Source organism: Semicossyphus pulcher, unplaced genomic scaffold (assembly GCF_022749685.1).
Source record: "Semicossyphus pulcher isolate SPU_LCO1_2020_fin unplaced genomic scaffold, fSemPul1.0.p SCAF_13, whole genome shotgun sequence".
NCBI lineage: Eukaryota > Metazoa > Chordata > Actinopteri > Labriformes > Labridae > Semicossyphus > Semicossyphus pulcher.
In genome coordinates this window covers 29307160-29377296 of record NW_027211637.1, presented here as the reverse complement: position 1 = coordinate 29377296, position 70137 = coordinate 29307160, and the positions used below count along the sequence as shown (strand labels likewise).

Genomic DNA, 70137 nt, shown 5'->3' with positions numbered 1-70137 from the left:
TAAATGTGGCATTTAATCCCGTTAAAAGAAGTCTTGTTAAGTCGTAAGCTTGTTTGACTCATCCATCAACCCGTCCAACACCCTAAGCCGTCTTTCTCGCTCTTCATTCTACATCACCTGACTTCTACAGCTCGTCAATACAATAATCTAGAGGACAGCTTCTAGAAATTAAGCTAGCTGAGTAACTACAGCTTCATGTTATGAAGCCTCGGGCCACTGACCAAGCTGTTTTTGTGTTGGAAGTGGGAACGGGCTGATCAGGTTACAGCTTGGCATCACTAGAAGGACAGTTTCACAAATGTTTACTGTGTTTTTCCTTCAAACCTTGAATCAGTTTTCTGCTCATGTCTGTCCAGTTCTAGTAACAAGTAGTTGGAAGTCCTGCACCTGAAACAACCTCTGTACTGGTCACATAACAGATTTTCGTAACTGATTCTGGGGGAGGAAATGTGCCTTCAAATCAAGCTTAATCATCCATTCAGACGCCATAGCCTGCTCACTCGTCCCACCACCATCACTGTATAACCGGCTCCACTCGTCCTACCTCTGCTATGAGAAACTTTTATTGATTTCTGTCCCGTGACCCGTCTTTCCAAAAAAAGGAACATGGTATCAAAGTGAGTCTGTGTGAGGGTGTAAGTCTACAGGGTCATCAGGTGGGCAAACGACCAATAACTGACATTTTGGTGAGTTTAGCCCACGACACCGAGGAGGCTCAGCAGAGCCGCCCCCTCTTTACCTGAACCAGCGCACTCAGCAGCAGTTATAAGATCAGGCTTTGCTCTTTTACAGTTCGTATTCTTAAATCCAGGTTATGTAACTCTCTGGTAGATCTCCTGCTCTCTCTTCCAGTGCTCGGATGAACTGTAGAGCTGGTTGGCGTCTTAGTTTGATTTGGCTCAATTCGAATGAGGACGATTATCTTTCTGATCCCTCTGCAGTCTTGACAGGGTTTTATTTTTGTGGTTAACCTGAAACACTTGAAGGTCGATGATTCAATGTCTCCTGCTGGCTGCCTCTGGATTAAATGGAATATGAAGAAAAGAAAATTGCTCATCACGAGCAAGCTGAGCTCAGTGATAAGTGTGTTTATGTTTTCACACACTGTGAATCATCTTCCAGTCTCTCTGCTTCCTGAGCCGAACATAATGACTGTAAACATTTTCCTCGCAGACACAAAGCAGGCGAGCGACCTGCAGCCTCTGCTCCACGGGGCTTTGTACTCCAGAGGATCCACAAATAACGCACACAACAACACTCCCATTGAAACCCTATTATAATGCAGAGTCTCGAGTACAGGTGCAGCTGGTCAATGTGTGTCACAGTGTCAAGTGTGTGTTTGCATGTTTCCAAAACAGTCAAGTCGCTGCTGAGAAGAGAGATAACATTCTTTATTTGAATTTGCTCGTTTGACACGAGCGCTGGGCTGCACAGTGGTGCAGTGGTTAGTGCTGTTGCCTCACAGCCAGAAGGTTCCTCGTTCGATCCCCGGTTCAGAGGGTTTCTGTGTAGAGTTTGCATGTTCTCCCCGTGCATGTGTGGGTTCTCTCCGGCTTCCTCACACAGTCCAAACACATGCTCGTTAGGTTCATTTGTGACTCTAAATTGCCCGTGGGTGTGAGCGTGTCTGTCTCTGTGTGGCAGCCCTGTGATTGGGCAAGAGGCGGGGTTACACCTGGACTGATCACCAGTCAATGACAGCTGGAACAGGCTCCAGCCCCCCCGTGACCCTGAACAGGATAAGCGGTGTAGATAATGAGTGGATGGACCCGAGTGTTGCCGTGCTTCTGTAGCTACATGCTACCAGCTACATGGTTTTCCACCTGCAGAAAATAAGCACAGTGAGGCCGTACATGATGTCTCCCATGTTTTCAGCACAACTTTAGGGGTGTGAAACTGACAAAAACACAACTAACCTGACTTTCTGTAAGCAATCATTTAAAATACCTTTTAATCAACAAACACACGTTAGTTTTCTGAAACATTTGTGCAAATGGAGCTGTGTGTCAAAGTGAAAACAACAAAACAGTAACAAAGACAAACCAAATTAAATCACTTTAGTTCAGTTCTGATATTTATCGTCCCACGAGAAGACGCCAATAATTTTAATAGATGCCGTATTGATGTATTTAACACATGTAGAAATTAAATAAAACTTGAGGAAGATTCAATATGAAGTGTAACTGCAACAAATGAAAACATTATTAACTCTATTTAATAACAGCCCTTCTCTCTGACGCTAGCATTACCTTTGTTTGATTGTTACATTTGCACCTTACTGTTTGAACTATCTCTTAAGAACGTTTAAATTGAACTGCCTTCATACTGTTTGTATCATCTATGCCTATCTATATAAGGCAGCGGTCTCCAACAGGTAGCTTGCGAGCTACTGGTAGCTGGATTTTAGTAGCTCGCTAAGAGGTTCACAGACTCCGTACAAAAAATCTGACGACATTGAATGCACCTTGAAAGCCTCTTCCAAATTCAATTCAATCAAATACACAGATGTCCCGCCCCCTCCATTACAAAATAATAGGATAGACCGATTATAGCTGTCAATAATAAACGGTGATGCTCCTGGCAAGTTTGTCTACATTTGAACCTAACCAATCACAGCGATGTTGCAGCAACCTCCATCGACAGGTCGGGTCAGTTATGCTGTACGCTAGTTGAGCTAAGGTGAGATGTTCGGTGCTATTAGCCTGTTTAGCCAGATTTATGATGGACAGTGAAGGCAGCCACGCCTTCAAAGTAGCTCTCAGATGAAAAAAGGTTGGAGACCCCTGGTATAAGGGCTGCGCCCAAGACCTCAACTTCAGAGCACTTCTCACCGGCACTCTCTGTCACGAACGGTGTCTCACGGCACTTCGGCTTCCCTCGTGGTGACCGTTAAGTCTGTTTTAAATCTCTCTGTAAGCTCAATATTTGATTTTATTCACGGAAATTTAACAAAGCAAACGTAAAAACAATGGAAAGGAATCGCAGCCTCCAACATTGCTGTTGACAAAGTTGATATCGTAAGTCCCGCCCCTTCTTGATGTTCATTGGTCAGTGAGAAATACATTGACGAGCACGGTGGTGTGCCAGAAGTCCTCTTAAATCTCTTAAATGTTACTACGGGTTTAACAAAATAAAGTTGGGCAGCGGGTGTTGTTCGATGTGCCCTTGGGACAAATAAAGTATCTATCTTTATCTATCTATACTTGAGATATCTTTATCTATATATACTTGAGAACAATCTAAGTCTTAGTCTGGCTTCAAGTGCCTCCAAACAAGCTTTTATTATGATTATTACTTCTCTGTTTTCTTACAGTATTTGCATTTATTGTTGTTTTGTCCTGTATTGTGCTAACTCCAGCAGGTGGCTGGATGTGTCATCTGCACCTGCTGCGTTTCTCCAACATTTCTGTCCTAGCTTCTGTAGACGTAGTGTAAATTAAAGCACTTACAGCTGCTGGTGGAACAATCAGACTGGATTTAATAGAACTGACTGTACTTTCAAGTTGTCCTCGATATTTAAGCAGTCTGCAGCAGGCCGTATAAAGTGATATATTTCTACCTAAGATCAGGTTGTTTGCAGTGTAGGGAGGGATTTCGGTTTTGGTATCTTTTTGATGTATTGTCCGGCCCTGCTTTGGGGTTGATTGTCTTTTTGTTTTGTCTGAAGACGTCTGATGATAAAGGCAGATGCTGTGCTGCCAAGTAGATTCCTGTTTCTTACCTATAAACTGCCGACAGGACAGATGTTATAACTAACAACACTCATTTGTTTGTGTTTCAGGATTGTGCTGATCTGTGCAAAGAGATCTCTGTGTGCTGCCTTCTCTGTTCTGCCCTACGGAGAAAGCTTCTACCTCAGGTAATACACACAAACACCTGCACATGCACAAACACCAACACCTCGTGCGTCAGCGTCGATAGGATGAAAGAGTAGCAGGGCAGTTTAAGAGAAGAGGTGGAGGAGAGGATCTGATTTCCTCACTGGGAGATGAAGGAAAGGAGAGAGGACAGAGTGGCTTAGGAAGGAAAGGAGGAGAGAAGGAGTAAAGGAGGAAGATAATTTCCCCATGTGCCTCAGCCTCTTGAATTGACGTTAAGTTGTTTGGCTGGTGAAACAACACACACTGACATAACAGCACGGAAACTTCCACAACAACACACACACACAAACACAGAGAATTTAAGGGGGCAATCTACAACAACTTACATTACACATGCACGATGTAGGAAGTCAGTACACAAAGAAAAACTACCTGTTATGTGCACACTGAGTATTTAAAATACACACAAAAAGTGCTCCTCTTTCTCTGTACACACACACACACATACAGCATGCACACACACACGCACATTGAGCAGCGTGACTAACGTTGGTCTTCCTGCAGAGGAAGTGAGCTCAGATCACGCTTCCACTTTCAGCTGCTCTGAAACTGTGACAGATCAGTGTGTTCAGCAGAACATGTGACTGTGGTGGGAAGTGGCCTTTGACCTTTGACTCACAGGACTGTCTCTGAACATGTCCCACCCTGTCACTCTAGTGCTGCAGGGACACAGAAGGTGGATAATAACAAAACGTGTGCATCTGCATAATCAGTGTTTGCCCTCTAGAATATATAGAGACTGTAGAATATATTGTTAAAAAAGTGTATTAGGTCATTTAAATGATTATTCTCTTAATTGCTATTATTGTCCACTTTTTAAATACAGTCTATGACCCTGACAAATGTTACATTTTAAGACCTGAAATGTTGACAAAAAGCCGCCAAGGACTTCATCAAACTGCTGCAGTGTTGTGTCTCAGATTCATCATGTTCTGCATCTTTTATCGGAGCTGTCCTTAGAGGAGAAGTTCGATATTTTTTAAACTTGGGCCTTTGAGTCATTTGGACACACAAATTTGTAAGATTAGGGCCCAGGTTTAAAAATAACGGACTTCTCCTTTAATTTTAACGCCTGCTGGTAAACCTGTTAACCATTAAACTCTCTCTCCCCAGTGACCCAACGTTAAACCACCCCAGGAGGAGGCACTCGTCTGGAAACATCTCCACCACCTTGGAGATGCTGCCCGGGCTGGAGGGCTTTCACCTTGACACCTACGGCAGGGTACTTACACACACAACCCCTAAAACACATTCAGACGTTGGTATGACGCATGTGTTTAGATGCTATTAAAGCCTCTCCCTCTTTTCTTTCTTTCTGTCTCAGTCGGTGTCGTACGCACAGTTCCTGTACCCCACTAACGCCCTGGTGAGGCAGAAGCCGGCGTCGGCCAGCGACCTGACGCTGCAGATTCCCCAGTCCAGGAGCACACACAGCATGCCGGGCCGGAGCTACCCACCCAGCAGACTGAACAGCACTGTGGGACTCGACCTGGGTAATACACACAAACACACACCCACAAATTTCCTCAATGGCACCTTGCTGTTAGGATTGAGAGCTGTGTTACCCTGCATTTAGACAGGAAGTGGCTGCAGAGAAAGAATGAAGGAAAATACCGAAGAAGGATGAAGAGGAGAGAGGAAGAAAAATATATTTATATTTCAGACACATGTGTATACACCTTCACACACTGTGTCTCGTGCTATCTATAAACACACACACCCACAGTGACACAGCCCTGTATTAGCCTCTAAACCTCTCTCTCTAATCCAGAACCTTTCATTAACACAACACAGCTGTGTGTGTGTTTGTATGTGTGTGTATTCGAGGGTTACAAAACATCTTAGACTGTGCATGTGTGCATGCATGTGCACACTGATAGCAGGTTTATATTTTTAGTCTCCTTGTGACGTATCTCTTCAGCCACTCAAAGCAGCTGTACGTTCACATCATCTGTTTGTTGGCTAACAAGTCACAATAACATTCACACTATCATTTGGCTTTGTTCGTGGTTATGAAACTGATTTATGAAGTGAACTTCTTCACGAGGTCAGGAGATGACGCCTGCATTTCTGCGGCCAGCTGGTTGTCATTTATAAAGTGCAGTGTGCGTGCTAGCTGCTCAACAAACAACGTCCAGTTTTAAATTCATTTCTACATGTGTTAAATATACTGATACAGCCAGGCTAGCAGTTTCCCCCTGCTTACAGTCTTTATGCTAAGCTAAGCTACTTCTCTAATCTTATTAGTCTTATTATGTGGGTCTCAGGAGGAAAGCAAATATGGATTCTGAGTGAATCTTCTACATTACAAACTTTAAATTACTCAAACAATCAAATGAATCAGTAGATTAATTTATACCACTTTTTTTATTCAAAATAAAAACTTCTGATTTAAATTAAACTTCTGCAACATTTAAAATAAATGAAAATCGATGCAGCGGAATCTGTTTTCTGACTGTAATGGTTTCAAGTTAATTAAATTGCTTGTGTCTGTGTGTGTGTCTGTCTGTGTGTGTGTGTGTGTGTGTGTGTGTGTGTGTGTGTGTGTGTGTGTGTGTGTGTCTGTGTGTGTGTGTCTGTGTGTGTGTGTGTGTGTGTGTGTGTGTGTGTGTGTGTCTGTGTGTGTCTCTGTGTGTGTGTGTGTGTGTGTGTGTGTGTGTGTGTGTGTGTGTGTGTGTGTGTGTCTGTGTTTTCAAGGTCTGGAGGATGTGACGGACTACGACCCTAACCTCCTCAGTGACCCCCAGTGGCCTTGTGGGAAACACAAGCGGGTGCTGATCTTCGCCTCCTATATGGTAATATGACACTGAAGAGTATATGACACTTCTTTCTCTTTCTTCTTCTTCTTCTTCTTCTTCTTCTTCCTATTAAATTTTGTTCTTCCTCTTTCTCGTCTTCTTTCTCTCTCTTCCTCTGTCTCATCCTCTTCTCTCTTTTTTCTCTTTTTCTTTTCTTTCTCTTCTTCCTTCTCTTTCTCTCTTCTTCTTCTTCCTCTGCCTCTTCTTCCTCTTTCTTTTCTTCTTCTTCCTCGATCTTTTATTTTACCACTTCCTCTGTCGTTTCTTCTTTCTCTTCTTCCTCTTGCTCTTCTCTTCTTTCTTTTTCTTCTTCCTCTCTCCTCCTATTCTTTTTCGTCTTCTTCATCTTTCTCCTCCTTTTTCTCTGCTTCGTCTTCCCCCTTGCCTTCTTCTTTTTCATCTTTCTTCTCCTTTTTCTCTGCTTCGTCTTCCCCCTTGCCTTCTTCTTCTTCTTCTTCTTCATCTTTCTCCTCCTTTTTCTGTGCTTCGTCTTCCCCCTTTTCTTCTTCTTCTTCTTCTTCTTCTTCTTCTATCAAGTCTGCCCTTCTTTATAAAATGTCAGTGACAAGAACAAGCACTGTGAGTGGACGTATTTTGATCAGGTGCAGTTGTTACCATCAAATGTATCATTGATTTGCTATTTTGCCCCCAAAATATATTTAAGGAAAAAAAGGACCCAGGTTTAAAAATCAAACAGAAATGCCCTTTTTTGAAACCAGAGTAAAGAAGGAAGCTGAAGGAGACGAGGGGCAGAGAGGAAATAAAAGAGGAGACGACAGAATTAAAGAGAGAGAGGATTATAGCGCTCGGTGAACAGAATAATCACTACTGAGGGAAGACACACATGTACACACACACACACACACACACACACACAGGTCTTTGACATCAACATAATTATTCTATAGGCAGCGGCTTAGTTTTATCCCTCAGAGATGAGTTAGAAGCTATGGACACACACACACACACACACACACACGCACACACGCACAGTGAGATCAGTGACATAGCAGCCCACCTCTGCAGTAATCTCCTCCGATGGATTAAACAGTACTGATAAAGTGTGTGCGTGTGTGTTACATTACAGAGTGTGATCCACCACCCACTATAGTGTCGACTCTCTGACCTAAACTATCACACACACTGAAACCTCTTGTTTACCTGCAGGTTCTAGAGCCCGACATGTACCTGACTGTTCACCCAAAGCTTCAGTGTAGTGTAACAGTGTAGCACACGAGTGTTAAACTCATCTGGGATCAGGAACTCTGGTTGTATCAGACGCAGGAGGAGAAAGTTCACATTGTATTATTTCCCGCTCTGACTGTAATAGACTCTCAGACTGAAGCAGTAGATATCAGAACAGAGACATGTTTAGTTCCTCATGGTGTTTACATTCAGTCACCTTTGTTTAACTTGTCAAAGTCTCTGCCTACAATCTCTTCTTCACTCTGTTTATGCATTCTTCTCTTCCTCCGCTCCTTTTTCTTCTGTTTCTTCTGTTTTCTCTCCTTAACCTCGTCTTCCCTCCTTTTGTCTTTTATCCTCCAGACGACGGTGATAGAATACGTCAAGCCGTCTGATCTGAAGAAAGACATGAACGAGACGTTTAAGGAGAAGTTTCCTCACATCAAACTCACCCTCAGCAAGATCCGCAGGTAAAGGAATTCAGTTCGACTTAATACCTAAAAAGCTGCACTGTGCTAAAATATAACCTACTGTAAAGACGTCTTTGACTCTGTGTCTGTCGCAGTCTGAAGAGAGAGATGAGAATAGTCGGGGAGGACTGCGGGATGCAGCCGGTCACCATCGCCATGGCGTTCGTCTACTTTGAGAAGCTGGTTCTTCAGGGTCGACTCAATAAACAGAACAGGTACTTTCACGTGTCACCTTCATTTTAAACAATAGCCGCTTGATAACCTTTTGATAGCAGGGTTAACCTTCATATTCAGGGTTTGTACAAAGTCTTAAAGCTTGCTTAAATTAACTCTTCAATCTGATGTTTGAACTACAAAATCTCTTTCATTATTTTAAATAAAACTGTCTTTTCGTTATATTTGTCGGCTGCAGTCTAACATCAGACGAGGAGAAGAGCTAGCTTTCCTGACGTGTATTAAACGCCAAACGTGTCACAATTCGTCCACATTTCCTCGCGTTAAATACGTACCAAAAGGTGTTTAATAAGCACCACCCTGCTTTTATTACACAGCAGGTGGCGTTTCTTAATGATGATACATTTTAACCATTATCACACAGTAAGTAAAGAAGAAGGACAGACCAAACTAATCAAGCACTGATCCACGCATAAACGCAGAGTGGCTCTTATTAAACACAGCAACAAAGTCTGACCTGTTTGGCGTTCCGTACACATGGCCGCCTAAAAGGGGGCGCTTTTCCTTTCTGTTTCATTCAAGACAACAATCTCAGATGTGCGTGTTAACTTAATTCTGAATTGTATTTATAATAACAAATTAGATGTGGAAGAAAAAGGCTTGGCATGTTTTCAAAGTGCTTTAAAAGTGCTGAATTTCACCCTTAAGAAGCTGTGCTAAAGTTGCGTATAGCTCTTTGAATAACAAAACCGGATTTCAAAGGCTTCAAAAAACTTCACTGTGTTTCAGATGCTCGATCACACTGAATACGGACATTATGTGACAGTCTCCACTTGTGCCGACTGGTCTGATGATTAATATGCTGCACTGACGGTTCATTTATCTGCCGTGTTTTCATACAGAGGCGCAGATGTCCTCTGATATTCTTCCCATAAAAAAGAGAGATCAGGTTGTTAAATGGAAGAATTTTTTTGTGTAGGAGTGGCTCCCCCTGGTGTTTGTTTTAAGTTATTGTAATAAAGGCTGCAAATGAACATGACACGCTCTCATGGCTGTACATTTACTCTGCAGAAGGTCGTCCTGACACTCACACTGTTGTTGTTTCACAGGAAGTTGGTGTCAGCTGCCTGCATCCTACTGGCTGCTAAGATCAGCAGTGACCTCAAGAAACAGGAGGTCAAACACCTCATTGATGTAAGTCACACACACACACACACACACACACACACACACACACACACACACACACACACACGGTGGGATCATGGTGGTTACTTCTGCCTGTCAGTCAGATCATGTTGCTCTCACTCAGGTGTTTGTGAAGCTGAGGTGCAGAGTGTGAGTGAAGGACAGTTTCAGTTCTCCACTTCAGGCTCTCCTCACACTGTTGCTGATGTTATTGGCCAATTTAAGCCTATCACAGATCAGTATCAGTTAATATTTGGGCTGCTAACCAACAGGAAACAACAGCACAGAAATGTCAAAGATTTCTCCACTAGAGAGCGCTGACACCTTTATTTTTCTACAGTAAATGTTTCATTCCAAAATACCCCTGAGACGGGTGCCAACTGCTTAAGATCCCTCTTCTCTGCTACTCGGGAACAGAGCGCTGCAGGAGCCCCATTTGTCAACAGAGCTGTCATGAGGCCACACCCCCTTTTTATAGCATCAAATAATTATTAAAAGTAAACTTGTCAGAAAAATGAACACTTGGACATAAATCAGCATGATAAGAACTAACTATAATGTTTGAGAAAAAATGTATTTGACGTGTATTTTGATTTTATAGTTTGCCTCATGTCCCATCTGTTAACATGGAGGAGACGGGCTTTATGAGCTATACTGCAGCCAGTCAGCAGGGGGCGATAGAGAGGGTTTGGCTTCACTTTCAGGGAGCTGTCATGTCGTCCATCTTTTTATACAGTCCATAGTTCATAAATTGTTAAGATAAGCTTTATTGTACTCGTTACAGCAGCTCACAAAACAGGCATTAAATAAAGTACTCAAGAAATGAAATAGACAAAAAGTAGGTGGCAATAAAAAGATTAAGATTGCTGTTATATTGCACAATGTAGAAGAAGTTATTGCACAGAATTATTGCGTAGCATGATGAACTAGTTGCAGTAGTTATTACACTATAATGAGGTGTTATTAAGTCTTAACTGATCCATAATTAAGGAATACTTGTCCAGAGTAAATGCTTTCATTAGTTAATTGATTGACATATATGCTGCATCACTATTAATTTGCAGCTTTTCTCTGTATGACATCATAATAAATTTAACGTTTTCACTTTTACAACTGAACCTGAAAAAACATAAACTCATTCTGTTAAGCTCAAGGAAATAATAAGCAGCATTTTTTGAAGTTTTGTAGACTAAACAATCAAAAATCATTTATTTAAATAGAATGGACATGATCTTTCCTGGATGAACAAAATTGATGACAATTGTGGGCTGTTAAATATGAAACATTCTGAATGACCGTCTCAGGTGATTTTCAACTTGTTCAATGTGAGAGAAAATGGAGGTTTAAAAAAATCTAGTCCTCACATTTAACTCAAACATTCATTCATTTTTATTTTGACATTGGTTCACTCAGTTTTTTCTTGAATATGTAAAACATAGGTAAGTACGGTGGCCCTGAGGTGCCAACAGGATGAAAAATTTGATAAAAATCTTGTGTAATTTTGATGATACCTTATTTGGCCCTGATACCAACCCGAGTCCTTCATTTAGAATATCTGATATAAAGTCTGATATGATTCTTATATTTACCTGATTCTTATAGAAATAAATTCAGCATTTGGTGGGACAACAACAAAAGGAAACAGAAAAAATTCAAGTAAGAAAATATGGCTGACCAAAGACGAGGAAGCTCAAACCTCTGACACGTTTTGTTTCTGTCGTCTGTGTAGAAGCTGGAGGAGCGTTTCCGGATCGGCAGGAGGGAGCTGATCACGTTTGAGTTCACCATCCTGGTCGCCCTGGAGATGGCGCTCTACCTGCCTGAGAGTAAAGTGTTGCCACATTACAGAAGGCTTGTGCAGCAGCAGCAGTCGTAGCAGCGCGACACGACGATCCCTGCCTCCAGGGACTCTCTGCACCTTCCAGCTCCACATGGTGACGGATGGATCCTTTAGCTGCGGAGGCTCAGACGCCAAAGCTCATCCGCACTGTGATGGTAGCACGATGACAGGCCCAGCACAACAGAGAGGAACCCCTCCTTCTCTCTCCCTTAAACACCAAAGTGACGACACACTGTGAGCGATGGTTCGGCTGGTGCCTGGCTCAGCGGCACCACGGGAATCACTGGAGGTCGAATTCATCCCAGCCCGTCGAATCACGTCTTTCTAAAGGGAAAGAACATCTTCCTCACTCTCTCCTTTGCAGAGGTTTAAGTGATGGAGACTGACAAACACTGCTGACAGATGTGTATGGTTTAGTTTTTGTAAAGCTGTGTTAGCACTTTGGAATCTGCTCTAAATCTCTGCAGTGGAGCAGGTGAGTAAAAAGGTTTCACTTAAGATGTCATCACCTGTACATTGTTCAAATTTAATAAGAGCTTCACAGTCTAACAATCTGACTCAAAACAATAGTCAGGTGCCGTCGTGGACATCGAAACAGTTATTCATGCAGCTCAACGTGGAAGCACAAAATGTAATATCAAACAAACTTGGGAAATATGCACTCGAACTGCCTGACTCTGAGCGCTGCAGCCTCATGTTAGCTTTCGGTTAACGTTTCTGCACAAAACAAAGACGCTTACAGTGATAATCTTGAAGATTTTGGTTGGTCTGCCAGAGAGGGCAGCGAGTAAACAGTAATCTGGCTGAACAAACAAAGAAAAGATGGATGACTACAGATACAACTTCAACAAGAAGTGAAAATCCAAAGAAGAAGAAACAAACTCGACGCTCAGATGAAGCAAACAGTCTGAAAAGGAAAGCGACCGTCAGCCAGGAAAATCAAGAGTTACAACCGGAGCCGACCGTGGACGTCACACATGCAGCACTGTCTGGATATCTGGGAAGTGTGCTCCCGCAATTACCGTTTATCACCACAGGTGGCGCCAAAGAGAACGAAACTGAGATCTTCGAGATCACAACTTTAAAGAGCAATAAGAAGAAATAGTTTAACAGGCAGCATGACAAAAAACGTCTCAATCTCCATATGGGCACCTGACTATCAAAACAAATCCAACACAATTATAAAACATACATACTGAAAAGTTCAGGCTGTTGATGTCTGAAGTGTTATTTAGCACGCACTTCATTCAACCATGATCAATAATAAGTCAAGAAAAGAGACGCACAGAGACATCGGATTTGCTGCCGTAGTTTCTCCAGAGATTTTCTTTTGTCCTCTTCGGCTTTCGGTCTCTTATCTCTGTTTTTTATAACATCTGAATCTTCTGTGTCAAGTTTTGAGTCCACTGCCACGTTAGAGCTGCAGGCCAAAGTGTGATGGAGGAAACTGGCTGAAATAATGCTTCTTATTTTGGTTCCTAACCACAAAGCTGTTTTCTGTGTGTGACAATCAGTTCCGTGCATTTAAAAGCATCTTAGAGCAATAAGTGCTTTCAGTGTTTCTGCAGCAAAGATGTTTCAAACATCCCCATCAACATGAGGCGATACATTCAGGCAGTGAGGGGAGGGTTTTTACAGCAGTTTCCAGCACTTCCCTGTCCTCTTTTCACACCGCTCAGATTCTTGTTTGGACTCTCGCTCACGTTGATGTCATGATGAGTAAGCACTGTGTGTTGTCCTTTGTTCCCTTTTAACTTCCAGCTCATCTGAATGATCAGCTTCCTTATCTTGTGAGGACATCTCCACTCCCACTCACTCGCCCCAGTTCGTACTTTAATTAATCGCGGGGAGGTTGGCAGTTTTTAGCCTCTGCAGCTCTCTGTGGTACTGTAAAGCAAGCAGTCTGCTGGCGTCTGAAGCTCCACAGGAGGAGTTAAGATGTTTAAGTGCCTTGCCTAACGGCGCCTGCTTGTTCCTGGTCTGTTTTTGGATCCAGGAATTGAAACCAGCAGCTCTTTCATCACTTCTCTTCTGTATTTAAACCGCGGCCTTGCTCCGATGTTGTCATCCTTCCTCCTCGCTTGTTTGTTGTCACTTCAGAGCACTGTGGCAGTGATGCAGAGATCAACAGATGATACAATCACTGCTGCTGTTTTCTCTGCCAAAAGTCTCCTCAAAGAAACCTCAGTGTGGCTTCCTTCTTCATCCCGATGATTCTCGGAGGTCTCATGATACGAGTACATGTCCATTAGTGTCTGTGTTTTAACGTTTAGAAAACTATTGCAGCATTACTTGGGGGATACAATAGCTGGTTTATTTTGAGGTCTTAAATGTCCAAAAAAAGATGGATATTGTTGTCTTACTGAGTTGAATCCTAAACATGAATGCAGCTCAGCTGATGGCTGATAAAAGCAGCTGCAAAGGGTTCATTTTAAAACAGACGCTGTGTTGCACGGTGTTAATCCCAGAGCTGAAACAATTCGTCATTTAATCAACTTCTTCTGCAATAATTGGAGAGGCTTTTTTGGTTTCTATGAGCTTAAACTAAAATATGTTGCGAGATTACGGAGCTTCTTTGGGTCAAGACATTTTAACTTTGGTTTATAAAAAGGCAGAAAAAACTTCTCAAATGATTCATCAGTTAAAGAAAATAGAGGAGGAACTCTTTCTATTTCTATTTATTTGCATTTCAGAGAAAGCTAGTTTTATATCTGCGTATAACAAAAAAAATTAGTTAATTAATGAAATAGTACTTTAATTTGCACGGCCCTAAAACTCCATGATTGACAGATAAAATTCATACAAGTATAAAGGCACAATAAACAATGGAAAACACAACACACTGATACATCGCTCACAAAAGAAAACATTAACGACTAAACAGAAAGTTTGTGATATTTTTGTTGCAAACACTGAAGCTAAAAGCAGCAGCTTCTGGACAAAGTCGCTGTAGCTCCGGACTCTCTGTCTGCACTGTGAAGGAACATCAACTACCAAAAAGACCTTTTTTTATTTCTAGAGTATTTATTCTGTTTTCACTGTATCATAAAGGGATGAATATTTAACCAGACGGAGGCTTCTGTCAGGACGTTCGTGCCCGTTTCTCCTCCGTGTCAGCAGCAGTTAACAGCTACAGGCGGCCATGTTGGAGGAACGGCGGCGGCACAAACTCTCCCTGCGAGGCCTCTGTTGTTTTTGCACTTTGCCTTTTTGCTTCACAATCCTGAATCTTTATTTTGTCACTAAGTAACAAGGGTAATAATATTTTTCTATATTAAACATGTTATTGTGTTATTGTATATTGAAAACTGACCGAGTCACTGAGATTTATTTATTGCTGATAATCCTCCACATGAAGAATCGTGTTTTAAAATATGATTCTTCATGTGGAGGTTTCACATCGATGTTCCTCTGCTTTTATTTCTTTGTGTGTTTTAAAGGGACTCTGTTTTGTTTTGGAGCTCTGGGTTCCTTCATGCTCGAGTGTTGGAGCAGGAGAGTCGTCGGTGTGCTCTTTACAAAACTGACGGACAGATCCTGATGTTGTATCAGGTTATTTTGCTGCGTAAAGCTTAAAGTTCAGGTCAGTTTGTTTAGTTTTTTTAGCTAAATGAATTAACCTCTTCCTCACACTGGGCTGATCTACTGCTTCTGTATGTTTGTTCTTTTACAAGTAAAAACAAAGTCTAGTTGGAAGAGTGAAAAACAAAGATGTTACATGAGGCCGACGGTAAAGAATCAAAGGAAATATCGTTCCGGTTTAATATCGGCTTTTTCAACTTTGGCGGTGCAGTTTGGTCTTAAAGAATGATTGTTATTACATTGTCAACAACTTCCACATATAGTTGACATAAACAGTGTGTCAGTACAGTGGAAAAAAAAACAGTGGAACCCTTTTTGTTGTTTCAGAAAAATGTTACTCAGACCAGAGCAAATGGATCAGTTGATAGGAACTACTTTTAGCGGCGGATTAATCCACATGGTGATTTTTATTAAGGCGCTACGAACACAGAGAATTAAATATTTCAAGTTTGGCTGCGCACACGCACACACTACTTCATATTAGTATAATTAATAACTCAGAAATGACTCAGTTAGCTCTGTCCCTTTAAGAAAACGCAGACTAAGCTGCACCATTACAAGATAAATTGTATTTAATGGACAGAAAATTGATTGGTAACTGTTTTGGTCATTGATTGAGTATTTTAGTCCCTCCTCGGGCAAACACGCGAATTATCTGCTGATTTAACCTTCTAAAAAAAGGACCCTTTTTTCCCCACCTTCAGCTGTGGGACATTTTTCTCTATTTCCGTATATTTTATCTTAATTACGTGCAAATGAATCAATAATGAAATAATTTCTTCAAATTCTAATTCAGAGCTGACGTTCACTGTGACACATAGTCTGCTTGTCCATTTGTATACTGTTAAATTAAACCTGTGTTTACCCAGAAGGAACATGAATAAATCTTAAATAATTTACAGCACAAATTTAGAAATAAATATTAAATGTACATAATAAATAACTAAAACATGTAAAAGCGTGTGAATGGTCCTTTTACAGATACAGTTTAATCTCTCCTGCTCCAACAACAACAGCAAAAAGAATCTACGCTCCAAAATGTGCACTGTATATATATTTTATATATTTAAAGTGTTATCTTTTGTTACCTGACAAAAAGGTAAAAGTACATTTTAGCAATAAACAGCAAAGTTTCTTTGTTGATGAATAAAAGACGTTAAAAGAAGCACTACGACAAACGTGATGGATATAAGAGTCGTCTTCTCTACATTAGAGATCTGTGATTTTGATTCTATGCAGCTTTTATTCTGTCAGCTGACCTTCATCCTCCTCCTCATCATGTTTACCTGTAATGTGCCACAGCATTTACTTCCACCTGACATCCTTTATTTAAACCTGCTGTTTCTTTATTTTGTTTCCAGTCATCATTTTTATTGTTCTTTAAGCACTGTAAGGCTGTAAAGGGAATATTCAACACGTGTTTGTCTTCCATTTATTGTTTTTACATTTAAGTTAAATGTATTTCTAAGTTATACTCAGTAGATTTTTGTATCGTGTTTTTTATTGACAACATGGACGAGTGACGCAGCCGTTTGGCAGCGTTGCAGCCGTGGCTTTTTGTTTTGGAAATATTATTTATGATGTTTCAGGTTCAGATGTTTCCACACGTAGTGAAACAGGTGTTTCCACACGTAGTGAAACAGATGTTCCACACGTAGTGAAACAGGTGTTTCCACACGTAGTGAAACAGGTGTTTCCACACGTAGTGAAACAGATGTTCCACACGTAGTGAAACAGGTGTTTCCACACGTAGTGATACAGATGTTCCACACGTAGTGAAACAGGTGTTTCCACACGTAGTGATACAGAGCAAAAACAACTTCTGACATGAGCAGTATGTTTATCTTGCTGCTGCAGTGTCTTCTACCAACATGTGGGGTCAGTCACTGCAGCACAGTTTGGTATTCAACTCAAAGCAGAGGACAGAAGAGGGTGAAAATATTTATAATGAATATTTTGTAAAAGATAAAAGACCATAAACTGTTTAAACTGCCAATGTTTGATTCATGTCAAGTTTATTTTTAATAAAATATTAAAATTACTTAAATTCTGTCACATTCATTCTTTTAGTTAAGTTCTTTCACTTTACACACATGCAGTTTAAAAAGGAAAGTATGTCCATCCATCCATCATCTATACCGCTGATCATGTTCAGGCTGGAGGGGGTCTGGAGCTTCTCCCAGCTGTCATCGGGTGAGAGGCGGGGTTACACCTGGACTGCCAGTCAATCACAGTTTGTTTTACAATTAAATATGTGTTACTATAAAAAGCAACTTGAGACTAAAACAACTACAAATAACGTTTACAGACCATCAGACTAAAACACAACCGACTCTACCACTGAGCCACAGCTGCCCATATTGTAGTGACTAATTTTCAAAAACACTACATTTATTAATTTAAAGAAATAATCTTGAAGATTTTCATGTAAATAAATGTCAGTTAAGTCTCTATCTATCTCCGAATGAGGTAACACAATGGTGATTGAGCCTATGGCCCACTGATGAAAGCCTTTACATTTGCAGTATTACAGACTGGGTGTCTGTGGTGACTTTAGCAGAATAAATCACAAGCGGCGCCCAGTTAGTGACGCGTTTTCCATCAGCCAGCAGTGGTTGGTCTGCCAGAGAGGGTAGGCGGAGCTAAGCGGCTGCTTTTCCGCTCTCTGCAAGTGTTGCGAGTAAACAGTAATCTACTATGGTTGAACAAACAAAGAAAAGATGGATGACTACAGACACAACTTCAACAAGAAGTGAAAATCCAAAGAAGAAGAAACAAACTCGACGCTCAGATGAAGCAAACAGTCTGAAAAGGAAAGCGACCGTCAGCCAGGAAAATCAAGAGTTACAACCGGAGCCAACCGTGGACGTCACACATGCAGCACTGTCTGGATATCTGGGAAGTGTGCTCCCGCCATAGGCGCCGCCAAAGAGAACGATACTGAGATCGTCGAGATTCTAACTTGATTAAGTGGCTCATACAGGATAAAATACATAAATATAAAAAACTAATGGCTTCAAAAACTCATAAGACATGACAACACAGTCTGCTGCAAGCTTATTGACATCTACTAAAAATAAATAAGAAAATAACTATAAAGAGTGTTTGACAGAATTAGGAAGAGAGATATCTCACATAGGAAGAAGCAGATTAAAGTGTGAATGACTTTGATGGTTTCACGCCTCCTCTTTCTTCTTCAGTGGCAAACCAGAACCTCCTCTCAGTCAGTGGTTTACCCCTTAAATTACCTTCAACTTTATATCTGATTTCACACTAATACTTTGCCTGGTTGTCTCTTAAAGTGGCATTAATGTCATATTCTTGTAAAAGATGTTGCATCTCCCAATTATTACCCATTTGGCTCCGATTTTGAGTAGGAGAAGTTACACCATCAACCCTCTGAGGTGTGACCTTTTGGCTTCATACTGGAGACTTTTATTGTCTCTTCTTTGGAAATGTTGAAAGAAAGTTTCATAGACTTCCCCTTTTAAACGTTTCCCCTTAGAAACATGGGAGGAGCCTCCTTTCACTTACTAAGGCCAAAGTTTCCTTTCTATCAATACATACCAATAAAGTTGCAGTTGTGTCCATAATTTCCCTCAATTTTTATTTTTTATTTCACCAGGAAATAATCCCATTGAGATACTAGATTTCTTTTACAAGGGAGTCCTGGCCAGGACAGCAGCATAAAAGGTTCCACATGTAGAACAGACAACAGACCAAAACAAGCAGGAAATTAATCTACCAATAACTTAACAGCAAAAAGATTCCAACAACCGGAGCTGTGCGAAGCCGTGCGTGACCGAGACACTGTGTAGGCCGCAGCCTCAGGTGAATTAAAAAGTCACCAAACAATCCAGATCATTCGTGGCCCTGAGACGTCAAACCAATCCCGTATACGCTCCAAATAATAAATCAGTATTCCATCCGAAGTTCTCCAAATCCGAAAATTCCATTTTAAAAGGTAGTAGAAGTTTATATTAATGACAAACACTGAACAGAGGCACCAGACACAGGACACCACAATGCAGCTGCTGCCATCTTGGATGGGATATATGATGTCCAGTGTCGATGATTTGAAAACGAATTGCTAAAATTACTTTCATAAGATTTGTTGAAACAATAACAAAAGATTTTTTAATAATAATATAATAAAAACCATAATGACATAAGTGTAAATGACTGCTTCTGTTCATATTAGTTCTTGCTGCAGTGGAAGTTCAAAGCACAGGTACTTCCACCGGAAGCGATCTGCTCCGTCCGTCCTCCTCTCTCACCTCCTCGTACACTCGGTTAATCTGCAGAAGAAGAACAGGGGTTTGGTTTGTGTCAATAGCAGCTAGTTTACAAACACTTATGAAGCTTAATGTCTTAAATTAACTCAAACTCACCTCTGAGATATTGACGTACTCTGGTTCATTAAGGGATTCTGTGAAAGATGCAGTTCAGAAGATTAGTAACATTTCCACGTTTAGTGAGAAAACAGCTTGTTTACATAAAATAACTGTTATAATTCATTGCAATAAATTCAGACTTTTGCAATGTGTTCATTGCAGACGCTCACATTGCGATAACAATGCAATTGCGATGAATTCCACAACCTTATAGAAACACATGGAAGTTATATATAAATTGTGTTACTGTTTTTTTTTATATATGCATGCTTCCTCACCTATGGGATTACTTGCGTCCTTCCTGTAGAATATCAGCACAGCCACTGATGATACGATGAAGATGATCATCAGAACCAGTCGAACATACGGTGAATAGTTTGGAGCTGTTGGAGAAGAAGTTATTTTTTTACTTCCTGGCTCTTTATAAAATATATCTGGAGGCAAAACAGAACTCTTAAGTGCATGTGTGAACTGAAGGTCCATTCATGTCATTTGTTAAATCAGTTCCATAATTACATTCATGTACTTGTATAAACAATAGAGGCATGTACGGACTTTAATAAGTTTATTAAATTTAAGTAAATGAATATCGAACATACCTGAAGGGATGGAAAAATTACTCTTCCTGTTTATGGTATTTGTTTGGTCGTGTTGTTTTGTTTAGTCAAATTGTAGTATTTGGTTAAACAGTAGTATTTGGTTGTGTTTTGGTGTTTGGTTTCTTTGTGGTGTTTACTTGTTGTGGTATTTGGTCATGATGTAGTATTTGGTTGAGTTATAGTATTTGGTTGTGTTGTAGTATTTGGTTGTGTTGTAGTATTTGGTTGTGTTGTGGTATTTGGTTGTGTTGTATTTGGTTGAATTATAGTATTTGGTTGTATTGTTGTATTTGGTTGTGTTGTATTTGGTTGAATTATAGTATTTGGTTGTGTTGTATTTGGTTGAATTATAGTATTTGGTTGTGTTGTAGTATTTGGTTATGTTGTAGTATTTGGTTGAATTATAGTATTTGGTTGTGTTGTGTTATTTCGCTGCGTGTGGAATTTTGTCTAAATGTGGTAATTGGTTGTGTTGTGGTATTTGGTTGGGTTGTGGTATTTGGGTTTGTTGAAGTTCTTGGTTGTGTTATGGTATTTGTTTTTGCTTTAGTATCTAGTTGTGTTGTGTGTAATAGATTGAATTTTGGTCGTGTTGGGGTATTTGGTGGTATTATATTTTGTTGTGTTGTGGTAATTTGTTGGACTGTAGTATTTGGTTGTGTTGTGGTATTTCGTCATGTTGTGGTATTTGGTGTAGATGTGGTATTTGGTTGTGTTGTGGTATTTGGTTGAGTCCGAGTAATCGGTTATGTTTTTGGTATTTTGTTGTCCTGTAGAATGTAGTTAGGTTTATTGAAGTTTTTGGTCGTGTTATGATATTTTTTTTTGCTAGTTGTGTTGAGATATTTGGTTGTATTATAGCATATTGTTATGTTGTGGTATGTGGTTGGAACTAGTCTTGGGTTTTGTTGTGGTATTTCGTCAAGTTGTGATATTTGGTCTAGATGTGGTATTTGGTTGTGATTCCTACTTTGGTTTTGTTGTAGTATTTCATTTTGTAAAAATATTTGGTTGTGTTATGGTAATTGTTTTTGCTTTAGTATTAAGCTGGGTTGTGATAGTTGTTTGTTTTGTGGTATTTGCTTATTGTGGTATTTGGTTGTATTGTGGTATTTTGTCACGTTCTGTTAATTGGTTGGGTATTTGGCTGTGTTGTTGGGACATGAATAAAACAACAACTTAAGGCCACCCTAGTTATGAGTGCAGTTATTGAGCGAGGTGGCCGTAACATGACTCTATAGTGTTGTTCAATTAATGAGGAAACTTGCATAATTCTCTGCTGTTGAAATCTCTTGTGAACCCTTGACCTATGTTTGAATAATGTGAATGTACCTGGAGCTGCAGCTGGTGGGTCTGCTGTTGAAAAAGGCTGGAGAGTCCAGTTTGGTTTAGAGGTGGTTGGAGCTGAAACACAATGACTCTATCAGACTCAGTCATCCATATGATCAGTTATTCTTGTAGACTTGTATACTCGTTTTATAGAAAAAAAAGGCAAATATTCTTCCAGAAGTCAAAGTGTTCTTTCTAATTTAAGTAAAATGCAGCAAATCATCAGTGTGTTAGACAGTTAAACTAAACATATTGGGTTAACAAAAAATCAATACTCACCATCTTCAACTCTAAGCTCAAACGTCTCGCTTGTACCTCGAAACGAGCGTCTGCGAAACCCACATCCATACCGGCCAGAGTCAGACTTTTCCAGATTTGTGATACTCACATACAGAAGTATAGGAGAACGTCTATCAGTTCCTTCTTCACATAAAATGCTGTATCTGCCACTTCGAGCTCTGACACCAGTTGTTTCAATGAGAACGTCTTTATCTCTACAGTCGCCCCTGCAGAAGATCTTCAACCTCTGAAAGGAAATCACGGAGCATGTAACCGTGATGTTTCCTCCTTCAGTTCCTCTGTAGACTTTTTCTGTATCGCGTTGACCATTGCTTCCATTCTGCAGTGCTGTTAAAGGATGAATAATCATAGTTGTAAGTGCCGCCGTCTACTGTTGTGCACTTACAGTATATTGACATTTAAAAGTCGAGACCCCCGATATAAGACGATTCCACTTTTTCAGATGTATTTCTGCATTAATTTGCTGCATTTGTCTCTTTTGTTATGCTTGCCATAAAGTCGTTTTAACTTCAGGGCCCAAAGATTTCTTGATACGCCCCTGTCTCATCGAGTTTTAAAGTCCCTAAAATAAGAAGAATAGAAGCAAATATACACGAATAACTACAAAACTCCCCGAAAAAAAAGAAAACATGTAATTAAGGCAAAATATAAACCTCTGAATATTTAATTTTAATAATAATTTATGTGTGTTATGTGTCTGTTTGTTTGTTTGATCAGTAACATTTTTTGCGTAAGAGTGACATTGTTGAACTCTGTTTGTGAAACCTCTTTTTGGGCGGTTTTCGTAACCACAGCTCTCAGTTTGCCAACATTGAAGCAGCTGCTTAAATAAAATGATTTAAATAATGCTTCCCCTTTACAGCTTTAGAAGGTGAATAAAGTGGTTTGAGACAACTATAAATAAAGAAACTAAGAGCAATAAGTCACTATAGAGGGTCTGACTAAAACGAAGCAGTTTGTGTTTTTATTTTTTGTTCTTAATTATTTCATCTATCTTGTTGTAAATTCTTACTCCTTTACCTTTTATATTAGGAATTTTCCTCGTTTTATCCGTGCTTTCTTTTACTGCCACCTCCTGCTTCCCCTGATGATTTTACCTGTATCCGCTCTATTGTCGTCTGTACCTCGTCACCATTGTAATTGAGGGTCCCCCCCTCAATCCCCTGTGTTTTTCCAGGAGTTAAATAAATATCATACATGTTAACTAGAACTTGTAATTAACGTGTGCTCTGACTCTTGTTAACATTTGGTACAATGATTACTAAAAAAACACACGAAACAAAGTACAAGAAATAAAGAACAAAATGAGAAATGTAACGATTAAAAGAGAAAATAGAAAAAAGAATGAACTCACCAATGAAGAGGAAGCACATCAAAATATTCCAGACTTTCATGTTTGACGCTCTGATGGTTTAACTTCTCTCGACTTACACTGACAAACCAGGAACTTCTTTACTTTCATAAGGCTGGAGTTCCTCCTCCAAACACCCTACCCTCTTCTATTAGTTTTTTTTGTCCAGTCTATTCACTGACTAACGTAGACCACATCATCCATCACCATAACTTCTGAGTTCATCGCTATGCTGATGATACACACTCATATCTCTCAATCAAACCATCTGCAAGCATGAGCTGGCCACACCAAAGAACTGTGTAACAATATCAGAGGCTGGATCAGGGCTTCATTGAGGCCGGATTGACAACTTTCCTGCTAACCTCTCCTTCTACTCCGCTCTCCTTCCCTGTTCTCTCTCTCTTTCTCTGACGAGCATTCAGTTCAAGTTTGAAAAACAAAAAACTGCATCACCTGCGTCTGAAAATGTGTGTGAATGAAGGAAAATCATTTTAATACCACAATAAACAAATGTAACATTTAATGAGTAGAGTTTCACTGACTTCATCAGATGTAGCAGTTTTTAGGTACATATTTAAGATTTTCAATGGAAAGGGGTGTACTCTGAATGTAATTAAGGTGCCAAGAATGTGTAACATAGCGTCATAATAGAGGTTGTTTTGCATTAAGCTAGATCTATATAACACATCAAATCAATAAAGTAGCTCTGTAATGGTAAGCAAATAGAAAAACGCTGCAAAAAGAAAAACACTGTTTCATGCGTTTTCTTAAGTTGCTATGCTCATAGTAGGTTTAACCAAGACCCAAGTCGTTTTCCTTAAACAGGGGGTATTATACTGTTTCACATAAACAATGTTTCAATTTTGGATGTTCAGACTTAACGTGGGTGAAGTTTCCAATCTGTAGGTAAAAGTGTGTTGGAGTAATCCCCTGCTAAAAAGGTGTCAGTCTGCAGGCTGCTGCGAATGCTTGCTTTCAGACAGACTTCTCCAAACGCTTCCCTTTGTGATGTCACAAAGTGGAGGAACTCTATATTTGGGCATCTGCCTGAGACAAAGCAGAACTTGCTGCCTCTAGCTCACTTTAAGGATCTTCATTATTTTGACATCATACATGTGTAAGACTCAAAAAAACATCAGCAGTTTGTTGTCAGGCTACATGTACTCTATGTGTTGATATGCGTCACAGAATGGCCTGGTTCCTGTTTCTTAGCAAGGCAGTTACCCAGAAAGCCAAATAAGCCTCTTTTAAAACTGATACATGAACAACCTTTTTCCTCAATCTTATCACTGTTATGCCCATGAAAAACATATTTCCTCTGCTGTACAATGAAGTAAAAACACTGTTTTCTGATCACAACGCTTAAAGCTCATCTCAGTTTTATTCAAACTGTTCTGTGAACTTTCTGCAGTGGAAAGATGAGCGTGTAGATGTTTCCACAGGAAGAGATCTGTTCCGTCTGTCCTACTTCCTCTCCTCCTCGGGATCTTGGTTGGCCTGCAGAAGAAGAACAGGGTTTTGCTTTGTATTGAATTCAGCTGGTTTTATAAACACTCATGAATTTCAATATCCCAACTTAACTCACCTCTGTGATATTAACGTACTCTAGTTCATCATGAGGGTCTGAAAAACATGTAGATCAGAAGATTAGACGACTTGTCGCAGCCATTTTGCTGACCTGAAGTAGATTAGGATTTGGTGCAACTTCTGGGATTGAGTTATATATTCACACCCGGACCAGAACGCTGTGTAACGTGTGAGTACGGTTAGTTTTAGATGGTCAGTTGCGACAATGTTACAATTTCCTTTAGCAGACACTTTTGTCGGCATACATCTGAGAGTTAATACAACACAAGCAACGATCAACACAGGAGAGAACAATGTCAGTAAGTGCCAACAAACAGCTTCAAGTGTGATCGGACACTGTGCACAGAGGCAAAGCACGGGACGTATAGAAGTTTGTTTTTGTTTTGTTTTTAAATCAACTTCAACATCATCAGTGTCATCATCATCAATAGCTTCTATATCAATAGAGGTGTTCATAAAGAGCTGGGTCTTTAGCTTCTTAAAGGTGAAAGGGACTCTGCGGACCGAATGGCGTTTGGTAGCTTGTTCCACCACCGGTGGACAACTGAGGAGAAGAGTCTGGTTAGCAGAGATGTGGACTTGAGACTTGGTGACTCGGACTTGAGTCACTGTTTTGATGACTTGTGACTTGACAAAAAATAAATGACTTGAGACTCGACTTGGACTTGAGGCATGATGACTTGCGTGTGTTCATAAGTTTGAATGTTAGCTGTTAAATATAAAATGATAAAATTCAATGTTGTCAAGTTTCTGTCTAACTATCAAGTATGTACGCATCGCAAACTGGGATCATGATTGGACGACTCAAAAAGCTCCCCGGTATGCGATTGTCATGATTGGATGACTGGCTGTCAGTCAAACTCCTCGCTATGGCAACACGCAACATCAAAGCCCCCAAATAGAATCCTCATCACTCGTACTCGTTACTCCTCAACATGGTCTCAGAGCAGACCATCATCATGGCTGCGTCTGTGCCAAGATAACACAGATACAATTCACTGTCATACTTTTTGAACAGGTTATATAAACTGGCCAATAATATCATTATTAGACGGGCTGCTAACACCTTGTGTTTTCTCTTTATAAAGACCGTATACTACAGGTAAGAGTGCTGGATCTTGGGTGGAAAAAAGTGACTTGACTCGGGACTTGACTTGCCTTAACTAAGGACTCGACTTGACTTGACTTGACATAACCTGTGACCTGACTTGACTTGGCTTGCCCGAGAAAAAATGACTCAAGACTTGCTTGAGACTTGGACCAAATGACTTGAGACTTACTTGGGACCTAAGCAAAGATGACTTGGTCACAACAATGCTAGTTAGCGACTGAGGACCCTGTTGTGATGGGAATACCAGGCGCCTCTCATTGGCAGAGCGTAGTGGGCGGGAGGGAGTGTAGACCTGGATGAGGGCGTTCAGGTAGGCAGGAGCCATTTCTGTTGCCGTTTTGTAAGCGAGCAACAGGGTTTGAATTTGATGTGACGTGTGCCGTTTTGGGTCGGTTGCCTTTGTTACTTGTGTGCTTCCTCACCTTTGGGTTCACTGGCCCTCCTCCTGCAGAAAACCAGCACAGCTGATGATGAAACGATGAAGATGATGATCACAACCAGTCGTACAGACATCAGAGCACCTATGGCTGTTGGAGCTGAAGAACAAAATTGTCACGTCTTTGTTAATTATATAATATATACCATTCATCAAGTCATTTAATCCAACAATTAATGTTAATTTTAGGCATAAATCACACACATTCATATATTGTATGTACTGACATCACACTCTCCCGTTTCGAACAAGAAATAACATTTCACATTTATTCAAGTAGGAGGCCAAAAAATGGTCTAAAATGTGGTTCAGTTTCCAAGGAAACAAGAAAATGTACCTGCAGCTGGTGTAGGCATTGTCATCGTTGATGTTGGAAAAGGTCGGAGAGTCGGGTTTGGTTTGAAGGTGGTTGAAGCTGAAACACAATGAAACAATCAGAATTATGAAATGGCACAAATTCTCTGCAAACAGTCAACAGGGTGTTGAAAGTGATAATCTTGAAGATTTTCCTTAAATCTATAAATGTCTGTTAAGTCTCTATCTATCGCCGAATGAGTTCACACAATGGTGACTGAGCCTATGGCCCACTGATGAAAGCCTTTGAATTTGTAGTATCACAGACTGGCTGTCTGTGGCGACTTTAGTGGAATAAATCCCAAGCGGCGCCCAGTTAGTGACGCGTTTTCCATCAGCCAGCAGTGGTTGGTCTGCCAGAGAGGGTAGGCGGAGCTAAGCGGCAGCTTTCCCGCTCTCTGCAAGTGTTGCGAGTAAACAGTAATCTACTATGGCTGAACAAACAAAGAAAAGATGGATGACTACAGATACAACTTCAACAAGAAGTGAAAATCCAAAGAAGAAGAAACAAACTCGACGCTCAGATGAAGCAAACAGTCTGAAAAGGAAAGCGACCGTCAGCCAGGAAAATCAAGAGTTACAACCGGAGCCAACGGTGGACGTCACGCATGAACACTGTCTGGATATCTGGGAAGTGTGCTCCTGTAATTACCGTTTATCACCACAGGTGCCGCCAAAGAGAACGAGACTGAGATCTTTGAGATTCTAACTTTAAGTCATAAAGCTGAATGCAGCAGTTAATCACTGCATTTGGTGCAATAATATTCAAATCAACTGTGAACAGTGAGTTCACCTGATACTTTACAGACAAGCTGTTGGTTTTAATGGAGCATTTATCAGAGTTCACATACAACCTTACAGTATAAACCTGCAGGACAGGAGGAATATTTTTCCCCTCTTCTAAAAATAAATTGGCTAGCATAACCGGGATGCTAATTGAGCTAAATGATATTGTATAATGAATCAAACTGGTACAACCTGTATGCCTCTTTGTTTAATCGGGGACAGTTTGGTTTTGTTCAACAACTACAGCTCCCATGAGGCTTTACCAGCACTTCTGTGTCTACGGCTGCTTCCCAAGTCTCTTTTTTATATCTCCTCGCTCAAACCGGAAGTAGTTCCGGAGCCGCCATACTGAGGACCGTCTCAAAGCTCTTATCGCTGCTCGGAGGAGAGAGGAGGGAGTTCCTAGGAGCGATAAGCGAGGATACACGAGAGCAGCCTCCACGGAAGTCTTTTACTGGCCGACACGCCCCCTTATTACAGATCAGTTAGTGATTGGACGCTGCAGCAGATCGGACTGATGTGAAACTTCACAACATCACCTGAGTTTCATATCGCAGAGAGGAAGAAGCGGACCTTAGAGCAGACTTTACAGGGCGCCATGAAACCGACTATAAACAACGTCAGTATAATGAGTTGGTATTTGACAAGCTGAGATCGTTTAGAACGAAATATTGATCATAACTTGTCGTAAAATATATAAAATGCAGTGAATAACTGCAGATTTGATTTGTTTTCTGGGTCAACATCTGAGTAAAAATAAGTTCACAAAAAAAACAGATTCATTTCTATTAAATTTAATCTAAAGAAATACTTCTTGTCACGATCAGTTATTCCCCTGCTCACTTTTATTACAGATGAATGAATGAATTCAGAGGGAGCAGGAGAGTCTCTCTGTCAGCAGGTAACACTACGTGTGAGAGTGATCATCAGTGAGGTCGGGTTTGATCAGCATGACGTGATTTCTATTTATCCTGAAACTTTGAGCCTAATCAATAATGTTCATAGTTCATGAACAGACAGTATTTGGGCTTATTAAATAATTAATTCTGATCAGATGATCAGTGATCGAAAATGTAAATAATGAATAAATAATATAAAAACACAGTGCTGGTAAGAAATGTCCGTCTGGCTCTGCAGCAGGAACACAGACTGCAGCCTGTTCTTCATGTGCAGGTGTTTGTTACACAGGTAACAGGATACAGAGAGGAAACACTGTTACTGTGTGTTTTATTAGAATGAATACAGTGCACATGTGTGCAGACACAAACAGCTGTTAAAGCAGACGGACATCTGATCCAGCTGTGATCAGCTGACGCGATCATCACAAACGGACGTCGCAGCACGTGACGCTTCATCGGAAAGGACGTCTCATGTCTCTTAAAAAACATTCCCTCGTGTCTCTCCATGCATCGCTGGTTGGAGGGACTAAGACGCAAGTGAAAGACGCAAGTGAAGGAAGCATGGATGCAATTTGACAAGAGACATGAGAAGCAGTCTATGACTCATGGAAGAAGCAGGGTTTTCTTTGTTCCTGTCATCGTCTCAGTTTTGGGAATCTGAAAAAACCTTGCTGCATGTTTTTCAAAATAAAGTGGAAGACAGTCACCGTCTCTCATGACTTACATTATTATGACAAAAGTTTTATGTTTAAGGAGGTGGCTGTAAAATAGCTCTAAAGTGCTGTTCAGTGTCAGGTAAATGTACCTGAAGCTGAAACTGATGTAGACACTGTTTCCTCTGTCATTGCTGGTGTTAAAAAAGGCCCAAGAGTCCATTTTGGTTGAGAGGTGGCTGGAGCTGAAACACAGTCAACATTGTGTTTTTAATCATCAAACTGAACTTAATCACTGCGTTTGGTGCAACGATATTCATCCGAGTTCATCTGATACTTTACAGACGAGCTGTTGGTTTAAACAGAGCCTTTTTTACAGTTCATAATCATTAAAATAAGCAGCTCTACATAGAAGTGTTAGACTGAAAGTATTAAGTTATTAACATCAGCAGCTGTAGAAGAGTAGAAACTCACCGTCTTTAACTCTGAGCTCAAACATCGCGCTTGAATCTGGATACAAATTTCTGCCCAACTTACAGCTGTACCGCCCAGAGTCAGACTTTCTCAGATCTCTGATGCTCACATAGATAACTGTAGAAATAGTTCCTCTATCATATTCAATGCTGTATCTGCCACGCCGAGCGCTGACACCAGTTGTTTCAACAAGAATGTTTCGATCTCTACAGGCACCCCTGCAGAAGATCTTATTGCTTCCAGGGAAAGTGAAGGAGCATCCCACTGTGACGTTTCCTCCTTCAGTTCCTGTAAGGACACTGATATCTGTGTCCAAGGCTGCGTTTCCTTCCCTCAGTGCTGTTGAAAAGATAAACAGTCATTGTCACCAGCTTCCTTTAAGATGCTGCACTCTGGTCTTATTGACAGCTCAACCACAGCCTAACAATTCGTTTACATTTTGAGTATTTCAGTTGAATAAACTTTAATTATCCGTCAGAAAAGAGCAGCAGCTTTACCCCAATATATTTTAGGCAATAACACTTAATTTGTCTGCTCCTTTCTGTTTCTGGGGTGAGAATGACGTGTTTGACTTGACATGTTAAATGAGGTTTAGGGTGCATTTCTCAGCGTAACCAGTACTCGTCTGGAGTTCGTCAAAAATCATTTAAAGTATTCGTTTTCTCTTTAGAGCTCTCTTTCGTCTCTTGAGCTCTTGAGAGTTACAAAGTGCTTCAGAAAATTTGTAACGAACAAAACGGGAGGCATCGAGGAACCGTGTTGAATTCTTTTGGTTATAACTTGTAGGTTTTTCTTTAACTTTTTGATGAGCTCATTTTATTTTATTTCTGGGGTTGTGAAGCTACAGCAGCCTCAACTACTGTCTGACTGAATCAAGAAATTACAAACTACAGGACTACAAAACAAGAAGCGCAATTGTTGAATGCAGATTGTCGAACTAAACCCAAATCATGTCTACATTTTGAGAAGATAACGAGTACTTACACTTTAAGGAAGAATAAAATAAATGTGCAATTATATAATCCTTTGAAAGAGTTCTTACCGAGGAAGAAGCAGATCAAAGCATGATGAACTTCCATGTTTGAGTCTCTGATCATGTAACACAGTCTTTGTTCCTTCTGCACTCGAAACCAGAAACCCCCTCTTTCTCTAAATGAAGAGTTCCTCCTACAAACATCAAAGTCTGAAGTCTCCTCCCCTCTTTGGCACATTTTGTTTAATCCAGCCACCGAATCGAGTTTATGTATGTTCAATTCAATTCAAGTTTGATAACTGGAGATCTCAACTCCAGGTATCAATCTTGAGGACCACTGTAACCTCAGATGATCATAACTCGTATCCCCAAAGCTGCAAGAGCTCAAAACAAACAGGCTTAACTGACCTCATTAGTGTGACGATGGCAGCATATATATAATGTTACAATGTTGGATGTTCAGACTAAACGTGGGTGAGGTTTCAATCTGTAGGTAAAAGGATGTTGGAGTAATCAGTGTCAGTCTGCAGGCTGCTGTGAATGCTTGCTTTCAGACAGACTTCTCCAGACGCTTCACTTTGTGATGTCACAAAGTGGAGGAACTCTATATTTGGGCATCTGCCTGAGACACAGCAGAACTTGCTGCCGCTGGCACAGTTCAAGGACACGCCCACCCAGCAGCTCAATCTGCCTCGGGATTTCTTTTTAACTCCACCGCTCTGCTCATCACATTGGTTCAGAATGAGTTGGAGAACGTGTTTGGCTGTGAAGGAAAGACATCAGTGTTTACTTTTCCAAAGGACAAGAGCTCCAGACATCAAATGAAAAAAGGGAAGTTTACTCTTTGCCAACAACACGGCCACAGGGTAGGAGACGTGCCTCAAACACTGAGTTCTGCCCCTCAGCAGGCTTAAGAGAGCTGGCGGGGTTTCTTAAAGGGACAGAGCTGACTGAGCCGTTTCAGGTGTTTTTATTTTGTACAACAAAAGTACTCATGTTAACATAAATCATGACAGAGGGTGATAGATTAAAGGTTGTAGCAACTTCCAGACTGATGTGGAGAGAAACGGTACAGTTTAATTCCTGAAGCCAATTTTTATTCAGAATCCAGACAGACTTTACTTGTCCTTAGCCAGGAAGTGGTCACTTATGGACTGTTTTACTCCTCATGGCATCTTATTTTATCTTCCTTATTTTGACATCATACATGTGTAAGACTCAAAAAAACATCAGCAGTTTGTTGTCAGGCTACATGTACTCTATGTGTTGATATGCGTCACAGAATGGCCTGGTTCCTGTTTCTTAGCAAGGCAGTTACCCAGAAAGCCAAGTAAGCCTCTTTTAAAACTGTTACATAAACAACCACATTTCCTCAATCTCATCACCGTTATGCCCATGAAAAACATATTTCCTCTGCTGCACAATGAAGTAAAAACACTGTTTTTATTTTACAAAATGAGAGCGTAGATGTTTCCACAGGAAGAGATCTGCTCCGTCTGTCCTACTCTCTCTCCTCCTCGGGATCTTGGTTGGCCTGCAGAAGAAGAACAGGGTTTTGCTTTGTATTGAATTCAGCTGGTTTTATAAACACTCATGAAGTTCAATATCCCAAATTAACTCACCTCTGTGATATTAACGTACTCTAGTTCATCATGAGGGTCTGAAAAACATGTAGATCGGAAGATTAGACGACTCGTCGCAGCCATTTTGCTGACCTGAAGTAGATTAGGATTTGGTGCAACTTCTGGGATTGAGTTATATATTTACACTCGGACCAGAACGCTGTGTAACGTGTGAGTACGGTTAGTTTTCGACGAGTCAATCGCCTTTGTCACTTGTGTGCTTCCTCACCTTTGGGTTTGGTGGCCCTCCTCCTCCAGAATGCCAGCGCAGCTACCAATGACAGGATGATCGTGATGACCACAGCCAGGCAATCGTACGGCGGAGCACCTTTGGTTGTTGGAGCTGAAGAAGAAAATTATCACTTCTTTGTTGATCATATAATATATACCATTCATCAAGTCATTTAATCCAACAATTAATGTTAATATTTAGCATAAATCACACACATTAGTATATTGCACAAATACAGTACAAGCATGTACCGACTTTACACTCTCCATTTTCAAACATGAAACAACATTTGACATTCACTGAAGCAGAAGGCCAAAGATGTGTCGAAAATGTGGTTCAGTTTGCAAGCAAACAGGTAAACGTACCTGCAGCTGCAGCTGCAGCTGGTGTAGGCATCGCTATTGTCACGCTGGAGGCCGATGGGGTTGGTGATGAAAAAGGTGGGAGAGTCCAGTTTGGTTTAGAGGCGGCTGAAGCTGAAACACAAACGATTAGATAAAAAGTCAAAAAGGGGGTTGGCGGTTTGGTGGAAACCACTGCACACTCTATTAATCAGTGGATTAACTCTAGTTTATGTTTATGTTTTGTTATGTTATGTATATGTAGAGCAGGATGTCTGAAAGAATTATTAAGACATCCTGCTGGTTTTGTGCAACTCAGGAAGAGACCCACGAGGAAGGGGAAAGTAGGGGTTAAGAAAAGCACAATTATGCAGGTCAATACATAGTTATGATTTGGTTTGATCAGTTATAATCACAGTGGTGTGAACATGTATTGTTACTGACCAAAGTTTAGGACTGCAGGTGTACATTAAAGATAAAATCTCAAAGTTCTCAGTTTTGTTCTATTTGGCGGCACCTAGTGCTGATAAAAATAAATTTACGTCCACGGTTGGCTCCGGTTGTAACTCTTGATTTTCCTGGCTGACGGTCGCTTTCCGTTTGCTTCATCTGAGCGTCGAGTTTGTTTCTTCTTCTTTGGATTTTCACTTCTTGTTGAAGTTGTATCTGTAGTCATCCATCTTTTCTTTGTTTGTTCAGCCATAGTAGATTACTGTTTACTCGCAACACTTGCAGAGAGTGGAAAAGCAGCCGCTTAGCTCCGCCTACCCTCTCTGGCGTCACTAACTGGGCGCCGCTTGGGATTTTTTTCCGTGAAAGTCGCCACAGACAATCAGTCTGTGATACTGCAAAAGCAAAGGCTTTCAGCAGTGGGCCATAGGCTCAATCACCATTGTGTTACCTTGTTCGGCGATAGATAGAGACTTAACAGACATTTATTTCAATAAAAATCTTTGAGATTATGACTTTAATTATCAAAAACAAATAAAAAAACATTTCACATTTATTGAAGAGGTGACTAAAGTGTGGTTCAGTTTCCAAGGAAACAGGTAGATGTACCTGTAGTTGCAGCTGGTGTAGGCAGGGTTGTTGTCGCGCTGGAGGCTGATGGGGCTGATGATGAAAAACGTGGAGGAGCGGACTTTGGTTTGGAGTTGGTTGGAGCTGTCAAAGATAATTTAATCAATTAGATACTGATTGCACAGAAAGTCAACCTGACAGTCAGTGCGTTTCAATCGTAAAGCTGAATGCAGCAGTTAATCACTCGAATCAACTGTAGCGTGATTGTGGAACAGCTTGAGTTGGTGATGAACTGTTGGTGTTAATGGAACATTTATCAGTTTGAAGCATTTAAAACGTCAGCTGCTGTCAGGGAAGAGTAAAACTCACCGTCCTTAACTTGGAGCTCAAACACCTGGGTCATATCTGAAGACTGACGTGTGCCGAACATGCAGCTGTATCTTCCAGAGTCGGCCTTTGTCAGATTTGTGATGCGCACATACAAAGAATTGACTGATAGTCGGCTCTCTTTATATGCAATGCTGTATCGGCCACGCTGAGCTTTGACACCAGTTGATTCAATAAGAACGTCTTCATCTCTACATCCTTCTTTACAGAAGATTATTTTCCGCTCTTCATAGAAGCATGTAAACGTGATGTTTCCTCCTTCAGTTCCTGTACGGAAACGGATATCAAAGCCTCCGAAACAAGTGTCTCCCTCCTGCAGCGATGCTGAAAATGGAAACATTTATGGTTACTGTCAAGTTCAACCACACGCTAACAGCAATTTGTTTACATTTTTATGTTGTCAATAAAGACTGAGAGCATTATAACATTTTATTTAACCATTTTTTCAGAATGATAAATATTCATATTCACTCTGTGATACCTGCGGAGTAGCTTAGCATAATTTACAAGAACTACATACAGCCTCTGCCTAAAACAACTCAGTCGGCTCTGTCCCTTTAAGAAACCCCGCCCCTACAAGCCTGCTTTCTTCTGATTGGCCAGCTCTCTGAAGCCCGCTGAGGGGCAGAACTCAGTGTTCAAAGCACGCCTCGGACCCTGTGGCCGTGTTCAAGACTTGTCAGCAAAAAGTCATCTGTTTCCATTTGAAATTAATGTCTGGAGCTTAGGGATGCACGATATTGGATTTTTTGCCAATATCCGATATGCCGATATTTTACAACTCATTTAGCCGATTACCGATACCGATATTTTTTTCCCGCACACCTAATTGCAGAGATCATCAACTCTCTTCTGCATTGGAATTAGCGTACAGTATAATGGTGATACTCTTATCACATTTGTTACAACGGTCGGGGTGACGGGTCTTGAGATGGTTAATCAAGTTTGTAGTGTTGAAAGACTTTGCCTTGGCTCCTCCTCGCATCACCGAAGCTGAGCAGTCATTGCAAAGAGCAGTTTTGCTATCTATTTCGGACACTTTGAAAAACTTCCACACCACGGATATTTTGGCTTCTAACTCTCTCATAGTAGACACACGTGACATCATCACGCTGCGCCGCACAGGTGTTCTTCGCGCCGGGGACATTGCGCCGAGGTCGGGCATTTAATCAAGTATGCAGCAGCCCATTATTTTATCGGCGGATATCGGCGTGTTGGCCGATGTCCGATAGTTCATTTTTAAGCCAATATCGTCCGATACCGATAACGTGCCGATAATATCGTGCATCCCTACTGGAGCTCTTGTCCTTTGGAAAAGTAAACACTGATGTCGTTCCTTTACAGCCAAACAAACACTTTCTCCAACACATTCTGAACCGGCTCGACGAGCAGAGCCGCTGAGCAGAGCGGTAGACTGAAAGAATATCCCGAGAAAGACTGAGCTGCTGGGTGGGCGTGTCCTTGAACTGTGCCAGGATCAGTAAGTTCTGCTGCGTCTCAGGCAGATGCCCAAATATAGAGTTCCTCCACTTTGTGATATTACAAAGTGACGCGTCTGGAGAAGTCTGAGCCTGAGACTGAGACCTTTTCAGCAGGGGATTTCTCCAACATACTTTTACCTACAGATCTGAAACTTCACCCACGTTTAGTAACCCAAATATAAATAAGTAATAATCCACCCTCAGAGCAGCTGCCCTAGAAGTTCAGAGAATAATGCAACAAAGTCCAGCTGGGGTGACGGCCCAACAACAAGTAGAGCACGGCCTGGACCTGTTCTAACTTTTGGTATAATTTGATGCTATATAAATTAAAATTGATTGATTGATTCCAGTGTGAAAACAAAAGTCAATGCAGCTATTTTTCTGTCTCTTAATCTGTACCAAGCTGCAACTGTTTGAAAACATTGAAAGTGTGAGAGAGGAAGCAAACTGATGCAAAAGCGGACCTTGTCCGTCTGTTAGAAGCCAAAGAAGCTTTGTAAGCATTTTGACAACTAATTTATTTACATACTGGAAAACAGGACACTGTGATATTTGATAACAGAAAACTTGTAGAAAATGTTATAACAATATAGAATGTTATGAGCTTTGGTTATATTGTTCGACTAAACCAAGAAAATGTGCGTCTATTCTGAGGAGATAACTAGTGCTTGTGATCGGTGAATCACAGACTCTAGGCCCCCTGTTACAAACATATACGGTATGAGGCTTACTGACAACAAATACAAGAATTTAAAAGAATGATATCATCTTGCAAAGACAGTAAGAGATGAATAAAGCACTCACCGAGGAGGAAAAAGAAGCAGATCAAAGTGCGACAAACTTTCATGTTGGAGTCTGTGATGGTTTGACGCTGCCCCACGTCCTTCTTCTCTTGAAACCAACAACTTCTCTCTTTATCTCAACGATGAGCTCCTCCTCCAAACAGCAGGGCCTAAGCCCCTCCCCTTTTCATCAAGTTTTGTTTAGCCCAGAAATTGAATCAAGTTTACGTAATGCCAAAAATGTGTCTGCAGTCTAAACTTCAAATACTGATCACCCTGATTCAGCGGTTTGTGGTCTAATGCCTGGATGTATGAACTCTATGTGTTGATAGGGTCATTTTTATATCATACACGTGTAAGACTCAAAAAAACATCAGCAGTTTGTTGTCAGGCTACATGTACTCTATGTGTTGATAGGGTCACAGAACGGCCTGGTTCCTGTTTCTTAGAGAGGAAGTCATCCAGAAAGCCAAGTAAGCCTCTTTTAAAAACACTTTTTCATAAACAACCACATTTCCTCAATCTTATTGCCGTCATGCCAACGAAAAAACATATAACCTCTGCTGTACAATGAAGTCAAAACACTCTTTTCTGAGCACAAAGCTTAAACCCATCACAGTTTTTATTAACATTGTTCCGAGATATAAATGGCTAATGCGAACTTATATCACCCCAGTAAAATTGAATAAAATCTGTCCTAATATTCCACATAATAATAATAATAATAATAATACATTTTATTTATAGAGCGCTTTTCAGGACTCAAAGACGCTGTACAATACCCAAAATCAATACCAAAAAAGAACATAGACAAATGTACATACTTCAAACAAGTCAAAACAAAGCAACAGTACAATCACAGATCTAAAGCTAACTTAAAAAGTTGAGTTTTCAACAGGGATTTGAAATTTGATGGGTCTGTGCAGGTTTGAATGTGACTGGGGAGTGAGTTCCAGAGGGTGGGGGCGGCTATGGAGAAGGCTCTGTCCCCCCAGGTTTGGTGCTTGGTTCTGTGAGGTGGGGACAGGAGGTTGGCATGTAAGGAGCGTAGGTTACGGGAAGGAGTGTGATGGTGGAGGAGGTCAGTGAGGTAGGAAGGGGCCTGGTGGTGGAGGGCTTTGTGGGTGAGGAGGAGAATTTTGAACTGTATGCGGTAGGGGACGGGGAGCCAATGAAGATGTTGGAGGACGGGGGTGATGTGGTCGCGGGAGCGAGTGCAGGTGAGGAGGCGTGCAGCAGAGTTCTGAATATATTGTAGTTTACGGAGGACTTTGGATTATGTGCCGTAAAGGATGCTGTTACAATAGTCTAAACGGGAAGTGATGAATGCATGGATGAGCGTTTCTGCAGCAGAGAAAGAGAGGAATGGACGGAGGCGGGCTATGTTTCTGAGGTGGAAGAAGGCCGTTTTAGTGATCTGGGTGACATGGTGTTGAAAAGAAAGGTTGCTGTCAAAAATGATACCAAGGTTACGGATGCGAGGTGCAGGGGATAGAATTGTGTTATTGAAAGTGAGACTGAAATTCGGGACGGGATTTGTGAGGGACTTGGGGCCGATGATTATAAGGTCGGATTTGTTGTAGTTTAATGATAAGAAATTGTTGTGCATCCATGTTTTTATTTCAGAGAGGCAGTTAATGATAGTGGAGTGTGTTTCTGTGGTTATGGATTTGGTTGAAATGTATAGCTGGATGTCATCAGCGTAACAGTGAAAGTGAAGGCCATGTTGACGGATGATGTTACCAAGGGGGAGTAAGTAGATGATGAACAGGAGGGGACCAAGCACCGAGTCCTGGGGGACGCCTTGGGCAAGAGGAGAGATGTTAGAGCTGCAGTTGTTGATATGAATGAATTGTTGACGGTCAGTGAGGTATGATCTTAGCCAGGAGAGTGCAGTTCCAGTGATTTGGACAGAATGTTCTAGGCGGGAGAGAAGAGATGTGTGGTTTATTGTGTCAAACATTAAGATATTTGTTGTAAGCGTTTAGAGGAAAAAGGAACACTGTTCCATTGTGTTTGGGAATGCTCAAAAGTACAATCATTTTGGCAGAATGTGATGCGGGCCATTTCCCAGATGGTGGGTAAGAATGTTCCCCTGCAAGCCAAACTCTGTATCCTGGGTATATACCCTGAAAATTTGGTCGTCAATTCTAAACAATCAGTATTAATTGATTTTGGGCTTCTACAAGCTAGAAGACTGATCGCTCTTTTCTGGAAAAATATATAATTGCCTTCTGTAAAGTTATGGTTGAGGGAGATTGCAACATATCTTGCATTGGAAAGACTTGCATATATTGTTAGATGGAAAAGAAAACAGTTTGTTAAAGTAGGGGAACCTTTTTTGGAATTGTTGTTATAACTTGAGGTCTTCAAGTTACCACTGCTGCTGCTTTTTCAGTTGTTATTACTGTTTTATTTTTATTATTATTATTTGTTATTTTATTTTATTTCTTCTTTCGATCTTTTGATACTTTTGTTGTATAGTACATTTATACATTATTGCTATTGCTGTGGTCATTGTTATTTGTAGGTATTTCTTTTATGTAAACTTAATAAAATGTTGTTTCAAAAAAAAACAACAACTTTGTTCCGAGAACTCGCTGCAATGGAAAGAATAAAGAGCAGGTGTTTCCACAGGAAGAGATCAGCTCCGCCTGTCCTACTCTCTGACGTCCTCGTTCACTCTGTTCATCTGCAGAAGAAGAACAGAGGTTTGGTTTGGATTGAAATCAGCTAACATTTATGAAGTTCAATATCCCAAATTAACTCACCTCTGTCATATTAACGTACTCTAGTTCTTCATGAGGGTCTGAAAAACATGTAGATCAGAAGATTAGACGACTCGTCGCAGCCATTTTGCTGACCTGAAGTAGATTAGGATTTGGTGCAACTTCTGGGATTGAGTTATGTTTCCACCCGGACCAGAACGCTGTGTAACGTGTGAGTATGGTAAGTTTTAGATGGTCAGTTGCGACAATGTTACAGTTTCATTGAGATGACGCTTTTGCCCAAAGCGACGTACATCTGAGAGTTAACACAACGCAAGCAACAATCGAGACAGGAGGGAACGAAGTCAGTAAGAGCCAACAAACAGCTTCAAGTGTGCTCGGAGGCAAAGCACAGGGCGTATAGAAGTTTGTTTTTGTTTTGCTTTTTCAGCAACATCAACAACATCAGTGTCCTCATCATCAATAGCTTCAATATCATTAGAGGTGTTCATAAAGAGCTGGGTCTTTAGCTTCTTCTTAAAGGTGAAAGGGACTCTGTGGACCGAATGGAGTTTGGTAGCTTGTTCCACCACCGGGGGACGACAGAGGAGAAGAGTCTAGTTAGAGACTGAGGGTCCTGTTGTGATTGGAGCACCAGGCGCCTCTCATTGGCAGAGTGGAGTGTAGACCTGGATGAGGGCGTTCAGGTAGGCAGGAGCCGTTTCTCTTGCTGTTTTGTAAGCGAGCAACAGGGTTTGAATTTGATGTGACGTGTGCCGTTTTGGGTCGGTTGCCTCTGATACTTGTGTGCTTCCTCACCTTTGGGTTCACTGGCCCTCCTCCTGCAGAAAACCAGCACAGCTGCTGATGAAACGATGAAGATGATGATCACAACCAGTCGAACATACAGCAGAGCACCTATGGCTGTTGGAGCGGAAGAACAAAATTGTCACGTCTTTGTTAATTATATAATATATACCATTCATCAAGTCATTTAATCAAACAATTAATGTTAATTTTGGGCATAAATCACACACATTCATATATTGTATGTACTGACTTCACACTCTCCCGTTTCGAACAAGAAATAACATTTCACATTTATTCAAGTAGGAGGCCAAAAAATGGTCTAAAATGTGGTTCAGTTTCCAAGGAAACAGGAAAATGTACCTGCAGCTGGTGTAGGCATTGTCATCGTTGATGTTGGAAAAGGTCGGAGAGTCGGGTTTGGTTTGAAGGTGGTTGAAGCTGAAACACAATGAAACAATCAGAATTATGAAATGGCACAAATTCTCTGCAAACAGTCAACAGGGTGTTGAAAGTGATAATCTGCCAGAGAGGGTAGGCGGAGCTAAGCGGCTGCTTTTCCGCTGTCTGCAAGTGTAAACAGTAATCTACTATGGCTGAACAAACAAAGAAAAGATGGATGACTACAGTGGCAGCTTGTCCCTTAGACGGCAGGGCTGGATGGTATTAAAAGCACTGGAGAAGTCAAAGAACATGACTCTCACATTGCTTCCCTGCTTCTCCAGGTGCGAAAGGGACTTGTGGGTCAGGAAGATTATGGCATCCTCCACACCAGTGTGTGGCTGGTACGCAAACTGCAGCGGGTCCAGGAAAGCCGTTAGCAGTGTCCTCAGATGCTGGAGAGCCAGCCTCTCAAATGTCTTCATAACAAATAAGTGAAAATCCAAAGAAAAATAAACAAACTCGACGTCACACATCTCTGGGAAGTGTGCTCCTGTAATTACCGTTTATCGCCAAAGAGAACGAAACTGAGATCTCAGAGATTCTAACTTTAAATCATCAAGCTGAATGCAGCAGTTAATCACTGCATTTGGTGCAATAATATTCAAATCAACTGTGAACAGTGAGTTCACCTGATCAAAAAAACATTTATGTATAAACCTGCAGGACAAGGAGAAATATTTTCCCTCTTCTAAAAAGATATTGGCTAGCGTAACCATGATGCTAATTAAGCTAAATGATATTAAAAAATGACACAAACCTGTATGCCTCTTTGTTTCATCTGGGACACTTTGGTTTTGTACAACAACTACAGCTCCCATGATGCTTTACCAGCACTTCTGTGTCTATGACTCATGGAAGATGCAGGGTTTTCTTTGTTCCTGTCATCGTCTCAGTTTTGGGAATCTGAAAAAACCTCGCTGCATGTTTTTCAAAATAAAGTGGAAGACAGTCACCGTCTCTCATGACTTACATTATTATGACAAAAGTTTCATGTTTAAGTAGGTGGCTGTAAAATAGCTCTAAAGTGCTGTTCAGTGTCAGAGGAAACAGTGTCTACATCAGCTTCAGCTTCAGGTACATTTACCTGTCATTGCTGGTGTTAAAAAAGGCCCAAGAGTCCATTTTGGTTGAGAGGTGGCTGGAGCTGAAACACAGTCAACATTGTGTTTTTAATCATCAAACTGAACTTAATCACTGCGTTTGGTGCAACAATATTCATCCGAGTTCATCTGATACTTTACAGACGAGCTGTTGGTTTAAACAGAGCCTTTTTTACAGTTCATAATCATTAAAATAAGCAGCTCTACATAGAAGTGTTAGACTGAAAGTATTAAGTTATTAACATCAGCAGCTGTAGAAGAGTAGAAACTCACCGTCTTCAACTCTGAGCTCAAACGTCTCGCTTGAATCTGGAGACAAATTTCTGCCCAACTTACAGCTGTACCGCCCAGAGTCAGACTTTCTCAGATCTCTGATGCTCACATAGATAACTGAAGAAAAAGTTCCTCTATCATATTCAATGCTGTATCTGCCACGCTGAGCGCTGACACCAGTTGTTTCAACAAGAATGTTTCGATCTTTACAGGCATCCCTGCAGAAGATCTTCCTGTTTCCATAGAAAGTGAAGGAGCATCCCACTGTGACGTTTCCTCCTTCAGTTCCTGTACGGACACTGATATCTGTGTCCAAGGCTGCGTTTCCTTCCCTCAGTGCTGTTGAAAGACAAACAATCATGGTCACCAACTTCCTTAAAGATGCTGCACTCTGGTCTTATTGACAGCTCAACCACAGCCTAACATGTCGTTTACATTTTGATGTTCTCAACAAAGATTCAGAGCATCAACATTTTTATTCGACCATTTTTTCAGTTGAATTAAACTTTAATTATCCGTCAGAAAAGAGCAGCAGCTTTACATCAATATATTATAGGCAATAACACTTATTTTGTCTGCTCCTTTGTCTGTTTCTGAGGTGAGAATGACGTGTTTTACTTCCTCTTTGCATGTCGAATGAGGTTTAGGATGTATTTCTCAGCGTAACCACAGCTCCCAGTTTGTCTACAGGCCTGCCAGCAGCAGTTTTCTGCAGCAGGGTCTCGTCTGGAGCTCGTTAAAGATTTAAGTATTTGTTTTCTCTCTGGTGTTTTAGAAAGTTACGGAGTTGTTCAGACAATTTGAAATGAACAAAACGGGAGGCATCGAGGAACCGTGTTGAATTCTTTGGGTTATAACTTTAACTTTTTGATGAGCTCATTTTATTTTATTTCTGGGGTTGTGAAGCTACAGCAGCCTCAACTACTGTCTGACTGAATCAAGAAATCACAGCAACTACAGGACTACAAAACAAGAAGTGCAATTGTTGAATGCAGAGTGTCGAATTAAACCCAAATCATGTCTACATTTTGAGAAGATAACGAGTACTTACACTTTAAGGAAGAACAAAATAAATGTGTAATTATATAATCCTCTAAAGAGAGAGAGAGAGATAAAAGAGTTCTCACCGAGGAAGATGCAGATCAAAGCATGACGAACGTCCATGTTTGAGTCTCTGATGTTTAACGTCTGTCTTCCTCTTTCACTTGAAACCAGCAACTTCTCTCTTCCTCTTCCGAAAGTCTTCGTCTGAAGTCTCCTCCCCTATCGTCAGGTTTTGTTTCAGCCACAGAATCAAGTTTATGTATGTTCACGTACAATTCAAGTGATCAATCCCGAGGTAACACTGCACCACTGTAACCTCAGATGATCATAACTCGTCTCCCCAGGGCTGCAAGGGCTCAGAGCAAACAGGCTTAACTGGCCTCATTAGTGTGGCCGATGGCAGCAGGGCATGCCCTGGGGGTATACTCAGGCTCTCTTTAGGTAAGCTGGCTCATCAAAGGCTCAAGCACCAGTTAGAGAGAACGAGAATCTTGATGGTGGTTGTGAACTTTCTGTTAACCCAGGCTTTCTGCTTCAGGCTCTGGGTGCGCTCACAGAAAAAGGGGCGTTTTACTCGCCATCGGACGCTTCATCCGCACTAAAACAAACAAACTAAGATCATCTGCGTTTGAGCTGCAAAACCAGCCGTGTACACGGACAGGAAATTAGGACCAAGAATAAAAACGTGATCCAGCGTCGTTAGATGCTGTGTCCTTATTCTTTTACTGTATGGATGATCTGCTGGTATTTAAAGTGTTAATTATATCATATTTATCACTGAACTGAATGCACAGGCCCCGTGATGCGATGCATTCAGTATGTGCTACCAGTGGCGGCTGGTGAAAAATATTCTAGGTGGGGCTGTGCTGTGCCATACTCAGTTTTTAACAACCATCCCACTACGACAGTTTTAAAAAGTAAACACGGGAAGCAAAATAGTGCATTTACATGGCTTCATCCAGCTAGCCAAGCCTTTCTGGTGTAACAGTTGCAAGAAAATCCTCTGGTGGAGGTTTTACCTTTTTCACTCGCTTTTTAGTTGATTTTAACATCTGGCTGATCCGGTCCAGTTTCTTTAATCCGTAATTTTTCACTTAAACTTCTCATCTCGAACGGATTTACACGGAGGAGCGTACAGAGTTGTTTGCAGTGTCAGCATCCATCATTGTCATTTCCATAACTCATAGACCGATCAGACTTTAACCGCCGAGACTAACCGAATTTCCCCGAAGGACGATTCTGAAATCGCCGGATCACAGCACCACCGTGCAGCCCCCTTGTTTTCTTACTGCAATAAAAAAAAAACATTAAAATATGCAAGAAGCACAAACAGCTTATAGAAACGTGATCTTTTTACGGATAATTTCAGCAAAACCAATAAAGAAAATTGCTCAACATAAACTGGAATAATTAAAACCCACCTGGAGAGAGTGGATTTATAAATTCAGTGAAGCCTGCAGACGTTTGAAAAGTGTCAAAGTAAGAGTGCAACTGATGACTGCACCAACAGCTGCCCAGAGAATAAAGTTCTTTAACTCTCAGACGACACTGCCATTCTCAGCTCGCTGCACAGGGACAAAGATCCAGCACCATATCTAACTGAGGTGCAGACTTTTGTCCAGTGGTGTGATGACAACCATCTAATAATTAACGTCATTTAAACACAGGAAATAGTAGTGGACCCGAGGTCAGCTGGTGATCATACCCCAGAGCTTATACATGACAAAGAAATCAATCAAGTAAGCTCTTACAGGTATCTCTGCATCCACCTAGATAACCTGTTTAGCTGGGAAACTCACGTGGACAGACTGTGTTCACCGTTACAGCAAAGACAGACGGATTGGGAGTGTTTGGGGTGGACCAGAAGATAATGTTCTTGTTTTATCAGGCTGCGTTAGAGAGCATTATTAGGTACGGGATGTCGGCGTGGTACGGTGGTCTGTCTGTTGAATCGAAATCTAGGTTGGCTCACCGGGTACGGCCTGCCATGAAGGTTGTGGGGAGGACTGAAAACCCCTCCCTGCAGTTAATATACGAGCGGTCTCTTCTCAGGCGAGCCGGTCTGTCTGACCCGTCTCACATCCTTCACTCGGAATATGAACTTTAACCATCCGGCAGACGATACAGAGCCCCCAGATGCAAACTCAACCGTTTTAAAAATTTGTTTGTGCACACGTCGATCAAAATTCTAAATGCTTCCTGAGGTTATATGGCTTGTGGATTGTGCAATAGCATCAAGGTGTTCCTATATATCTTTATTCCTATATTTCTATTTTCTTTCCCTCTTACTTCATGCTTTCCTTTCTATGTTTCCCTGCAATATGGGTTACATGCAATACATGTTTGTGGTCTTTCCCTGGCATGTACTCTTGTCTACATGTGGATTGTGTTGGTTTTTATTGTCTTTAATTTACTGATCCTACTGTATTGGGAGCGAAGTGTGTGCAGCATTGGAGTCCAAGACACATTTCCTGAAGGGGGCAATAAAGTGTATCGTAAGGTATTAAAAAAAAAAGAGGCAATGGGACACAAAAAGGATGAAAATGATCATAGAAAGTTCACCACATTTAATGAAGGCTGGACTTCCTGTTTCAACACTTTACTTTTTTAATGTTTTTACAGTAAAAGTTTAAATAAGAAACCAAATATTTAACACCAACTTACAACAAGCGCCTTCAAAAATATTAACCGCAAGCAAAATAACTTATAACGCTTTATCAAACTAAATAATTAACATGATCTTAACTTAACGTACGAGTAGAAAAAGCAGCTCTGAAGTGAAGCTTATGTTTTTTATGCTACAGCTCAGATATGTTGAGAACAAAAGAGCCTTGAACCTTGAAGGAAAAACAGAGCAAACCACACGCGTTCAGCCGATTCCCCCGAGACAATAAATATTTCAACAGCAACAGCAGCATTGACGTTCAGCAGCATTGATGCTACAGCTAATGTAAAGTAACAGTAGAGTACAGAGCAGGCGAAGCATCCCCCGCGCTGGCGTGTGCACGAGGCGCAGAGTAGATTACATTATTTGGTTCACCAGAGGGGGCGCTGTGCAGCGAGGCAGCGGGACGGACGGAGAAATCCACCTCAGAGTAGTCGAGTTTATCCGGGTCGTCTTCAGTCTGGAAGAAAACGAAGAGGTGAAAGTTTATCAGTCACCGTCTGTTTTAGTCGTAAATGAACTTGAAGCCTGAATTTTAGCTTTAAAGAAACTTAAATCCGCCCTGAGAGGTCCCGTTTTTCTAACATAAGCTTTTTTATGATAACCTGGTGGAACACCATGGGACCTTTTAACACTGATGTAAAGCCGGGTACAGGCTTTAATCAGCAAATCCATTTGTTAAAATTGATCTGAATATCTGTGTCTCAGGTTAGCACCTTAATCCCCCTCTCTCTGTTCACACATATACCCCTTTCCCATCAAAAAATTAGCGTGTTGACGCAGGTTTTTCAGACCCAGGAAGACCTGCTTATAGATTGTCTCCGTTCCCACTGCCAGTGAAGTATCCTTCTGTCGGTCTCTTTTCTGCTGCGTCACCGTCAGACATCACAAATGCGCCAGAACAGGGTTAGTAAACAGTAAGATGTTAGGTGATTAGGTCTTTATTGTATCTATTAATCATTCAGTCTGTTTATCAAACTTGGCGCAGACAAATTTGGAACGATGTTCCATCGTTGTGTTCCCATCAATGCCGATCGGAGCTGAGGCGCGAATTACCCGGGTCTACTGCAGAGTCATTTGACCCGGGTCTGAACTCTGATTATAACATTTCCCACTGAGCAAAAAAGCCGTGTGTCAGAGGACTTCCTCCTCAAATCAACAGAAGTTTGTAGCTTTATCACAAACTGGCCTGGTTCCTGTTTCTTAGATCAGTCACAGATTTACATCTTCTCTTGATGGGTTTTCTTTTTCTTACTAAGCAGATGATTATTTCATTTCTAAGCAGAGTTTGGAGGACAGTTTTCTCTTTTTTCTGCCAGTGTGAAACAAGTTATCTTGCCATAGTTTTTCCTTACTGTGTTCTGAAAACCTGCTGCAGTGGCGCGGCTGTAGTCGTCTGTAGGTTTGTTACATTTGGCGTAAGTGTAAACTGTAGAGATGCCTTCAGCAGGAGATCTGCTCTGACTCTTCCCCTCCTTGATCTCGTCGTACACGCGGTTAGCCTGCAGGAGGAGACAAACACGGGTTCTGTTTCAACATGTGTTCTCGTTCACAAACATTAATAATCAATGTTCGAGAGTTACTCAGACTCACCTCTTGGATATTAGCATACTCTGTTTCATCTGGAGGTCCTGAAACAAAAACATTCAGAGGATCAGGTCCACTCAATCGGACACATAACAAAAACTTACAACAACCTGGTGCTGTTGTGAGTCACAAAATAAGATAGCATCTGGTGCTAGAGTAGCAGCGAGGGCAGGTTTATTTCTCTGCCAGTTCCTGTTACGGAGGGATCTTAACATGTCTGTTTAGTTTTTCGTTCATGACACTGTTGCTTCCTGGTTTGTACATGACTTACTGGTACTCTGCATGTGCAGCTCTCCACAGAGATAAGGAGGAAGTGAGATGTCTCACTCCTAGGATATTTCCATCATTGGTTATTAATAAAACAGCACATTCAAGGTATTGGTTAAGACTTTCACAAAATAGTTGTGGCTGTTGCATGATGACGTATGTGATATAAATATACAGCTCCACAGCAAAAATATGTTTTTCTCTGGTTCCATTATTTATAGATTTGTGTAAAATGAACTTTTGTTTTATCGTAAACAACAACCTCTCCTACTTCCAAATAATATTCTCATTTAGGTCTTTTTTTTTCAGAAAATGACGACTGGTTAAAAAAACCAAAAGATGCAAAAAAGGTTTTTCAGAGCTCGAATGATGCAAAGAAAACGTGTTCATGTTTAAACAACAGGAGCCGAGTGCATCAGGTAGGCGTCCCATCTCTTACGTCCGACTTAGCCACGACCCACTTCTTAATTGGAATTTACACGAGTGCACTTTCACGTCTTCACTCTCGAACTTCTCTCATCATGGATAACAAAACAAAAGCAAAGAATAAAGAAACATAAATAATCAAGCATTGTCCGATGTACATTTATCATGTCTCCCTCTGGCACAAAACCTGAGCTCAATCAGCACCTGCATGGCGGGGACAGCGCCGCGTTTCTGTCTGACACATGCTGCAGCTGAGGGGAGAGCTCTTTGACTCATTCAAACAGGAACAAAACCTTTCGATCAACTTACTGTCCGATCAACGATGACTCGCTCTCATTTTAACGCCCTTTTATTTATCCTGTAGAACAACAAGATGCGCTTCCTTTGTGTTTTTCTTTAAGGTTTTGTTTTCCCGTTTGTTTTACCGTGGATTTAAGTCGGACTTTCTAAACGTACGCCTGCTCCATCCCAGGCATAAAAGATACACCCGGGTACAACACAAACGGGGCTTAAGTCATGCTGGTGCACAGGGCGCAAGTTAAAGTCCGTTGGACATAAGGTTACGACCAGGCGTACGCCCAGCATCTCTGCATGCTCTCCTCCAGTCTGTCACAGAGCTGCTGGGTGACGTTCGGCCGCTCTTTGTTCGATGGCTTGTGACCGTCCGTCCTGATCACATTCAGGAGGCTTTCAATGGTTCAGATCTGGACTGGGCTGACCGTGACATGAAGAGAGAGATGCTGATTTAAGGAACATTTGGAGTGCTCTCTGAATATCTTCCGGAGCTGTATTTGATTTTCTATTTGTAGACTAGACTAAACCACATCTATGTGCATGTGTGTGTGGGGCATACACAGAGATATAGTTTACATATCAGAATCAGAAACACTGCATTGACCTCAAGGAGTTTTTTTTTTGTCTAATTGTAGTTGCTCTCTTTCTTAAGAGACGTGCACTCACCGGCCACTTCATTAGGTACACCTGAAAAATCTAATGGTGGGGCTGCACTGAGCTGCATTATATTCAGAGGTGTTTCTAATACTCTGGCCCCCTCGTGTCTGTAAATAGGACAAAACATTAGAGACAGATCTCAATATCATTTCGTTCAGTACAACACCACCTTCAACTACGGCCTCAGTGATAAACATCACTGAATTTACACACTTTCGACTCTCAACAAAAACTTCATGAAAGCAGAATCCATGGCATCGCACGTTGCCTGGAAACCAGACGGGCCATTAAATCTAATAAGTAAAAAAGCCGACCTGCAGCATGTGTTTGTGTTTCTTACAGTGTTTACATATTTTAAGATAAGATAAAGTCAGAAAGGCGTTAATCTTAATCATTTGCGAATATTTAATTGTTGACACTTACTGATAAACGTATTTGCGGTTCCCGTCACCGTCCATGCTCGCATTGTTTACATTTCTTATTATTTTTTGGTCAAACTTTACTGAACACTACTTCAATGTTCGAACATTTGTTTACATTTAGTGCAGGGCTGGACAATCACGTTTGAATACGTCACCAAGTTCGCGATGAACCCTGGGTAAGTCCCTCAGGAAAGTCTGCAGATATGCGGACTCACGGAAAGTCCGTCATTTGGCGTTGTGAAGTCCGCATCATTGCCCTCACACACTCTGTGATCTGACAGTGCGACAGCACTAAGCACTCACGCACTTACCGGGAACGCGCCTCAAAGTCCGTGAGTCCGTGAGTGTGGAGATTGGGATTGGGCCAACGAAGGCCAAGAGGAAGAACGTCGCTACTCCCCGTCCTTGTCTGGCGTCAAGTCAGACATGACACTCTATTCACCCTACTCCAAAGACTCCAAAGACAGACTGAAGCTACCCATGATGCACCACTTTCAGGTAAAGAACTATCCTATCTCCTCCGTCTCAGGGTCTGATTCACAAAGCAAATTGCACTGATGATATTTAAGCTCAAAGATCGGTGCAGTTTCACAGGTTTTGTGGCCACAAGTGAATCCCCCCCTTTATTTTAAGTCTTAGTTTGATGCAAAGCTTTTGTTATTCGCTGGAATGAAGCGCATTGAAGTGAAAACGGAGCTCTTGATTTTATTTTGGGTCAAATTTCATTTGATTTTGCTTCTAGAAGACGCACCTTATTCGGGTAAAGAACCTGATTTTAAGTCTTAGTTTGCTACAAAATTTGCACGAGCTTGAATGCAGCACAGAATGGAATTGAAAGTGTCGATCCATAAAGTCAATTACTAAATAATCCTGATCTCAATATTGACCCAAATAATCGTGATTATCATTTTGGCCGTAATCGAGCCGCCCTGTTAGTTCGTATTTCTGGTGAGAAATTGTACATTCAAGATGTTCTCTTCCACTGTGTTGTGTGTGCGTTTTCCTGTAGCCTCACCTTTAGGTTTCCTGTCCCTCTTCCTGCAGAATATCAGCAGACTCACTGATAATACGATGATCATGAGGCCCAGGATGAGACCCAGATACAGCAGAGGACGTGTGGTGGGTTCTGCATGAGGACAACTTTGTTTAACCGCCCTGGTTTGTTATAAATCAGTTAACTGACCTAAAAGTAGCGACAACTTCAGATTTAAAATCATTAAATCAAAACCTGATAACAAACATGTTAAATAACACAAAAGCATGCACATTCATGTCCTTGTATACATATGATACAATCATGTAAATATACAAACTACCATTATATTTTTAATCATGTAGCGGTACCTGCAGCTGGTGTCTGCAGCTGAGGTGTCTTGGTGTTCTCGGGGGAGGCTGATGAAGGTGTGGAGCTTCCTGTGGAGGCTGATGGGGTGGCTGTTGAAAAAGGAGGGACAGTCCATTTTGGTTTAGTGGTGGTTGGAGCTGTAAAAAGAAAACGAAACAATCAGAACCTGACTGTACTGACACAAAGTCCTGTAGTCGTCTGGTTACATTAAACTAAAATAACACAGTGTCTCTGAGGACAGTCAACGCGACAGAATTCGGATCAAACAGATAAATGCAGTTGGAGTTGATATTTTACAGACAACTGGTTTAATTGGTTCACAGTGATGAAATATGCAGATCTGAACATAATGAGTTGTTTAAAACATCAGCAGCGTTCAATAAAGAGTAAAAACTCACCGTCTTTAACGCTGAGCTCAAACGTCTCGCTTGAATCTGGAGACAAATATCTGTCCAAATGACAGCTGTACCGCCCAGAGTCAGACTTTCTCAGATCTCTGATGCTCACATAGATAACTGTAGAAAAAGTTCCTCCTTTATATTCAATGCTGTATCTGCCACGCCGAGCGCTGACACCAGATGTTTCAACAAGAATGTTTCGATCTCTACAGTCATCCCTGCAGAAGATCTTCCTACTTCCAGAGAAAGCGAAGGAGCATTCCACTTTGATGTTTCCTCCTTCAGTTCCTGTACGGACACCGATATCTGTGTCCAAGGCTGCGTTTCCTTCCCTCAGTGCTGTTGAAAGACAAACAATCATGGTCACCAACTTCCTTAAAGATGCTGCACTCTGGTCTTATTGACAGCTCAACCACAGCCTAACAATTCGTTTACATTTTGATGTTCTCAACAAAGATTCAGAGCATCAACATTTTTATTCGACCATTTTTTCAGTTGAATTAAACTTTAATTATCCATCAGAAAAGAGCAGCAGCTTTACATCAATATATTATAGGCAATAACACTTATTTTGTCTGCTCCTTTGTCTGTTTCTGAGGTGAGAATGACCTGTTTTACTTCCTCTTTGCATGTCGAATGAGGTTAAGGGTGTATTTCTCAGCGTAACCACAGCTCTCAGTTTGTCTACAGGCCTGCCAGCAGCAGTTTTCTGCAGCAGGGTCTCGTCTGGAGCTCGTTAAAGATTTAAGTATTTGTTTTCTCTCTGGTGTTTTAGAAAGTTACAGAGTTGTTCAGACAATTTGAAATGAACAAAACGGGAGGCATCGAGGAACCGTGTTGAATTCTTTGGGTTATAACTTTAACTTTTTGATGAGCTCATTTTATTTTATTTCTGGGGTTGTGAAGCTACAGCAGCCTCGACTACTGTCTGACTGAATCAAGAAATTACAGCAACTACAGGACTACAAAACAAGAAGTGCAATTGTTGAATGCAGAGTGTCGAATTAAACCCAAATCATGTCTACATTTTGAGAAGATAACGAGTACTTACACTTTAAGGAAGAACAAAATAAATGTGTAATTATATAATCCTCTAAAGAGAGAGAGAGATATAAAAGAGTTCTCACCGAGGAAGATGCAGATCAAAGCATGACGAACTTCCATGTTTGAGTCTCTGATGTTTAACGTCTGTCTTCCTCTTTCACTTGAAACCAGCAACTTCTCTCTTCCTCCTCTGAAAATCATCGTCTGAAGTCTCCTCCCCTATCGTCAGGTTTTGTTTCAGCCACAGAATCAAGTTTATGTATGTTCACGTACAATTCAAGTGATCAATCCCGAGGTAACACTGCACCACTGTAACCTCAGATGATCATAACTCGTCTCCCCAGGGCTGCAAGGGCTCAGAGCAAACAGGCTTAACTGACCTCATTAGTGTGGCCGATGGCAGCAGGGCATGCCCTGGGGGTATACTCAGGCTCTCTTTAGGTAAGCTGGCTCATCAAAGGCTCAAGCACCAGTTAGAGAGAACGAGAATCATGATGGTGGTTGTGAACTTTCTGTTAACCCAGGCTTTCTGCTTCAGGCTCTGAGCGCGCTCACAGAAAAAGGGGCGTTTTACTCGCCATCTGACGCTTCATCCGCACTAAAACAAACAAACTAAGATCATCTGTGTTTTAGCTGCAATTACATTTACATAGAACTCCAGCTGAGGATCTATATTACCCGCGGAGAACGTCGTCAGGACACTAGTAATCAAAGGGCGGCGCTTTACAGACGATTTAAAGCCCAAACATAATGTGGTCCTGACCAGGTTAGCTCTGTAGGGTCAGTTACCATGGTGATCGAGCCAGGTTAAAAGAGAGCCAGCTTCGTGACACAGAAAACAGACCAAAGACTCAACAGACCCGGCTCACCCTCTAATCTCACTTTGTGGTACACCCCTCAGGTCTGGCATATCGCAGTCACCAGCACGTTGTTCTGTTTTCAAGATCAGCACAAAGTTCCGTTATCACGAGAGAACCAGCTTTGATGTATCGGGATGAGATAAATGAAGTCGAGAAAACAACCAGAAATGCCTCGTTATCAGAGTGAATAAAATGCATGTCCGCTTAGGGCTTCCGTAGTTAAAGCTGACAACCCAGGTGGAGAAATCCACGTCGGTGAATTTACTCCACTTCTTCTAATAGTAATAATAATAATAATACATTTTATTTGTATTGCACTTTATATTTGAGCAATCTCAAAGTGCTACAGAGAAGAAAAATAAAACAAGACAATTTTAATGTGTTAAAATGAGAGCCTATAAAAGGCACCTAGCAAAAAGCTTTCTTCAAAAGATAAGTTTTTAGGTCCCGTTTAAAAACATCTGCAGTCTGTGGGGCCCTCAGGTGGTCGGGGAGGGTGTTCCACAGCCTCGGAGCTGCAGAGGAAAAGGCCCGATCACCCATAGTGCGGAGCTTGGTTCTGGGGACTTGGAGGGTGTTCCTGGTTGCAGAACGGCGGGTGCATGAGGAGGTCTGGAGGGTGAGGAGTTCTTTCAGGTATTGGGGGGCATGTCTGTGAATGCACTGATGAGTGAGGAGGGAGACCTTGTACTCAATTCTGAGTGGGACAGGGAGCCAGTGAAGGGATTTTAGAAAGGGGGTGATGTGGTCATATTTGCGGACCTTTAACAGGATCCTTGCAGCGCTGTTTTGTATGTATTGGAGCCTCTGGATGCTCTTTCCAGAGATGCCGGTCAGAAGTGCATTACAGTAGTCGAGCCTGGAGGAGACAAAGGCGTGAACAAGCTTCTCTGCATCTGCCAGGGTGAGTATTGGACGGAGTTTGGCGATGTTCCTGAGGTGGTAGAATGATGTTTTACAGAGGTGTTTGATGTGGATGTCAAAAGTGAGTTGGGGGTCCATTTTAACACCCAGGTTGGTGACAGATGTGGAAAGGGGGATGCTTTGGCCGGAGAAGGTGATACTGGTGATGGTGGAAGAGCGGAGCTGATGTGGTGTGCCAAGTAGGATGGCTTCTGTTTTGGACCTGTTCAGCTGAAGAAAGTTGAGCTTCATCCACGCCTCTATCTCCTCCAGGCAGGTGGTGAGTGTGGATGTTGACAGGGGAGAAGGAGAAGTGGGGGTTATCCGTAGGTAGAGCTGTGTATCATCAGCATAGCAATGGTAAGAAACCCCATGCCTGCTGATGAGATTGCCCAGGGGGAGCAGATAGAGGGTGAAGAGGGTGGGGCCCAGCACCGAGACCTGAGGGACACCGCAGGTGACATTTTGGGTGTGTGATCTGGCTTTGCCCAGGGCGACGTATTCGGTTCTGTCGGTCAGATATGAGGTGAACCAGTTTTGTACATTGTCAGAGAGTCCAATGGTGTATTTCAGACGGTGAAGGAGGATGTTGTGATCAACTGTGTCAAAAGCAGCTGTTAGGTCCAGGAGGATGAGTAGAGATGGGGAACCGGTGTCTGCTGCCATCAGGAGGTCATTGGTGACCCTGACCAAGGCTGTTTCTGTGCTATGGCCAGGGCGGAAAAAAGAGGCAATGGGACACAAAAAGGATGAAACAAACTTGATCATTTGGCTGGACTTCCTGTTTCAACACTTTTTTTTAATGTTTTTACAATAAAAGTTTAAATAAGAAACCAAATATTTAACAGTAACTTACAACAAGCGCCTTCAAAAATGTTAACCGTAAGCAAAATAACTTATAACGCTTTATCAAACTAAATAATTAACATAATCTTAACTTAACATACCAATAGAAAAAGCAGCTTGTGTTTTTTATGCTACAGCTCAGATATGTTGAGAACAAAAGAGCCTTGAACCTTGAAGGAAAAACAGAGCAAACCACACGCGTTCAGCCGATTCCCCCGAGAGAATAAATATTTCAACAGCAACAGCAGCATTGACGTTCAGCAGCATTGATGCTACAGCTAATGTAAAGTAACAGTAGAGTACAGAGCAGGCGAAGCATCCTCCGAGCTGGCGTGTGCACGAGGCGCAGAGTAGATTACATTATTTGGTTCACCAGAGGGGGCGCTGTGGAGCGAGGCAGTGGGACGGATGGAGAAATCCACCTCAGAGTAGTCGAGTTTATCCGGGTCGTCTTCAGTCTGGAAGAAAACGAAGAGGTGAAAGTTTATCAGTCACCGTCTGTTTTTGTCGTAAATGAACTTGAAGCCTGAATTTTAGCTTTAAAGAAACTTAAATTAGCCCTGAGAGGTCCCGTTTTTCTAACATAAGCTTTTAAACTATGATAACCTACATCCTGTGTAACTCTGCTCAGACATTGTCCTGAAATAAAATAAATTGAAATGAGGATTTAGGCTGAAACAAAACTAAAGTCAACCAGCAACATGCAGGTCAGAGGACATCGTGATCCTCAATTTGCTAGCATTTGTTAGCATGCAATTTAAATCCCAGCAATGTAGTGTGTCTGTGACGTCACCCACAAGTTTGATGCCTGGAGTTCTGATATGTCAGAGTATATTAATTTATTGCAGATGTTATATTTGGTGACCAGAATGTAACAATAAATAGTATAGAAACAGAAAGCACTGACTTCACTTTTAACTGTTGAACTGTTGCTGACGTTTTATTTAAAATAAAAATATCAGCAGATCTATGGTTAGCTTTTTTAAAACCTTTTTCTTAACTTGCTCCGTTAGTTTGTGGACTGAAGCCTCGAGTTTGCATTGTGGCCGTCAAGAAACCAAGAAAATGTGCGTCTATTCTGAGGAGATAACTAGTGCTTGTGATCGGTGAATCACAGACTCTAGGCCCCCTGTTACAAACATATACGGTATGAGGCTTACTGACAACAAATACAAGAATTTAAAAGAATGATATCATCTTGCAAAGACAGTAAGAGATGAATAAAGCACTCACCGAGGAGGAAAAAGAAGCAGATCAAAGTGCGACAAACTTTCATGTTGGAGTCTGTGATGGTTTGACGCTGCCCCACGTCCTTCTTCTCTTGAAACCAACAACTTCTCTCTTTATCTCAACGATGAGCTCCTCCTCCAAACAGCAGGGCCTAAGCCCCTCCCCTTTTCATCAAGTTTTGTTTAGCCCAGAAATTGAATCAAGTTTACGTAATGCCAAAAATGTGTCTGCAGTCTAAACTTCAAATACTGATCACCCTGATTCAGCGGTTTGTGGTTTAACGCCTGGATGTATGAACTCTATGTGTTGATAGGGTCATTTTTATATCATACACGTGTAAGACTCAAAAAAACATCAGCAGTTTGTTGTCAGGCTACATGTACTCTATGTGTTGATAGGGTCACAGAACGGCCTGGTTCCTGTTTCTTAGAGAGGAAGTCATCCAGAAAGCCAAGTAAGCCTCTTTTAAAAACACTTTTTCATAAACAACCACATTTCCTCAATCTTATTGCCATCATGCCAACGAAAAAACATATAACCTCTGCTGTACAATGAAGTCCAAACACTCTTTTCTGAGCACAAAGCTTAAACCCATCACAGTTTTTATTAACATTGTTCCGAGATATAAATGGCTAATGCGAACTTATATCACCCCAGTAAAATTGAATAAAATCTGTCCTAATATTCCACATAATAATAATAATAATAATAATACATTTTATTTATAGAGCGCTTTTCAGGACTCAAAGACGCTGTACAATACCCAAAATCAATACCAAAAAAGAACATAGACAAATGTACATACTTCAAACAAGTCAAAACAAAGCAACAGTACAATCACAGATCAAAAGCTAACTTAAAAAGTTGAGTTTTCAACAGGGATTTGAAATTTGATGGGTCTGTGCAGGTTTGAATGTGACTGGGGAGTGAGTTCCAGAGGGTGGGGGCGGCTATGGAGAAGGCTCTGTCCCCCCAGGTTTGGTGCTTGGTTCTGTGAGGTGGGGACAGGAGGTTGGCATGTAAGGAGCGTAGGTTACGGGAAGGAGTGTGATGGTGGAGGAGGTCAGTGAGGTAGGAAGGGGCCTGGTGGTGGAGGGCTTTGTGGGTGAGGAGGAGAATTTTGAACTGTATGCGGTAGGGGACGGGGAGCCAATGAAGATGTTGGAGGACGGGGGTGATGTGGTCGCGGGAGCGAGTGCAGGTGAGGAGGCGTGCAGCAGAGTTCTGAATATATTGTAGTTTACGGAGGACTTTGGATTATGTGCCGTAAAGGATGCTGTTACAATAGTCTAAACGGGAAGTGATGAATGCATGGATGAGCGTTTCTGCAGCAGAGAAAGAGAGGAATGGACGGAGGCGGGCTATGTTTCTGAGGTGGAAGAAGGCCGTTTTAGTGATCTGGGTGACATGGTGTTGAAAAGAAAGGTTGCTGTCAAAAATGATACCAAGGTTACGGATGTGAGGTGCAGGGGATAGGATTGTGTTATTGAAAGTGAGACTGAAATTCGGGACGGGATTTGTGAGGGACTTGGGGCCGATGATTATAAGGTCGGATTTGTTGTAGTTTAATGATAAGAAATTGTTGTGCATCCATGTTTTTATTTCAGAGAGGCAGTTAATGATAGTGGAGTGTGTTTCTGTGGTTATGGATTTGGTTGAAATGTATAGCTGGATGTCATCAGCGTAACAGTGAAAGTGAAGGCCATGTTGACGGATGATGTTACCAAGGGGGAGTAAGTAGATGATGAACAGGAGGGGACCAAGCACCGAGTCCTGGGGGACGCCTTGGGCAAGAGGAGAGATGTTAGAGCTGCAGTTGTTGATATGAATGAATTGTTGACGGTCAGTGAGGTATGATCTTAGCCAGGAGAGTGCAGTTCCAGTGATTTGGACAGAATGTTCTAGGCGGGAGAGAAGAGATGTGTGGTTTATTGTGTCAAACATTAAGATATTTGTTGTAAGCGTTTAGAGGAAAAAGGAACACTGTTCCATTGTGTTTGGGAATGCTCAAAAGTACAATCATTTTGGCAGAATGTGATGCAGGCCATTTCCCAGATGGTGGGTAAGAATGTTCCCCTGCAAGCCAAACTCTGTATCCTGGGTATATACCCTGAAAATTTGGTCGTCAATTCTAAACAATCAGTATTAATTGATTTTGGGCTTCTACAAGCTAGAAGACTGATCGCTCTTTTCTGGAAAAATATATAATTGCCTTCTGTAAAGTTATGGTTGAGGGAGATTGCAACATATCTTGCATTGGAAAGACTTGCATATATTGTTAGAGGGAAAAGAAAACAGTTTGTTAAAGTAGGGAAACCTTTTTTGGAATTGTTGTTATAACTTGAGGTCTTCAAGTTACCACTGCTGCTGCTTTTTCAGTTGTTATTACTGTTTTATTTTTATTATTATTATTTGTTATTTTATTTTATTTCTTCTTTCGATCTTTTGATACTTTTGTTGTATAGTACATTTATACATTATTGCTATTGCTGTGGTTATTGTTATTTGTAGGTATTTCTTTTATGTAAACTTAATAAAATGTTGTTTCAAAAAAAAACAACAACTTTGTTCCGAGAACTCGCTGCAATGGAAAGAATAAAGAGCAGGTGTTTCCACAGGAAGAGATCAGCTCCGCCTGTCCTACTCTCTGACGTCCTCGTTCACTCTGTTCATCTGCAGAAGAAGAACAGAGGTTTGGTTTGGATTGAAATCAGCTAACATTTATGAAGTTCAATATCCCAAATTAACTCACCTCTGTCATATTAACGTACTCTAGTTCTTCATGAGGGTCTGAAAAACATGTAGATCAGAAGATTAGACGACTCGTCGCAGCCATTTTGCTGACCTGAAGTAGATTAGGATTTGGTGCAACTTCTGGGATTGAGTTATGTTTCCACCCGGACCAGAACGCTGTGTAACGTGTGAGTATGGTAAGTTTTAGATGGTCAGTTGCGACAATGTTACAGTTTCATTGAGATGACGCTTTTGCCCAAAGCGACGTACATCTGAGAGTTAGCACAACGCAAGCAACGATCGAGACAGGAGGGAACGAAGTCAGTAAGAGCCAACAAACAGCTTCAAGTGTGCTCGGAGGCAAAGCACAGGGCGTATAGAAGTTTGTTTTTGTTTTGCTTTTTCAGCAACATCAACAACATCAGTGTCCTCATCATCAATAGCTTCAATATCATTAGAGGTGTTCATAAAGAGCTGGGTCTTTAGCTTCTTCTTAAAGGTGAAAGGGACTCTGTGGACCGAATGGAGTTTGGTAGCTTGTTCCACCACCGGGGGACGACAGAGGAGAAGAGTCTAGTTAGAGACTGAGGGTCCTGTTGTGATTGGAGCACCAGGCGCCTCTCATTGGCAGAGTGGAGTGTAGACCTGGATGAGGGCGTTCAGGTAGGCAGGAGCCGTTTCTCTTGCTGTTTTGTAAGCGAGCAACAGGGTTTGAATTTGATGTGACGTGTGCCGTTTTGGGTCAGTTGCCTCTGATACTTGTGTGCTTCCTCACCTTTGGGTTCACTGGCCCTCCTCCTGCAGAAAACCAGCACAGCTGCTGATGAAACGATGAAGATGATGATCACAACCAGTCGAACATACAGCAGAGCACCTATGGCTGTTGGAGCGGAAGAACAAAATTGTCACGTCTTTGTTAATTATATAATATATACCATTCATCAAGTCATTTAATCAAACAATTAATGTTAATTTTGGGCATAAATCACACACATTCATATATTGTATGTACTGACTTCACACTCTCCCGTTTCGAACAAGAAATAACATTTCACATTTATTCAAGTAGGAGGCCAAAAAATGGTCTAAAATGTGGTTCAGTTTCCAAGGAAACAGGAAAATGTACCTGCAGCTGGTGTAGGCATTGTTATCGTTGATGTTGGAAAAGGTCGGAGGGTCGGGTTTGGTTTGAAGGTGGTTGAAGCTGAAACACAATGAAACAATCAGAATTATGAAATGGCACAAATTCTCTGCAAACAGTCAACAGGGTGTTGAAAGTGATAATCTGCCAGAGAGGGTAGGCGGAGCTAAGCGGCTGCTTTTCCGCTGTCTGCAAGTGTAAACAGTAATCTACTATGGCTGAACAAACAAAGAAAAGATGGATGACTACAGTGGCAGCTTGTCCCTTAGACGGCAGGGCTGGATGGTATTAAAAGCACTGGAGAAGTCAAAGAACATGACTCTCACATTGCTTCCCTGCTTCTCCAGGTGCGAAAGGGACTTGTGGGTCAGGAAGATTATGGCATCCTCCACACCAGTGTGTGGCTGGTACGCAAACTGCAGCGGGTCCAGGAAAGCCGTTAGCAGTGTCCTCAGGTGCTGGAGAGCCAGCCTCTCAAATGTCTCCGTAACAAATAAGTGAAAATCCAAAGAAAAAGAAACAAACTTGACGCTCAGATGAAGCAAACAGTCTGAAAAGGAAAGCGACCGTCAGCCAGGAAAATCAAGAGTTACAACCGGAGCCGACCGTGGACGTCACACATCTCTGGGAAGTGTGCTCCTGTAATTACCGTTTATCGCCAAAGAGAACGAAACTGAGATCTCAGAGATTCTAACTTTAAATCATCAAGCTGAATGCAGCAGTTAATCACTGCATTTGGTGCAATAATATTCAGATCAACTGTGAACAGTGAGTTCACCTGATCAAAAAAACATTTATGTATAAAACTGCAGGACAAGGAGAAATATTTTCCCTCTTCTCAAAAGATATTGGCTAGCATAACCATGATGCGAATTAAGCTAAAAGATATTAAAAAATGACACAAACCTGTATGCCTCTTTGTTCAATCTGGGACACTTTGGTTTTGTACAACAACTACAGCTCCCATGATGCTTTACCAGCACTTCTGTGTCTATGACTCATGGAAGATGCAGGGTTTTCTTTGTTCCTGTCATCGCCTCAGTTTTGGGAATCTGTAAAAACCTTGCTGCATGTTTTTCAAAATAAAGTAGAAGACAGTCACCGTCTCTCATGACTTACATTATTATGACAAAAGTTTCATGTTTAAGTAGGTGGCTGTAAAATAGCTCTAAAGTGCTGTTCAGTGTCAGAGGAAACAGTGTCTACATCAGCTTCAGCTTCAGGTACATTTACCTGTCATTGCTGGTGTTAAAAAAGGCCCAAGAGTCCATTTTGGTTGAGAGGTGGCTGGAGCTGAAACACAGTCAACATTGTGTTTTTAATCATCAAACTGAACTTAATCACTGCGTTTGGTGCAACGATATTCATCCGAGTTCATCTGATACTTTACAGACGAGCTGTTGGTTTAAACAGAGCCTTTTTTACAGTTCATAATGATTAAAATAAGCAGCTCTACATAGAAGTGTTAGACTGAAAGTATTAAGTTATTAACATCAGCAGCTGTAGAAGAGTAGAAACTCACCGTCTTCAACTCTGAGCTCAAACGTCTCGCTTGAACCTGGAGAAAAATATCTGTCCAACTTACAGCTGTACCGCCCAGAGTCAGACTTTCTCAGATCTCTGATGCTCACATAGATAAGTGAAGAAAAAGTTCCTCTATCATATTCAATGCTGTATCTGCCACGCCGAGCGCTGACACCAGATGTTTCAACAAGAATGTTTCCATCTCTACAGTCATCCCTGCAGAAGATCTTCCTGCGTCCAGAGAAAGAGAAGGAGCATCCCACTGTGACGTTTCCTCCTTCAGTTCCTGTACGGACACTGATATCTGTGTCCAAGGCTGCGTTTCCTTCCCTCAGTGCTGTCGAAAGACAAACAATCATTGTCACCAACTTCCTTAAAGATGCTGCACTCTGGTCTTATTGACAGCTCAACCACAGCCTAACATGTCGTTTACATTTTGATGTTCTCAACAAAGATTCAGAGCATCAACATTTTTATTCAACCATTTTTTCAGTTGAATTAAACTTTAATTATCCGTCAGAAAAGAGCAGCAGCTTTACATCAATATATTATAGGCAATAACACTTATTTTGTCTGTTTCTGAGGTGAGAATGACGTGTTTTACTTCCTCTTTGCATGTCGAATGAGGTTTAGGGTGTATTTCTCAGCGTAACCACAGCTCCCAGTTTGTCTACAGGCCTGCCAGCAGCAGTTTTCTGCAGCAGGGTCTCGTCTGGAGCTCGTTAAAGATTTAAGTATTTGTTTTCTCTCTGGTGTTTTAGAAAGTTACAGAGTTGTTCAGACAATTTGAAATGAACAAAACGGGAGGCATCGAGGAACCGTGTTGAATTCTTTGGGTTATAACTAACTTTTTGATGAGCTCATTTTATTTTATTTCTGGGGTTGTGAAGCTACAGCAGCCTCAACTACTGTCTGACTGAATCAAGAAATCACAGCAACTACAGGACTACAAAACAAGAAGTGCAATTGTTGAATGCAGATTGTCGAATTAAACCCAAATCATGTCTACATTTTGAGAAGATAACGAGTACTTACACTTTAAGGAAGAATAAAATAAATGTGCAATTATATAATCCTCTAAAGAGAGAGAGAGATATAAAAGAGTTCTCACCGAGGAAGATGCAGATCAAAGCATGACGAACGTCCATGTTTGAGTCTCTGATGTTTAACGTCTGTCTTCCTCTTTCACTTGAAACCAGCAACTTCTCTCTTCCTCTTCCGAAAATCATCGTCTGAAGTCTCCTCCCCTATCGTCAGGTTTTGTTTCAGCCACAGAATCAAGTTTATGTATGTTCACGTACAATTCAAGTGATCAATCCCGAGGTAACACTGCACCACTGTAACCTCAGATGATCATAACTCGTCTCCCCAGGGCTGCAAGGGCTCAGAGCAAACAAGCTTAACTGACCTCATTAGTGTGGCCGATGGCAGCAGGGCATGCCCTGGGGGTATACTCAGGCTCTCTTTAGGTAAGCTGGCTCATCAAAGGCTCAAGCACCGGTTAGAGAGAACGAGAATCATGATGGTGGTTGTGAACTTTCTGTTAACCCAGGCTTTCTGCTTCAGGCTCTGAGCGCGCTCACAGAAAAAGGGGCGTTTTACTCGCCATCGGACGCTTCATCCGCACTAAAACAAACAAACTAAGATCATCTGCGTTTGAGCTGCAAAACCAGCTGTGTACACGGACAGGAAATTCGGACCAAGAATAAAAACGTGATCCAGCGACGTTAGATGCTGTGTCCTTATTCTTTTACTGTATGGATGATCTGCTGGAATTGAAAGTGTTAATTATATCATATTTATCACTGAACTGAATGCACAGGCCCCGTGATGCGATGCATTCAGTATGTGCTACCAGTGGCGGCTGGTGAAAAATATTCTAGGTGGGGCTGTGCTGTGCCATACTCAGTTTTTAACAACCATCCCACTACGACAGTTTTAAAAAGTAAACACGGGAAGCAAAATAGTGCATTTACATGGCTACATCCAGCTAGCCAAGCCTTTCTGGTGTAACAGTTGCAAGAAAATCCTCTGGTGGAGGTTTTACCTTTTTCACTCGCTTTTTAGTTGATTTTAATATCTGGCTGATCCGGTCCAGTTTCTTTAATCTGTAATTTTTCACTTAAACTTCTCATCTCGAACGGATTTACACGGAGGAGCGTACAGAGTTGTTTGCAGTGTCAGCATCCATCATTGTCATTTCCATAACTCATAGACCGATCAGACTTTAACCACCGAGACTAACCGAATTTCCCCGAAGGACGATTCTGAAATCGCCGGATCACAGCACCACCGTGCAGCCCCCTTGTTTTCTTACTGCAATAAAAAAAAAACATTAAAATATGCAAGAAGCACAAACAGCTTATAGAAACGTGATCTTTTTACGGATAATTTCAGCAAAACCAATAAAGAAAATTGCTCAACATAAACTGGAATAATTAAAACCCACCTGGAGAGAGTGGATTTATAAATTCAGTGAAGCCTGCAGACGTTTGAAAAGTGTCAAAGTAAGAGTGCAACTGATGACTGCACCAACAGCTGCCCAGAGAATAAAGTTCTTTAACTCTCAGACGACACTGCCATTCTCAGCTCGCTGCACAGGGACAAAGATCCAGCACCATATCTAACTGAGGTGCAGACTTTTGTCCAGTGGTGTGATGACAACCATCTAATAATTAACGTCATTTAAACACAGGAAATAGTAGTGGACCCGAGGTCAGCTGGTGATCATACCCCAGAGCTTAAACATGACAAAGAAATCAATCAAGTAAGCTCTTACAGGTATCTCTGCATCCACCTAGATAACCTGTTTAGCTGGGAACCTCACGTGGACAGACTGTGTTCTCCGTTACAGCAAAGACAGACAGATTGGGAGTGTTTGGGGTGGACCAGAAGATAATGTTCTTGTTTTATCAGGCTGCGTTAGAGAGCATTATTAGGTACGGGATGTCGGCGTGGTACGGTGGTCTGTCTGTTGAATCGAAATCTAGGTTGGCTCACCGGGTACGGCCTGCCATGAAGGTTGTGGGGAGGACTGAAAACCCCTCCCTGCAGTTAATATACGAGCGGTCTGTTCTCAGGCGAGCCGGTCTGTCTGACCCGTCTCACATCCTTCACTCGGAATATGAACTTTAACCATCCGGCAGACGATACAGAGCCCCCAGATGCAAACTCAACCGTTTTAAAAATGTGTTTGTGCACACGTCGATCAAAATTCTAAATGCTTCCTGAGGTTATATGGCTTGTGGATTGTGCAATAGCATCAAGGTGTTCCTATATATCTTTATTCCTATATTCTATTTTCTTTCCCTCTTACTTCATTCTTTCCTTTCTATGTTTCCCTGCAATATGGGTTACATGCAATACATGTTTGTGGTCTTTCCCTGGCATGTACTCTTGTCTACATGTGGATTGTGTTGGTTTCTATTGTCTTTAATTTACTGATCCTACTGTATTGGGAGCGAAGTGTGTGCAGCATTGGAGTCCAAGACACATTTCCTGAAGGGGGCAATAAATAGCACTGTATGGTATTAAAAAAAAAGAGGCAATGGGACACAAAAAGGATGAAACAAACTTGATCATTTGGCTGGACTTCCTGTTTCAACACTTTTTTTTAATGTTTTTACAGTAAAAGTTTAAATAAGAAACCAAATATTTAACAGTAACTTACAACAAGCACCTTCAAAAATATTAACCGCAAGCAAAATAACTTATAACGCTTTATCAAACTAAATATTTAACATAATCTTAACTTAACGTACGAGTAGAAAAAGCAGCTCTGAAGTGAAGCTTATGTTTTTTATGCTACAGCTCAGATATGTTGAGAACAAAAGAGCCTTGAACCTTGAAGGAAAAACAGAGCAAACCACACGCGTTCAGCCGATTCCCCCGAGAGAATAAATATTTCAACAGCAACAGCAGCATTGACGTTCAGCAGCATTGATGCTACAGCTAATGTAAAGTAACAGTAGAGTACAGAGCAGGCAAAGCATCCCCCGCGCTGGCGTGTGCACGAGGCGCAGAGTAGATTACATTATTTGGTTCACCAGAGGGGGCGCTGTGGAGCGAGGCAGCGGGACGGATGGAGAAATCCACCTCAGAGTAGTCGAGTTTATCCGGGTCGTCTTCAGTCTGGAAGAAAACGAAGAGGTGAAAGTTTATCAGTCACCGTCTGTTTTTGTCGTAAATGAACTTGAAGCCTGAATTTTAGCTTTAAAGAAACTTAAATCCGCCCTGAGAGGTCCCGTTTTTCTAACATAAGCTTTTTTAAGATAACCTGGTGGAACACCATGGGACCTTTTAACACTGATGTAAAGCCGGGTACAGGCTTTAATCAGCAAATCCATTTGTTAAAATTGATGAGTATCTGTGTCTCAGGTTAGCACCTTAATCCCCCTCTCTCTGTTCACACATATACCCCTTTCCCATCAAAAAATTAGCGTGTTGACGCAGGTTTTTCAGACCCAGGAAGACCTGCTTATAGATTGTCTCCGTTCCCACTGCCAGTGAAGTATCCTTCTGTCGGTCTCTTTTCTGCTGCGTCACCGTCAGACATCACAAATGCGCCAGAACAGGGTTAGTAAACAGTAAGATGTTAGGTGATTAGGTCTTTATTGTATCTATTAATCATTCAGTCTGTTTATCAAACTTGGCGCAGACAAATTTGGAACGATGTTCCATCGCTGTGTTCCCATCAATGCCGATCGGAGCTGAGGCCCGAATTACCCGGGTCTACTGCAGAGTCATTTGACCCGGGTCTGAACTCTGATTATGACATTTCCCACTGAGCAAAAAAGCCGTGTGTCAGAGGACTTCCTCCTCAAATCAACAGAAGTTTGTAGCTTTATCACAAACTGGCCTGGTTCCTGTTTCTTAGATCAGTCACAGATTTACATCTTCTCTTGATGGGTTTTCTTTTTCTTACTAAGCAGATGATTATTTCATTTCTAAGCAGAGTTTGGAGGACAGTTTTCTCTTTTTTCTGCCAGTGTGAAACAAGTTATCTTGCCATAGTTTTTCCTTACTGTGTTCTGAAAACCTGCTGCAGTGCCGCGGCTGTAGTCGTCTGTAGGTTTGTTAAATTTGGCGCAAGTGTAAACTGTAGAGATGCCTTCAGCAGGAGATCTGCTCTGACTCTTCCCCTCCTTGATCTCGTCGTACACGCGGTTAGCCTGCAGGAGGAGACAAACACGGGTTCTGTTTCAACATGTGTTCTCGTTCACAAACATTAATAATCAATGTTCGAGAGTTACTCAGACTCACCTCTTGGATATTAGCATACTCTGTTTCATCTGGAGGTCCTGAAACAAAAACATTCAGAGGATCAGGTCCACTCAATCGGACACATAACAAAAACTTACAACAACCTGGTGATGTTGTGAGTCACAAAATAAGATAGCATCTGGTGCTAGAGTAGCAGCGAGGGCAGGTTTATTTCTCTGCCAGTTCCTGTTACGGAGGGATCTTAACATGTCTGTTTAGTTTTTCGTTCATGACACTGTTGCTTCCTGGTTTGTACATGACTTACTGGTACTCTGCATGTGCAGCTCTCCACAGAGATAAGGAGGAAGTGAGATGTCTCACTCCTAGGATATTTCCATCATTGGTTATTAATAAAACAGCACATTCAAGGTATTGGTTAAGACTTTCACAAAATAGTTGTGGCTGTTGCATGATGACGTATGTGATATAAATATACAGCTCCACAGCAAAAATATGTTTTTCTCTGGTTCCATTATTTATAGATTTGTGTAAAATTAACTTTTGTTTTATCGTAAACAACAACCTCTCCTACTTCCAAATAATATTCTCATTTAGGTCTTTTTTTGCAGAAAATGACGACTGGTTAAAAAAACCAAAAGATGCAAAAAAGGTTTTTCAGAGCTCGAATGATGCAAAGAAAACGTGTTCATGTTTAAACAACAGGAGCCGAGTGCATCAGGTAGGCGTCCCATCTCTTACGTCCGACTTAGCCACGACCGACTTCTTAATTGGAATTTACACGAGTGCACTTTCACGTCTTCACTCTCGAACTTCTCTCATCATGGATAACAAAACAAAAGCAAAGAATAAAGAAACATAAATAATCAAGCATTGTCCGATGTACATTTATCATGTCTCCCTCTGGCACAAAACCTGAGCTCAATCAGCACCTGCATGGCGGGGACAGCGCCGCGTTTCTGTCTGACACATGCTGCAGCTGAGGGGAGAGCTCTTTGACTCATTCAAACAGGAACAAAACCTTTCGATCAACTTACTGTCCGATCAACGATGACTCGCTCTCATTTTAACGCCCTTTTATTTATCCTGTAGAACAACAAGATGCGCTTCCTTTGTGTTTTTCTTTAAGGTTTTGTTTTCCCGTTCGTTTTACCGTGGATTTAAGTCGGACTTTCTAAACGTACGCCTGCTCCATCCCAGGCATAAAAGATACACCCAGGTGCAACACAAACGGGGCTTAAGTCATGCTGGTGCACAGGGCGCAAGTTAAAGTCCGTTGGACGCAAGGTTACGACCAGGCGTACGCCCAGCATCTCTGCATGCTCTCCTCCAGTCTGTCACAGAGCTGCTGGGTGACGTTCGGCCGCTCTTTGTTCGATGGCTTGTGACCGTCCGTCTTCCTCCTGATCACATTCAGGAGGCTTTCAATGGTTCAGATCTGGACTGGGCTGACCGTGACATGAAGAAAGAGATGCTGATTTAAGGAACATTTGGAGTGCTCTCTGAATATCTTCCGGAGCTGTATTTGATTTTCTATTTGTAGACTAGACTAAACCACATCTATGTGCATGTGTGTGTGGGGCATACACAGAGATATAGTTTACATATCAGAATCAGAAACACTGCATTGACCTCAAGGAGTTTTTTTTTTGTCTAATTGTAGTTGCTCTCTTTCTTAAGAGACGTGCACTCACCGGCCACTTCATTAGGTACACCTGAAAGATCTAATGGTGGGGCTGCACTGAGCTGCATTATATTCAGAGGTGTTTCTAATACTCTGGCCCCCTCGTGTCTGTAAATAGGACAAAACATTAGAGACACATCTCAATATCATTTCGTTCAGTACAACACCACCTTCAACTACGGCCTCAGTGATAAACATCACTGAATTTACACACTTTCGACTCTCAACAAAAACTTCATGAAAGCAGAATCCATGGCAGCGCACGTTGCCTGGAAACCAGACGGGCCATTAAATCTAATAAGTAAAAAAGCCGACCTGCAGCATGTGTTTGTGTTTCTTACAGTGTTTACATATTTTAAGATAAGATAAAGTCAGAAAGGCGTTAATCTTAATCATTTGCGAATATTTAATTGTTGACACTTACTGATAAACGTATTTGCGGTTCCCGTCACCGTCCATGCTCGCATTGTTTACATTTCTTATTATTTTTTGGTCAAACTTTACTGAACACTACTTCAATGTTCGAACATTTGTTTACATTTAGTGCAGGGCTGGACAATCACGTTTGAATACGTCACCAAGTTCGCGATGAACCCTGGGTAAGTCCCTCAGGAAAGTCTGCAGATATGCGGACTCACGGAAAGTCCGTCATTTGGCGTTGTGAAGTCCGCATCATTGCCCTCACACACTCTGTGATCTGACAGTGCGACAGCACTAAGCACTCACACACTTACCGGGAACGCGCCTCAAAGTCCGTGAGTCCGTGAGTGTGGAGATTGGGATTGGGCCAACGAAGGCCAAGAGGAAGAACGTCGCTACTCCCCGTCCTTGTCTGGCGTCAAGTCAGACATGACACTCTATTCACCCTACTCCAAAGACTCCAAAGACAGACTGAAGCTACCCATGATGCACCACTTTCAGGTAAAGAACTATCCTATCTCCTCCGTCTCAGGGTCTGATTCACAAAGCAAATTGCACTGATGATATTTAAGCTCAAAGATCGGTGCAGTTTCACAGGTTTTGTGGCCACAAGTGAATCCCCCCCTTTATTTTAAGTCTTAGTTTGATGCAAAGCTTTTGTTATTCGCTGGAATGAAGCGCATTGAAGTGAAAACGGAGCTCTTGATTTCATTTTGGGTCAAATTTGATTTGATTTTGCTTCTAGAAGACGCACCTTATTCGGGTAAAGAACCTGATTTTAAGTCTTAGTTTGCTACAAAATTTGCACGAGCTTGAATGCAGCACAGAATGGAATTGAAAGTGTCGATCCATAAAGTCAATTACTAAATAATCCTGATCTCAATATTGACCCAAATAATCGTGATTATCATTTTGGCCGTAATCGAGCCGCCCTGTTAGTTCGTATTTCTGGTGAGAAATTGTACATTCAAGATGTTCTCTTCCACTGTGTTGTGTGTGCGTTTTCCTGTAGCCTCACCTTTAGGTTTCCTGTCCCTCTTCCTGCAGAATATCAGCAGACTCACTGATAATACGATGATCATGAGGCCCAGGATGAGACCCAGATACAGCAGAGGACGTGTGGTGGGTTCTGCAAGAGGACAACTTTGTTTAACCGCCCTGGTTTGTTATAAATCAGTTAACTGACCTAAAAGTAGCGACAACTTCAGATTTAAAATCCTTAAATCAAAACCTGATAACAAACATTTTAAATAACACAAAAGCATGCACATTCATGTCCTTGTATACATATGATACAATCATGTAAATATACAAACTACCATTATATTTTTAATCATGTAGCGGTACCTGCAGCTGGTGTCTGCAGCTGAGGTGTCTGCAGTCGAGGTGTCTGCAGCTGGGGTGTCTTGGTGTTCTCGGGGGAGGCTGATGAAGGTGTGGAGCTTCCTGTGGAGGCTGATGGGGTGGCTGTTGAAAAAGGAGGGAAAGTCCATTTTAGGTTTAGTGGTGGTTGGAGCTGTAAAAAGAAAACGAAACAATCAGAACCTGACTGTACTGACACAAAGTCCTGTAGTCGTCTGGTTACATTAAACTAAAATAACACAGTGTCTCTGAGGACAGTCAACGCGACAGAATTCGGATCAAACAGATAAATGCAGTTGGAGTTGATATTTTACAGACAACTGGTTTAATTGGTTCACAGTGATGAAATATGCAGATCTGAACATAATGAGTTGTTTAAAATATCAGCAGCGTTCAATAAAGAGTAAAAACTCACCGTCTTTAACGCTGAGCTCAAACGTCTCGCTTGAATCTGGAGACCAATTTCTGCCCAAATGACAGCTGTACCGCCCAGAGTCAGAC

General features: G+C 41.5%; 4 protein-coding genes and 4 long non-coding RNA genes across 9 annotated transcripts in view; 1 reads left to right on the top strand and 7 right to left on the bottom strand.

Moving 5' to 3' along the window:
• The window catches only part of cables2b (Cdk5 and Abl enzyme substrate 2b), a 36736-nt gene extending 24320 nt beyond the window's left edge, over nt 1-12416 (top strand). The window contains exons 3-10 of the mRNA XM_069660854.1: nt 3782-3859; nt 4995-5103; nt 5206-5374; nt 6579-6676; nt 8228-8334; nt 8430-8549; nt 9618-9702; nt 11426-12416. Coding sequence (XP_069516955.1) covers nt 3782-3859; nt 4995-5103; nt 5206-5374; nt 6579-6676; nt 8228-8334; nt 8430-8549; nt 9618-9702; nt 11426-11572 — 913 coding nt within the window. The 3' untranslated portion in view covers nt 11573-12416. The remainder of the gene's footprint in view (nt 1-3781; nt 3860-4994; nt 5104-5205; nt 5375-6578; nt 6677-8227; nt 8335-8429; nt 8550-9617; nt 9703-11425) is intronic.
• An 11215-nt stretch (nt 12417-23631) lies between these two features.
• On the bottom strand, nt 23632-26299 carry LOC138590340 (uncharacterized). Its single transcript, XR_011307952.1, has 3 exons — nt 26215-26299; nt 24680-24717; nt 23632-24591 (listed from the first exon to the last, which is right to left on the bottom strand). It is a non-coding gene; the product is annotated as an uncharacterized lncRNA (long non-coding RNA).
• A 261-nt stretch (nt 26300-26560) lies between these two features.
• Nucleotides 26561-29522, bottom strand: LOC138589267 (uncharacterized). Its single transcript, XR_011307926.1, has 3 exons — nt 29395-29522; nt 29073-29165; nt 26561-26643 (listed from the first exon to the last, which is right to left on the bottom strand). It is a non-coding gene; the product is annotated as an uncharacterized lncRNA (long non-coding RNA).
• Nucleotides 29523-31321: 1799 nt separating this feature from the next.
• LOC138590157 (uncharacterized) lies at nt 31322-36505 on the bottom strand. Its single transcript, XM_069660733.1, has 7 exons — nt 36255-36505; nt 33952-34293; nt 33622-33726; nt 32587-32697; nt 32219-32332; nt 31990-32027; nt 31322-31901 (listed from the first exon to the last, which is right to left on the bottom strand). The coding sequence occupies exons 1-7, from the start codon at nt 36295-36297 to the stop codon at nt 31869-31871; spliced, it is 786 nt and encodes a 261-aa protein (XP_069516834.1). The 5' UTR covers nt 36298-36505; the 3' UTR covers nt 31322-31868.
• Nucleotides 36506-45148: 8643 nt separating this feature from the next.
• Nucleotides 45149-52304, bottom strand: LOC138589554 (uncharacterized). Of its 2 annotated transcripts, none has more exons than XM_069659901.1 (7): nt 51797-52304; nt 50670-51008; nt 50271-50408; nt 49942-50052; nt 46867-46904; nt 46629-46775; nt 45149-45733 (listed from the first exon to the last, which is right to left on the bottom strand). In XM_069659901.1, exons 1-7 carry the CDS (start codon nt 51912-51914, stop codon nt 45554-45556), a joined length of 1071 nt encoding a protein of 356 aa, XP_069516002.1. In that variant the 5' UTR covers nt 51915-52304; the 3' UTR covers nt 45149-45553. The 2 variants fall into 2 exon arrangements, with proteins under 2 accessions (XP_069516002.1, XP_069516003.1); XM_069659902.1 differs by having other exon boundaries at nt 50271-50360.
• A 3845-nt stretch (nt 52305-56149) lies between these two features.
• Nucleotides 56150-59140, bottom strand: LOC138590174 (uncharacterized). The gene is made up of 3 exons (XR_011307935.1): nt 59061-59140; nt 58305-58342; nt 56150-58225 (listed from the first exon to the last, which is right to left on the bottom strand). It is a non-coding gene; the product is annotated as an uncharacterized lncRNA (long non-coding RNA).
• A 266-nt stretch (nt 59141-59406) lies between these two features.
• On the bottom strand, nt 59407-61174 carry LOC138589559 (uncharacterized). The gene is made up of 4 exons (XR_011307930.1): nt 60949-61174; nt 60660-60719; nt 60333-60492; nt 59407-59489 (listed from the first exon to the last, which is right to left on the bottom strand). It is a non-coding gene; the product is annotated as an uncharacterized lncRNA (long non-coding RNA).
• A 3445-nt stretch (nt 61175-64619) lies between these two features.
• LOC138589555 (uncharacterized) overlaps nt 64620-70137 on the bottom strand; it is a 7326-nt gene continuing 1808 nt past the window's right edge. The window contains exons 2-7 of the mRNA XM_069659904.1: nt 70052-70137; nt 69622-69741; nt 69293-69403; nt 66213-66250; nt 65975-66121; nt 64620-65081 (exon numbers count right to left, since the gene is read on the bottom strand). The exon at nt 70052-70137 is cut by the window's right edge and continues 253 nt beyond it. Of these exons, the coding sequence (XP_069516005.1) occupies nt 64902-65081; nt 65975-66121; nt 66213-66250; nt 69293-69403; nt 69622-69741; nt 70052-70137 (682 nt within the window). The 3' untranslated portion in view covers nt 64620-64901. The remainder of the gene's footprint in view (nt 65082-65974; nt 66122-66212; nt 66251-69292; nt 69404-69621; nt 69742-70051) is intronic.

Coding starts and splice junctions, on each gene's coding strand:
- LOC138590157 (XM_069660733.1), bottom strand. CDS start 36,297: ATGAAAGTTTGTCGCACTTTGATCTGCTTCTTTTTCCTCCTCG. Junction 34,294..36,254: donor CTGCTTCTTTTTCCTCCTCG/GTGAGTGCTTTA, acceptor TTCCATTTTCAG/CATCGCTGCAGGAGGGAGAC. Junction 32,028..32,218: donor GAGGGCCACCAAACCCAAAG/GTGAGGAAGCAC, acceptor CATGTTTTTCAG/ACCCTCATGATGAACTAGAG.
- LOC138589554 (XM_069659901.1), bottom strand. CDS start 51,914: ATGATTTTCAGAGGAGGAAGAGAGAAGTTGCTGGTTTCAAGTGAAAGA. Junction 50,053..50,270: donor GCTGCAGACACCAGCTGCAG/GTACCGCTACAT, acceptor GTCCTCATGCAG/AACCCACCACACGTCCTCTG. Junction 46,776..46,866: donor AGTATGCTAATATCCAAGAG/GTGAGTCTGAGT, acceptor CTCCTCCTGCAG/GCTAACCGCGTGTACGACGA.